This window comes from Chelon labrosus, assembly GCF_963514085.1.
Source record: "Chelon labrosus genome assembly, chromosome: 2".
NCBI lineage: Eukaryota > Metazoa > Chordata > Actinopteri > Mugiliformes > Mugilidae > Chelon > Chelon labrosus.
The window spans coordinates 9474289-9546377 of NC_140338.1; the positions used below are offsets into that span (position 1 = coordinate 9474289).

Genomic DNA, 72089 nt, shown 5'->3' on the forward strand with positions numbered 1-72089 from the left:
AAATTTCGTTTGGCAGCATCTCTTGTAGCAGCTACATGTCACAGATACAGAAGAGAAATAAAGGTATACATGTAATAAATATGAAGGTGCAGTAAAAATACTATATATAAATAGTCTGTATTTACAATAGTGCAAAACTTAGTAGTCCGTTTCCTGGTGTGAGAGGTAGTGTGTGTGTTGGTTGGTTGGGGTGGGGGGTCATGGTTCCTGCAGCAGTCTTTTCACAGCCATGGGGAAGAAGCTGTGTTTAAGTCTGTTTGTGCAGGCTCGCATGACTCTGAGTCTGCCAGAGGGAAGGCTGGTGAAAAGACAGTGTCCTGGGTGGGCGGTGTCGTCTTGGATCTTTGTGGCCCGTCGGAGGAGTCGGCTGGAGTAGATCTCCTCTAGGCATGGGAGTGGAGAGCCAATGATCCACTGAGCAGTCTTGACCCGCTGCAGTTGTTTCTTTTCAGATGCAGTGCAGCTGGCATACCACACTGTACATCCATATGTCAGGACACTCTCTATTGTGCAGTGATAAAAGTTTTTCAACAGAGGTGGAGGGAGTTTGTTCCTCCTCAGCATTCTCAGGAAAAAGAGACGCTGCTGGGCCTTTTTGATTATGTGGGTGGTGTTCACAGTCCAGCCCAGAGCTCGTTTGATAATAAAATGTTTATTTAAATTGTCTAAATGCCGGCTACTGATACCAGCTGATACGTGTGAGACTACATTCTTCTTCTTTACGGGTGTTTTATATTTTATATTTTTCGTAAGCATTTTATTTAAATGTTGTGTTATTTATATGTGTGCCTCTTAAGCCGGGAGTCTCTGCAAAATTTCGTTATGTTCTCATAATGACAATAAAGACTCCAACCAGTTTTGTTCATTTGACCTCATGGGGACTAAACTTCCAGTGTCGCTGTTGTGGACGTGATCATGCTGTTTTACTGCTCTTGTCATTCTGCTAAGAACTTTATAGCTTCATTTAGTGGTGCGCTGTTCATGTGACGCTAAATATTCAGATGTGAAAATTCTGGACACTTTGATGTGTAGTGGAATGTCTGAACTTTCTCTCCCTTGTCCTTGTCAATGTTCTCATGTCATCTCTTTGACAAAAAACCCCCCAAAAATTAGCTCCAGAAGGTTTACAGCTGAAGAAGCTTTATCTCTGTTTTTTAACTGGGATAGTGATGCAGAGGAAGAAATTTCAGAGACCGAGGACAATGTTATTGATGATCCAGATTGTCAATTTTCCTACAATGAGGAGGATTCAGAGGACGAGCCTGCCGTTGTCTCTCCTTCAGATGAAAACCAAAGAATGCAGCAATCATTGTCCACAGAGAGGACATGGGCATCTAAAGATAGTAATATAAAATGGTCAGCATCACCACACCAAAGTTGAGGCAGACTGTCATCTTCCAATGTTATTAAAATGACTGCCAGTCCAACAAGAATTGCTGTGACACGAGTTGATAATAGTGGACAGTTGATAGTTGATTATACTGGATGTGACCAACTTGGAGTTGAGGCGTGTATTTTAAGAGAAATGGAAGTCACTCGATCTGACTGACTTGCATGCTTATATTGAAATTCTGGTATTAGCTGGAGTGTACAGGTCAAAAGGAGAAGCAACTGCAGGTCTGTGGAATGAAGAGAATGGAAGGCTAATCTTTCGAGAACCCGCAAAGTGTATATGTTACGCGAGTGATTAAACTGATTGTTTGAGATTATAATCTACCACCATCTAGTGGTGAAACGTCAGTACTACAGTATTAAATGGAGGTATTGCATACACAGGCTGCTGCTTTCTCACAGTCTTCTCTGCATATTAAAACAATCTGAGAACCTCCTAAAATGTAACTACACTTTGTAGCCTTAACAAACTCCTCAGAGTTAAACCTTCCAGCAGTTTTGAGGATGCAAAGATGATGATGATGATGGTGATGATGATGGTAATGACAACAACCAGCACAAGAACTCGTGTGAAGACTGAGACAAAAAATGGTAAGGTTTTTATTTTATTTTTATTGTTTTATTGTTCAAGCTTTGAACCTTGGGGCTCTGGAACCAACAGTTACTGTATGAGTTGTTCTGACTTCACCACTGGAGGGAATTGTGGTCCTTCAGGTCCCAGTTGGCTTCACACTAGTAATGAGCTCTCACCACAACCTTTTTATTTAGTAAAAGGAAGGAAGTTGTAGGTGAGATGCTGCTGACATCTTCAAGTATTCTGTGTGTCATGCACAGTAAAACCCAAAACCCAGATGTGTCTGTTTTTTATGTGCACGGATTGTGAGTCTGATTAAACATGATACAGTCCGACTCTAAAGTTTTCTACATTTGTACATAAAAATGACTCAAAATCTCAGTGGATTTCCTGAAAGTTCTGAAAGTTGATAAAGAAAACCCAATCAAACAAGTAAAACAGAAATATCATGCTTGTGTATTTGTTTATTCAGGATAATAAGCCAATATTACATATCAGAGAGTTGCAAAAGTAAGTTCACTTCCAGGATTACAAGTAGATTTCAAGGCCAAATTAGAGACCATCTGTTCAGAAGTGTTTCAAGTCAACGTAATGAGACTCTGGTGTCATTCAGTGCTCTGTTCAGTGAAAAAACAAATCAGGGATTTGTCATTATGAGAGACACAGTGAGGAGAATGAGAAGTGGGAGGGAGAAGACGATGAGAGAGGGGGGAGTATAGCCCTAATGATTACCTGTCCTGTAAAACTGAGCAATACGCGCTAGTGGTGACCCATCAAGTTGGTATTTGCACATATATGTTGGTAGCATTGCAACAGAATAAATTCCACACATCTCAGTTTGGCTAGTTCACCATGTTTATGAGTTGATGTGTAGTTTCCTTGAAGGCTTATTGGCCTGTGTTGGTGTTAAGCCCATGACTCCATAACCTCCAAGTTAGCTATCAGCATGGTGAATTCGATAGTAGAATACAAAGCTTTCCTAGATTTTTCCTCATGTGTACAGTTTCAGAGGGTCCATTTGCATTTCAGGCCATCATGTAAATTTAACCTTCAACATGTACAGGAATGTGATGTGTATGTAAACGGAAAACATGCTTCAGGTTGTCACTGTCATCTCTTAGAAACAAACTTAACCACTTAAGTATCCAATTCGCTTGTGTTTGTAGTATTGGATGTATCCCATAAGCAGTCCGAAGGAAACCAGGGCACCAGCTTTTATTATTATCCACGCTATAATGTATGAGCGGAAGTTGGCTGCAGAGGTGGGTGAGAGGTGCGGTGAAAGAAAAAAGAAAAGAGAACATTAAACATCAGAAAAATACAACATGAAACAGTCACAATGAACTTCTTTCCTGGTTTTACATTAATTATTATTTATTCTCAACTGCTGTAGCAATACTGGAAGCAACATTGTGGTTGCTCAGTTTTCAGTAACAATTATAACCTTTGATAACTACACATGAAAACACTCACCTTGGACGTAAAAATTCACAGTGACAGTCCCCACTTCGTTGCTGACGGTACAAACATAATTCCCTCCTTGATCAGATCTCACAGACTGGATGGTGAGAACGTTGCCGTTGAAGGAGGACTTATCTCTTTCTGCTGGGAGCTTCCAGGAGTATGAGGGTCTGGGGTTTCCTTCAGTCGAGCAGTTCAGACGTAGAGTGTCTCTTACTGTGATTTTGATGTTTTCATTTGCTGACACAAGTAGCTTAGGTCCATCTGTGTGTTGATTGAGAGAGGAAGAAATAGAATATGTTATTTCAACACATTATCCACTGACACACACACATTGGAACATTATAGTAGAAAGTACCTCATTACTGTCATCACAGTGATGTTTCTAACTCTATACTCAGTAAAGCAGAACGTCAACACTATGCATGTTACCAGTTTTAATGCCAGCTACTTCAGAAATGTTGCCTCAGACCATCACTGTAATTCTCTCACTGAAAGTCCATTTATTTTGGAACATTTGTAAGGCTTGTTGTGGTATAATGATAATTACAACAACAACGCTACCAATAAAAAATTAAAAAATTAAAAAAACAGTGGGAAAATGCTTCACAATATTCGACCCATTTGTTAAAATTAATTGGGGGACCCTGATATATTGTATGTGGAGTGATTTTAAGAGGGTTCAGAGTCCCAGTGAATAAGTGTAAAAACAAGTGTAAAATGTTTTAGATGTTCTGTTCACTGTCATCTCTTGGAAATAAACTTAAACAACAATCATGTTGCTAGCTTAACTAACTTATCTTGAACCAACATTAGCCAGAAAAGTTAAAGCTTGATCACTAAGGCGTCCTCCAGAGGGAAAGTGACCATAACCTGTGCTGGAGAATGTCCTTCAGTTTGTTGATGATCAGTTAGTATAAACTCTATAGCTCTATGAACAGCTGCCTTCTGCAACAGAAAGGGATTCTGGTCAGACCTATGAGAGAAAACCAAAACAGTAAAGTCTTGGACCTGCAAACCAAATAATAAATCTCTGTAAAGCTGAGGGGAAGTGGACAGTTAGGAAATATATGAATGTGTGTTTGTCACTATAAGGTCCCTGGTTAGGAACAGCTTCAATGAATGAATGAAAGGACTTCATCCATCAAAGCAAGTGGAGTGAAATGATTAACAAAGGTGTTAAAGAATTTTTTTCTTGTCAGACTCACAGTAGACTGTAGCAGTGATGTTTTCTGACTTCACCACTGGAGGGGGTTGTGGTCCTTCAGGTCCAAGTTCTAGTTTGGCTTCACACCAGTACTGAGCTCCATCATGTTCTTTACTAGCAGTGATGTTCAGAGTGAAGGTCTCAGTCACTGGTTTATAGTTCTTACTACTTTTAGACTGGGGTTGATCCAGTGCTGTCTCTCCTCTGTAGAAGGTCACAACAAGGCCTTTAACAGGAGCTACGTTCTTCACGGTACACTGCAGCTGGTACTGATGACCCTCAATCATTGGCCCAGTGTGATTTACAAAGCTGATGGACACATGTTCTGGAGGCTCTGAGGAGACAAGGACGAAGACAAAGATGTAGAGAGACACACAAAGCAAACTAGAGACTATAAATCCCTGTAACTACTGTGAATCTGAACTAAAGAAGAGAATAAATTCTGATCATAAATGATAAAACCATCAATGTTAAAAGTGTTTTGGTCAAGTTTACTTACGGTAGACAGTTACATACAGATTGGTACAACACTGTTTATCACAGGTATAGTAACACGTCATAGTTGAGTCCCATTCAGTCACTCTGTCAACGGTCCACACAAACGTAGTTCCGTTTTTTGTTATCACTCCCTGAGATGTTTCCAAACCAGATACGATGTTCTGGCAGGAATTATTACAAGTAACACATGTAGCAGAGGTTGGGTCTCCATGCTTCACTACCAGACTGGATGGAGTGAATACAGGTTTATCTGTACAGTTGTAATCTGTAAGATAAACAATAACTGCTGTGAGACACCTTTACACACAATGTTCTTCATGAATGAATCCAATTAAAGTGCTATGTATACTGTATCTTGTAACAGTGTTGTTAATAATATCTTTCATAAAACAAACAAACAAAAAAAAACATTTAATTTTGTGCATGCACACTCCGTTAGAGCATGCAGTTTAAGGTATCTCTGGACTTTTTCAGCAAAGCATTCAAACCATATTTTGGTTGTCACTAGCTTTTATGACTTAATGTGATCTACTTTCTTGGTTTGTTATATTATCTTACATATATACAGGACACAGATGACAGTGTAAACTGCAGGTGGATTACAATAAAAGAAAAATTAAACTAGTCTTTGTGGTTAAACAAACAATATATTTAAATATTTCTACTAATGATTAAATAAACAAAACATACCACAGCCGGACACATGGAGGTCACGCTGAAAGGTCATCAAAGAAACAACCAAGACTATGGAAGAGAACAACATTATGTCCTGTTAGTTTTGTGGGTAAACAAGCAAACAGTTTGTCTGGTGGTGGTAATCGCTGAATGGAGAGGGTCTCGAACAATAAGTAGGAGTGATAAAAATAGTAAGAACCACTCCTTATTTACTATAAAAAGGGGAAGTGGTATTTGGGGCAATGCTTTCTTCAAGTAAACCTGAGAGTGACTTGTTTTTATGTGTGCAGGTTTGGAGTTTGTACAGTGGAACTAACCCAAAACTTCTGTACCCTTTAGACTCTTTATATTTTGGCATAAAAACGACAACACGCAAGCCCTGAAAGTAGACAAAGCGAACCCAATCAAGCAAGTGAAACAGAAATATTATACGTGTGTATTTGTTTATTAGGGTAAATTACCCAATATTACATATCAGTAAGATGTGAAATTCAAGGCCAAGTTAAAACCCAGGTGTCTTTCAGTTCACATGTTTGTGGAGGTGCATGATGACACAGACAAAGGGGCTTCCTGATGACATCAGAAAAAGAGCTTTTGCTGCTAATCCAGCTGGAAAAGGTTACAAAACCATCTTTAAAGAGTTTAAAATCCACAGTCAGATAGATTGTGAACAAATGGAGGAGATTTAAGATGACTGTTACCCTCCACAGGAGGTTGACCAACACAGATCACTACAACAGAAAGACGCTTTCATGCAATGCTGCTTTTATCTGAGAGACAGTGGTCATCAATCATTTGTCTTATCTACTCTCTTACCCTCTCTATTTCATAAACAACAGGTTTTACTTTTAACGTTTTTATGCAATGAGTTCATGCTTTTGACTTTAATCAACACAGTCCGATCAATAATTTATTTACTTCATTTCTTTCTGTGTCTCATAAAAGCAGGACATTGTTGTTTATTATAAGATTTGCTGCTGCAGAATACAAAGTTTTATAATGTCATATTTTGAAGGTATTTATCGTGTTTCCTCTATCTTAAATTATATTTAATTCCCTTCCTTGAAGATGGGTGATTTGTGTTTATTTTGACAGTTTCTTGTCCCACTCTATCTCGCATGGTGTTATTTGGACATATTAAAGCTATCTGAGCAGGATTACCTCCTTAAACCAGGGGTTAAAGTGGTGACGGAAAAATCTTAAGGCCACTTGTCATTTTGACAGATTGCAATTCACACCTCAGCCACTTGCTGGCGAGTGAGCATATTAATTGGCTCTTGACTCTTCTGATGCGTGACCTCGTTAGCTTCACTCAAAAAACTGTCATGGCAGTTGAGTAGTAGCATAAAACCCGGATCTTTCGAGGGATTCGAATCACTCACTGTCGAGTCACTCACTATGAGCCAGGTGTTGCGAGTCACTTGACCCAAAATGGCTTGATTGCAAAAGAAAGTGTTTCCTGTACATTTACTCGAGACATAAAAAAGCATAGTAAACACCTAAGAACGTGTTATTGCTATTTATCAGTTCATTGTGATCATGTAAACATGGCCACTGAAAATCATATCAAGTAGCTTACATAAACCTAAAGCTCAAAATTAGGCTGTGCAAGAAAATGAATGAGGACAGGGTCACCACAACGAAAGAATATTTTATTTTCTTATGGTCTATGTATGTGGAGTGGACGCAGAGACGCAACCTCTGCCTTAAACATACTTACACTGAACTCAGTATTCATAGAAATCTTCCCTGGATGATGGAGATGACAATCACTTAAACATTGAAAAGTTTGAAGGCAGTTTGGATACCCCCTGTATAAAAATATAAAAATAGGCTACACTTGTAGTTTGAGGTCACGCTACAGTAACCCATGCAATAACTCGTATTTACTCTGCACACATTTTCAGTTCTGCAAACAAAACAACAGGTGTTAAAAAAAAAAAAATCTAGTGGGTTTGAGCAGCTGCTGCTCCATCATATCAGGCCCCAGGTCCATTACGCTCTAGACCCACTGCAGTTTGCATACTAGGATATGGTGGGGGGTGGAAGACACCATCCTCTACCTGCGACTGTTAGTGAAGGGTGCCTTGAGAGCGTCTCCTCCTACAGGGTCTCCCAGTCGCACAATGCAAACGGAGGTCTGCCGTCCACCTGTAGAGAAACCCGATGGGTGCAGGCAGAGTCTCCACGGCGCCTGCAGAGTCCCCACATCCACCGGGTGTCTCTGTTGGCGGACAGCTGATCTGTTGGTTGTTTACGTGTCAATTATTTATTTTCGAAATTTTCACACAGAGTGGTTCATGTCCTCCACTGGTTCACATCATGTTGATTGTTGAACTTCATATATTTAAACTTTGGAGACCTCTGCTGGACATGCTGACATTTTGCTGATGGCTTTTTGAAAGTTGTATGTGTTTCTGGTTTGTTGTCTGTAGCAGAATACACTTTGAGAACATGGTTTGAGGTCACTCCTCATTAAACACAACAATGTACTTTGAATAACCTTTCTGCTCTGCAAAGTCAAGGAAATGTTGACACACTGTGATTGAAGATATATTCAATTTGGAGGGAACTGCTGCATAAAATCTGTTGCAGCTTCAGAGTGAGTGGTATAAACTCCGGCTGAGTGACTGCTTGAGTTTGTTTTTATGTTTGTCTCACACACACACATTCACTCATATGTTTACTCTCATACAAGGCAAACTGACTGACATACACTGATCAGCCACAACAGTAAAACCACTGACAAGTGAAGTAAATAACATTGACCATCTTGTGACTAAATTAAAATACAATGTTGTGCTGGAAAACTTTTGGACCTGGCAATAATTCATGTGGATGTTACTTAGACATGTACCACCCACCTAAACCAGACTAGCACCCCACAGCAATGATACAGACACACACACAAAAGCGTTTTTTCACGTGTGAACCGAGGATACCTGTTGTTCCTTCAGTTTGTTGATGAGCAGTTAGTATAAACTCTATAGCTCTATAAACAGCTGCCTCCTGCAACAGAAAGTGATTCTGGTCAGAACTATGAGAGGAAACCAGTTGCAAAAGTAAGTTTGTGTATCATGAAGAACATAGCTCCTGTTAAACATCTTGTTGTGAACTTCTATAGAGGAGAGACACAACTCCAGTCTAGTCTAGTAGTGAACGCTATAAACCAGTGAATGAGACCTTCACTCTGAACATCACTGCTAGTAAAGAAGATAATGGAGCTCAGTTCTCGTGTGAAGCCAAACTATAACTAGGACCTGAAGGACCACAACCCCCTCCAGTGGTGACGTCAGAAGAACTCACAGCCACTGATTCAGTAACTGTTGGTTTCAGCAGCCACAATGATTCACAGTTTGAGTTTGTGTTTTGTGCTTATAACTTTTCCTCTTGTCCGTTTCCAGAGTAATTAATCAACACATCACGACCAATAAGAAGATGAGGCTCGTTAATAAACTATGGTAAATTGCGGTAGAAAAACAAATGGCAGGAACGGGGCAGACATTAGCTTGGAAGACAGACTAAATAATAATAATAATAATAATAATAATAATAATAATAATAATAATAATAATAATAATAATAAAAGAAAATGAAAAAAACCTCAAACCAAAGAAAACCACTAACCAGCCTGTGCCATGCCACATTAAGGGAAGTGAGGGGAGTGGGGAACCACCACTGGGGAAGTCTGTCTTACCAATGCACCAACTGCTGTCCTGGAAAAGAAAAGAAAATTACAATATCGCTTGTGGTGGGACACAGGCAGGTTGTACAGTGAGGAAGGAGGCCTACAACCCACACACACTAACAGAAAAAGAATGAACCCAATAACTAATCGAATGACTGAAACCAAATGCAAATATACAAAAAAACAAAAAAAAAAAACAAACAAAAAAAAACAAGATAATCAGGAAACAAAACAAACTAACGCCAGAACTCAGCTGTGGGCAGGGACCAGGGATAGTAGGCTAGTAAACCCATCAAATAAAAGCAACCCAACAGCTGGATATTAAACTAAATAAAGGGAAACTATTTAACCTAATATCACACAGAAATAACCAAATAACCAAAACGAATAAAGCAGATAAACAAAAAGAAGAGATTGATCAAACCAACAGGAGTTGTGGTGGGATGAAGAACCCGAAGCTGTGTGGACACAGCGGAATTACAGAAATAGGATCATAGAGGACCGGCGGCAGAAGACGGGAGGCCGTGGATAGCAGTTCTTCGAAATGCCCAGCTGGCGGCACATGTCACCAACCATCATTCAACTTATTGAATATTAAACTCTGTCTCTGACATCCTCATCGATTAATATTTTTTTCATTAAACTGTTTATCTAATATAATGCTGAGAGAGTAAACTTGTATAATAAATTTAAACTTTTTGTGATTATTCAGTGCCACACGTTTCCGAATTAGTTTCAGTTTCACTTTGAGCGTACCGCCTACCAGCTCACGTACAGGGAGAGGTAGTGGACCTTTCGCTTTTCACCGTGTGCTCTCTCACAGGCCAGAGATTAACCATCACCAAGACGGGGACAGCTCGTTTGCCCACAAATCTAACCGGACATCATGTGGTTCTCTTCCATCTCTTCCATAGTTTTGGTTGTTTGTCTGATGAGCTCTCTGCGTGACTTCCACGTGTCCAGCTGTGGTAAGTTTTCAGTATTTGTTAATCTGGGATTTTCATTGTTCGCCTTTTTAGAAAGCGATATCGTCTCTCTCTCTCTCTATCTCTATTACATAGATGTACCGTACAGCTTAGTGTCCTGATCAAGTGTCTAAACTTAATACGTTTTTCTCACATGACAACTGATAAACTTTGACCCTGCCGAGTCATTTAGCCGAGATGCTAATAAAAACTGTAGCTAGCAACGACTCCGGAAGGAAACACCTTCTGTTAATGAACAAGCTGTCAGAGCAACGACATCTTCGTGAGAGGAAAGAGAGTGAACTTTGCTGTTGAACCCTCTGAAACCGTCAGCAAACAACTATGGAGGATCTGCTGCTGTAGGGCCAGTGGTGTAGTCTAGTTTATTCTAGTGGGTATACTCTGATTTTTCGCCTCCCAGCCTCCTACACCACCATCCTGGAGCAACACCCCTCCCAGAGCAGTGGCTGCTCTAAAACGGCCCCACAAAAGAACCACCATGCTCATTAATACATAAACTTTGCATCTACACATAATTGAGATCATGAAAGACTGGTTATGTATCATCTAAATGTAAATGTATTGTAAGTAACACAAGATGTATAACAGTTATTAACAGCTGGACTTTAATTAACCATTGAACAGCAAGTGACAAGACAAGACAAATGAGTTTCAAATAAAGAAAAATGAATGAATAAGTAAACAACAATATACTTATACAAATAAATTTTCAGCAATCAAGTACAAAAATGGTGCAGAGCACACAAATAAACTTCTCTAAAGCTTGAAAAGGCACTAAAGGAGGCTAGGATGCTGATTTGTGCTGGAGGACTGGATTTTAAAGGACACCCAATCCTCAGATGTACATTAAAGTACAAGTTGTCCTTTTTGTATCTATATTAGCATTAAGACCTGCTGAAAGGGGCCAAAACCTATTACTCAACTGTTTACAATCTTCAGTCATAGATGAGAAAATGCATGAAAAATAGACAAAAGGAGGCAAAAATTCTGCTCTTTCAACAGCTCAAATTATGTGACAACTATATCTAACATATCAGTTGAATAGAATAAAATTGAATAGAATAAAATTGAATAGAATAAAATAGAATAGAATAGAATAGTCTTTATTGTCATTATACAGGTACAACGAAATTAAGGTGACCTGAGGTTCCCCCTTAGGTGACGTGGAAGTATTGGAAGTTACTCAAGTTAGTCATTTAATGGTGTCAACCACCAGTTAAGTAGTTTTAGATATAATTCAATGTGTCAATTACCTGCTGTTACAATAGAGGTTACTATTATTATAACATACATGAGTTCCACTTACCAGATACGAAGACAGCTTCATCAGGGGATAGCTCCCCTTCCCTACCATCAGGTAAAGCTGCTGTGGTCTCTTCAGTCATCAACATGTTACTTTTAAAAAGTCATTAGTTATACTCCCAAAAAGTAACTGAGTTAGTAACTGAACTACTCCACTATAAAAGTAACTAGTTACCAGGGAAAGTAACGATTGCGTTACTTTTTCTTTCTTTTCTTTTTTTTTTTGAAGTTTAAATATGTCTAAGAATTGCATTTTTTGCAGCTCTTGCGTGTGGCTGGCTGTAGTCTGAGAGCCAAGGTGTTTTTAGTAAAGGAAAGCTATTAGTCATACTTAAAGCTTGAAATGCTTTACAATAAACACATTCTCTTATAAAGTGCAGTTAATTAAATCTTAAATGAAATCTGTACCAATTAACTTTTTAACAAAATGTATTTATTTATTTGTTTATTTATTTATTAACTGTTAATCTATTAGTATGATTTGTTTTTTAAATGGCCATATATAATATTTATATTGTCTAATTCTACTGTATATTAAATAAATGATCATTCATAAACCACACATGTCAAACTCAAGGCCCATAACTGTATCAGGGTAGATAATATTTTATATCTATCAGAACTGACCCGCAGGTATTTTACGTCAGGTAGGTACGTCATTCAGCTCCTCCTCACAACTTTATTGACAAACTCGTCAGTCTCATGGTTGCCATGGCAACCGCTCAGCATATCGGTACGGCAGCGCAGCGCTCTGCTACAAGCATTAGAGCACTAAATGCTAAAATATGATAACGGAGATCCTGACACAGAGACGCAGTAGCTCTGTACCAGTTAGCAGCGTTACTACTACGTCTTTGTGTAAGACGTACCAGTTACCAGACAGTTAGCACACTCGGCTAACAGAAAACTGACTATAAATGACAACACCATTGCAGCTAAACACCAGTCTGTTAACTGCTAATATACAGACACACTGAAAGTGTCCGTTAGCCAAATAACAGCAGCATGTTAACACGGTATTAGCATTAGCATGCTAACTTAGCCCCGTGGTTAGCTCGGCTGATTGAGTTTGACACCACTGTCCTAAACAACCAATCAAACCACAGTAGTGTAATAAAATAGGCTATGACCATGAACTGACAAAAGCATTGGCCATATTATTAGATAGTGCTGGTGTGTGTGTGACAGACAAGTGTTTTGGATATTTATGGAAATACGGAACAAATGCTAAATAAACAAGACATTACACTTAGGAGAGCACTGGATTCTGTACCTGATAGAAAGTGATCGCTACACGAGACAAATCCGTTTCTTGAGGGATCCCACCGCTCCGCTCTCTCGTACCTGCTTCTTGAGCGTTTTATTGCAGTAATCCACATCTACCGTCTTGCAGGATCTTTTGGAATCCCATAAAACGATTTCCCCCTTACTTGACCCCAACTATTCTGTCGTCCTGGGGCACAACAGCTGACGACCATTTTTGGATGGAACTGGTTCAAGGACGAGTTAGTTAGTTGCTCGCAGTTGTCATGCGGGTAGTAACAAAGCGCACTTTCCTGCCAATATGGTGGTGTTGTGATTGCTGGTGACGTCAGCTACCGGAGCTCTAGTTGCTTCACTTCACACTTCATAACACACCACATTTAATTGTCAACGGCAATGTAACGATGGGAATAGTAATTAGTTAGATTACTGGAAAAAAAATAACACCGTTAATTTTAACGCCGTTATTCCCATCACTGGTCATCAAGCTCCCTTTCAGAAACGCTAGCGCTATCTGTAGTGTCCCCCGAAGCGGCTGTAGTAACAGCAGGCTTACAGAAAAACTGAAATAGAGTCATTTGACATTGTTTTCTTTTCATTGTTTTTCCTCCACATTCCTCCTCCACTCACCAGCGTTGGACCAATTCAAGTTGTTGAACCGTTTCCGCCAAACAACGTCACTGCTTCCTTAGTGGTTCACGCATTGACTAGGGGTCACGTCACGCTTGACGGAAGCCCCTATGGTCCAAAAGTGCCCGTTTAGTAACACAGACAACGCAAATTTATGAATGGGAAAGTGAAAGTTATGTCACGAAACCATGCTGATACGTATCTTTGCGCATTTTTCAGTGGTTATACGGAAATTCGGGACCTTTTCTAGTGGGTATACGGCGTATACCTGCGTATCACGTAGACTACACCACTGGTGTAGTCTGTCTGTCTGTCTATAGCTCAGCCCTACATAGGGCTGAGCTGTAGACAGACAGACAGACTGGTGAATAGACAGACAGGTGAACTGGCACAGGTGAACTATAGACAGACAGGTGAACAATGGCAACTCGCTCGACACAAAAAAGTAAGACAGCACTAAATGTGGAAGACTTGATGCTTGATCGAATGGAGGCAAGTTGTAAATCTTTCACCCAGATTACGCTAGATTCTTCCAACAAGCGGATTGATGAGCTTGTAAGGTAGGTCCAAGATCTGAAAACAAGTCTGCAATTCTCACAGAAGGAGGTTGATGACCTGAAGCTCGTTAAGGAAAAGCTCAAATCCTTAGCAGCGGAAATACAAAATGCTGTTTCATCTCAGAAACTTTGATCCTTATGAGCTTATTACCAGAGGTGAATCACCTTCAAATGATATATTGTGTAGCAATGACCCAGATCTTAATTTTTTTTTCTATTTCGAATCGAACACTTCTGTCTGATTGCAGTTATCTCTTAGGTGATGCTTTTAAATCTATTCGTGGCCGATTTAAAAAGAAACAGAACATTTCCTTTATGCACATTAAGGCACGCAGTATCCCCAAAAACTTTGACTTACTCACACTCTCCCTCTCTAACCTTAATTACACCTTCTCTGCAAATAGGACATCTATACAACGAAAATGCTGAAATCTATATTATTGATCATTTTAACTACATATATAGATGTAGCGATGATAAAGTGGGTGGAGGTGTATCACTGTATATTAATACTAGTCTGGATTACAAAGAGAGACATGATTTAGAAAAATGCCTTGTGGCCACCTCTGGAGAGAGTGTTTTCATTGAAACAAGTAATCATATCATAATTGGATGTATCTATAGGCCACCAAGTTTGAGCATAAGTGACTTAAATTCTAACCTGACCGATGTGCTTGATGTACTATCTAATAGGGCTGGGCGATTAATTGAATTTCGATTTCAGCTTCCCTCGATCAAAAAAACAAGATAATCGTAATAAAACGATCATTCTGACGCACACCGTGTCTTGTGTGGTAAATGCAGTGAACCCTTCTGTCTCCACTTTTGCAACCCGCCCCACCCCTGCCGGAAAAAATTTCGCTTTTAGTCGTGCAGGTGTGTATTGCTAGTGGGTGTTTGGAAAGAAACACCCACTAGAAGTGTAGAAGAAAACGATAGAAGATGGAAGAAAGGCAGCCTTTGGTCGGAAAGAAAGGACTCGGAACAAACAAAGGAACAAAAAAAATCAAAAATGAAAAGCTCCTCAACTCCTGCAACCGCCACACAGTCCTCCATTAAGGACACACTTTACAATGCCACCGCATATCCACCCAGCTCCTGCAGGCATTAAGAAATAACAGATGCCGTCACATACATGATTGCCAAAGACATGTTCCCTATCAACACCGTTAGTGACCCGGGGTTCAATAAGCTGATTAACACATTGGACAGGCGGTATGTGTTAACACCACGTCACCATTTCAGCAGAATTGCGCTGCCTTCCCTTTATGACGAATGTTGCAGAAAAGTTGCAAGAGAAGTGTCAACATATTTTGCCACCACCACGGACCTATGGTCGAGCCGCACCGTGGAGCCATATATAAGCCATTTTTTATTTTTCTCTTATTTATTTCTATTTTTCTTGTTTTTCAGTTTAAACTTATCGTGTTAAAAGAAATACCAGTTAAAAGTACAATAAATGCTTGTTCTCAAATCAATGAATAATCGTCTTTAATAATCGTGATTATGATTTTTGCCATAATCGAACAGCCCTACTATCTAAAGAGAGGAAGAAATGTTATATTATGGGAGACTTTAATATTAATATCATTAATTCTGTTAAAAATAACCATGTTAATTAATTTGTGGACATAATGTTTTCATTCTGTGATTTCCAAGCCAACCAGAGTGACTGAAACTTCAGCCACTCTGGTTTACAACATCTTCACTAATGTATTTGATAAAAAAATGAACTCGGGTATCCTTTGTATAGACATATCAGATCATCTTCCAATTTTTCTCATGACCTCTGTAAAGGGGATTAGTGACACTAATTCTAATCCATCTACCTATAAAATAGTTAAACCTTCCACAGTCAACAGATTCAAAGAGTTAATTGATCATCTCTCTTGGGACCATGTTTTGGCCAGTTCTGAACCACAGAAGGCCTACACCACATTCATAAATAAAATATTAAACGTGTATAACATCGCCTTTCCTGAAAAGAGAAAATCTTCCACATTTTACACAAAGCCAGCACAGCCCTGGATAACCCAGAAAGGATCAAATCCCATAGAAAGAAACACAAACTGTACAAAATCTCTCTCTTGAATCCTACCCCATTTCACCTTAATGAACTGAAAAAAATATAGAAATAAATTAAATCATATTATTAAAGGGGCCAAGTAGCACTACTTTAGTACCAAACTGGGTGAGACTAAGAATAATATGAGAGCGCTCTGGATTGTCATCAACCATATTCTCATTAAAAAAAAAAGAAATCTCTCCTCAACAAATTTAAAGTTGACGGATCACTCACTAAGGATCCTGTTGCTATAGCCCACAACTACATTTTTTGCTGAAATTGAACCAACATTAGCATCCTAAATCACTGTGGTAAATGAAAGTCCCCTCCAATTTTTAAAACCCCCACGAACTGCTGGATTTCATTGTAGTCCCATTACCTCCACTGAAGTAAGTAACATACTAGGATCACTGAAGAATTCTGCTCTTGGGTTTGACAAATGTCAACGCAGAGTTTCTTAAAGTGATTTCTGATGCCATTGCCAGTCCACTGACTCATATGTTTAACTTGTCATTTATTAAAGAAACTGTGCCACATGAATTAAAAACAGCTAAAAATGTCCCCATTTATAAAGCTGAGGATCCAGCCCTCCTTAGCAACTACAGGCCCATTTCTCTTTTACCAACCATTTCTACGATTCTCAAAAAGCTAGCTTACAACAGACTGCCGAGATATCTTGAAGAGAATGAAATATTATACCAACATCAATATGGTTTCAGGAAATCTCGTTCTATGTACGTGGCCATTACATGTCTTACTAATAAGCTATACAAAGCAAAGGACCAGAGTCAGTCATCTACAGGAATTTTTCTAGACCTATCAAAAGCATTTGACACCGTGAATCATCATATTCTATTACAAAAACTAAAATATTTGGGATTGGATAAACAGGCTTTATTGTGATTCTCTAGTTATTTGGAACACTGTCTACAGTTTGTTGCTTTCAAAGGAGCAAATTCCCCTCCTCTTGTGACAAAATGGGGTGTGTCTTGCAAAAAACGAGTGGTGAGAATTATTACCTCCAAGAAGATAATCATTACCCCTGTTTCACAAGCTTGGCATACTTAATATTTATCAAATCAACAAACTCCAAATTGCTCAATTTGTATTTGGTTCATTAAATAAAACACTAGCACCTTTTTTTTTAATAATATCGTTATAGCCAATAATCAATTCATAATTATCCTACCCAAACAGTTCTCTTTATTTGTTCGTAGTGTTTCTGTTTTTTTGTTGTTTTGTCATCTGTTTTATGTCTTGATTGTTTTTCTTTAGTTAAAGATTAAATGTTATTTTGGAGAGCCCTCCTGTTCAAGCCCCTTCAGGGTTTTTGGGGTTTCCCTGGCCTGCATTTAATTTCTTTAATTGCGTTTTGTTAATGTACTTTCAGTATTGTTATTGTTGTTGTGTTTTTATCGTATTTTATGTGCCAAACAAAATTAAATGAAATGAAGTGTGTTTAATGTTGGCAATTACATTACAACAAGTCAGTATAGAATAGTGATAATAATCCAAACCATTTGTCTCTCTTGCTTCTTCAAATCTAAATTAATCCGCTAGTTGTTAACATTAAACAACTTATACTCTGTACTCTAGTTAGGAAAATAAATTCAACTTTTCTTTTGTACGTTATCAAAGCTTTCACTGTGTAGATCAGGATGTCAGTATCTTTATTATACTAACCCAGAACTACAGTTGATAAAGCTATATGGCAAATCCACAAAGCCATATTTATTAATTATATCATTATTATAATCGGTATCTAACATAGTGTAAAATTAAAACACGTTAGTCAGTTAAATGTGCACAAAATCACAAATTACTGAAAACAACTGCTAATGTGTTGATGGATCGTTTTAGGTGGCCAGGTAGCACATCAATAGACCCAACAAGGAGTCATTGATATTTTATTTAGATATGAATACATTTCATTAACAACACTGTTACAAGATACAGTATATATAGTACATTAATGTTTGGTTTATTTTGTGTGTGAAGATGATTCACAGCAGTTGTTGTTTATCTTACAGATCACAACTGTGCAGATAAACCTGTATTCACTCCATCCAGTCTGGTAGTGAAGTATGGAGACCCAACCTCTGCTACATGTGTTCCTTGTCATAATTCCTGCCAGAACATCGTATTTGGTTTGGAAAAATCTCAGGGAGTGGTAAAAGAAAATGGAACCAAGTTGGTGTGGACCGTTGACAGAGTGACTGAATGGGACTCAAATATCACGTGTTACTATACTGGTGATAAACAGTGTTGTACTGACCTGCCTGTAACTGTCTACCGTAAGTAAACTTGACCAAAACACTTTTAACATTGATGGTTTTATCATTTATAATCAGAATTTATTCTCTTCTCTAGTTCAGATTCACAGTAGTTACAGGGATTTATAGTCTCTAGTTTGCTTTTTTGTGTCTCTCTATATCTTTGTCTTCGTCCTTGTCTCCTCAGAGCCTCCAGAACATGTGTCCATCAGCTTTGTAGATCACACTGGGCCGATGATTGAGGGTCATCAGTACCAGCTGCAGTGTAACGTGAAGAACGTAGCTCCTGCTAGACACCTTGTTGTGACCTTCTACAGAGGAGAGACAGCACTGGATCAACTCCAGTCTAAAAGTAGTGAACGCTATAAACCAGTGACTGAGACCTTCACTCTGAACATCCCTACTAGTAAAGAACATGATGGAGCTCAGTACTGGTGTGAAGCCAAACTAGAACTGGGACCTGAAGGACCACAACCCCCTCCAGTGGTGAAGTCAGAAAACTTTAAGGCTACAGTCTACTGTGAGTCTGACAAGAAAAAACTACTTTAACACCTTTGTTAATCATTTTACTCCACTTGCTTTGATGGATGAAGTCCTTTCATTCATTCATTGAAGCTGTTCCTAACCTGGGACCTTATAGTGACAAACAATAACTGTCCACTTCCCCTCAGCTTTATAGAGCTTTATTATTTGGTTTGCAGATCCAAGACTTTACTGTTTTAGTTTTCTCTCATAGTTCTGACCAGAATCATTTTCTGTTGCAGAAGGCAGCTGTTTATAGAGCTATAGAGTTTATACTAACTGATCATCAATAAACTGAACTACAAACTAGGTGATAAACATAGTGCAACATCTAGCAGTTAAAAGACCAGAAACTTTCCAGCACAGGTTGAGGTTGGTATCCTTTTGGAGGACCCCTTAGTGAGCAAGCTTTAACTTTTCTGGCTAATGTTGGTGCAAGATATCTTCTTGCAGAAAGCCATCCCTACAACATGATGTTACCACTACCATGCCTCACAGTTGGGATGGTGTTCTTCAGGTTACAAGCTACAACCTCTTTCCTCAAACATAACATTTCGCAACAGTTTAAGTTTCTTTTTAAGAGATGACATGTCGGTTGAGTTTTCTTTGACTAGGCATTTATCTGATGAACTGCCACAGACTAAAAGACAAACCCTGATTCAACATTTTCCTTCAGCGTGAGGTTGAAATGTGTGTTCAGCCTTTCGACAACTATTAGAATGACTGCCGTGAACATTTCAATTTGAGTCACGTTCAGGATCATAAACCTTATGTCTGGAATTATTCTCAAATTAAATATAAAGTACAGACTCATTAGCCTAGGACTTTATTCGTGTTTAAGTTCCTGCAAAAATAATGACAATACTGTCAGCTTTATCTGTCTGTATTTAATGCAAATGGATGTATGCAAACCAAGTTAGACAGTGTGAGCCCAGTAGATTAAACATCCCTGTAGCTAAGGACAGTCTAACAGAACAGTTTTTAGTGACTTTTATTCACTGGGACCCTGAACTCTTTTAAAGTCACTCTACATATGACAAGCCAGGAAAAGGAGGAGGACTCAGACACAGAGGTAGCAAAAGGCAAAGGATAATTTATTCTTTTCGAACACAAAGCTATGACAAACGAAACAAAGTATCAAACAAAAAATCACTCCAAGGAGGCAAAAACAAGACAAAGAATTAACAAGAACGAAAAACTTAGCTATGACTTGATATGCGAGGGCTGGTATGCTCAAGGAATCGACAACACGATACGTGACACACTGGCACAAGACAGGGGAAAACGCAGACCATATATACACAGGAAGGTAATGGGGAACAGGTGGAAACAATCAGGAATCAGGAAGACAATCAGACCGGTGACACAAAAGGAAGGGCAAGTGACCTGAAACGAGAGGAGAGTTAGACTTTCAAAATAAAACAGGAAACCACGAGACAATACGAAAACAATTCACCGCTGTGTGACAACATACAGTATACTAAACATCATATGCTCCGTGTTTAAAGTATTAATCTGTAAAATAACCTACAGCTGTTTAATAAATGATGAGGATCAAAGGGTATAATACTAGCCTCAGTTGGGGTGGAGGTGGTGATAATGGTAGCAGAAACTGAGTAAGACACAGTGAAGAGTGAGAAACAAAACTGTGATGACAGTAATGAGGTACTTTCCACTGCAACATTACAATGTGTGTGTGCGTCAGTGGAAAATGTGTTGAAATAACTTGTTCTATTTTTTCTTCTCTCAATCAACACACAGATGGACCTAAGCTACTTGTGTCAGCAAATGAAAACATCAAAATCACAGAAGGAGACCCTCTACGTCTGAACTGCTCGACTGAAGGAAACCCCAGACCCTCATACTCCTGGAAGCTCCCAGCAGGAAGAGCTCCCTCCTCCTTCAACGGCAACGTTCTCACCATCCAGTCTGTGGGCTCTGATCAAGGAGGGAATTATGTTTGTACCGTCAGCAACGAAGTGAAGACTGTCACTGTGAATTTTTACGTGGACGTCCAAGGTAAGTGTTTTCATTTCTAGTTTTCAAAGGTTGTAATTATTACTGATAACTGAGCAACCACAATGTTGTTTCCTGTATTGTTACAGCAGTTAAGAATTAATATTAATTCATGTAAAATCAGGAAGTTCATTGTGACTGTTTCATTTTGTATTAATCTGATATTTAATGTTTTCTCTTTCTTTTTTCTTTACCCGTACCTCTCAGCCATCTCTGCAGGCTGCACCATCCCATGCATTATACTGGTGATAATAATACCTCTTGTTTTCCTTGGCATTGGCATTGCAGTGTTCATTCTATACAAACGTGGCTCCATCCAAAACATTTTCTGTCCCAAAACGCAACACGTTGCTGTGCCTCTTGAAGGTTAAATCTACACAAAGGCGTGACATGCAGATGGACCCTCTGAAGCTGGTGCTTTGACTTTACTTGTGGAGTTAAAGTCATCGAGGAGCTTTTGTGGATTAGTTGTAAAGACTCTGGTGATCAGCAACAACGTCCCCATTTGAGTTTTGCTGGTGCTGCATCTCTCTCTCCTTCATTTCTTAACACGTCTACACTGACACAAAATGGCAAAAATAATATGATTTAAAAAAAGGAGAACTTGAGTAACCTATGTGCTGAACCGAATAAGCAACTTCCTCTTAAGCTAAACCCATGTGAGAAGTTTTAGTTTACTGTGAGAAATCGTGAGACATTTTGTTGACTCACACCGGTAAAGTGAAGCTCGAAGCCTTGGATTGTAGTGTTTAGAGAGTGTTGTCTACAAGTTAGATAATTTCATTATTTAAAATAATCTAAAGTTGAAAACGGGCCACTGTACCATTCTCTAGGGCAGGGATGGGCAACTTTTGGCCCGGGGGCTGCACATCCTTGAGATGGATGGTGATTTGTAATATTTGTTTTATTTTCACGAGCCCTTTGCACTGAAAAAAAAAAAAAAAGAAATGGTTATTTTTTGTTTGCTTCAATAAACATACAAAAATATTTAAAATGGCAGTTTTATCATATCTGGTTAAGTGTGCGGTCCTATGTGGCCCTCTGGTAGTGTCGAAAAATCATTTAAGTTGCCCATCCCTGCTCTAGGATATGGTACAGTGGCCTCAACATTCTCAAAATTTCAACAATTCTATAGTTAAAACGTGTTTATATTGTGCTTTTGTGGCACCTGGGTTCTGCAGGACCCCTGATGAAGGTAAAACCCTGTGGCTGTTATCTACATTACCACGTTTGTTATCCATCCTGAAGCAGAATCAGCTGTTAGTTTTGGTCTTTGCCTGCAAACTGAATAACAAAACATATACCAAGTTTCATCCTTGAACTGTTGCACAACCTTGAGTTCGGTACACGGAGGGAATGGTTTTCAAATAAATGAAAACATACACACACACACACGAAAATAATACTGTTTTAAACACTGGATGTGGAGTGTGAACAGACACAGATTTTAGTTTTGTAAATATATAAGAGCTCGTTTGATAATAAAATGTGTCTAAACGGCGGCTATTGATTCCAGCCGATACGTGTGAGACTTGGGAGTCACTGTAGTCTGTCAATCACAAGTATATCTAATTTACATTTATTTAAATGTTGTGTTATTTATATGTGTGCCTCTTAAGCTGCTAGTCTGTGCAAAATTTCGTTTTGTTCTCATGACAATAAAGACACCACCAATACAACCAGTTTTGTTCATTTTGTTCAAGTTCATTTGACCTCATGGGGCCTAAACTTCCAGTGTAGCTGTGGTGTAGGTGATCATGCTGTTTTATTACTCTTTGCCGTTTTGTTTCACTTGTCATTCTGCTAAGAACTTTATTGCTTCATTTGGTGGTCTCACACTGAACCTCACAGTGCGTCTGAACCCACTGATGTCCTCACCCAAACCCGTAGATTATACAGTATGTGTGCAAGTGTGAAAGTACTTAAAAATAATAATAAAAAAAAAAAAACGAATGTACCAAGAGAACATTAATTTGTAATTATACTTCCTGTTCATAACATTCTTCACTGACAGTTTCATTCCCTCACAACTCTATAAAGTATTTCTTGAACTCTGAAACTAAAATTAAAACTGCCATTACAGAGTTAGAGTCCAATGCAAACAGGAATAAATGTCAGCAACAACACTGCATTATCGTGTTCTTGATCTTTTTGGTCATTTGAATGAACAGAGACTTCGTGTTCTGGCTGTGTAAGTGTGAGTTTATGACCTTTACTCTCTTATATAGACATAATCTTTATTATGTCTATGGATAAGAGAGCATGTTCTTATCCACAAACCCTTCCGCGCTTGTTGATGACGTGTCAGCTTTAGCTCGTTCACTGCGCGCGTTGTTTCCGTCAGAGAAGTTAAACGGCTCGTCTCCGCTTCTCCCGTTGCTAAGAGGATTGAGAAACCACTTGTTTGGTTTTGTTGTCTCGGGAGTTGCGTCCAGACCAAACAATCTTAACAGCGTCTTTCTGCTGTAAATGAAAGTGAAAACCCTGGTGAAAACTGAGACGGTTTTTTGGAGGGGAAAAATGAGCAGCGGAGCCGGCGTCGACAGCGTCTGGTATCACATCTATGTGTCGGACGATGAAGATGTCTGCAGTCCGTACGTGGACACTCCGAGTTTATTCAAAATGAGACAGCGGGTCAGAAGTGAACCTTGTACTAGTTTCGAAGCCAAATTAGAGTCCATCTATTCAGAAGTGTTTCCAATCAATGTAATTAGATTCTGGTGTCATTCAGTGCCCTGTTTAGTTAAAAAACAAATCAGGGGTTTGTCACAGTCTGATCTTCACAACACATGTGAAAAAGAGTTGTTGTTGATGATCCGTCTGGAAAAGGTCACAAAACCATCTCTAAAGAGTTTGAAATCAAGAAATCAACAGTCAGATTGTGAACAAATGGAGGAGATTTAATACGACTGTTACCCTCCACAGGAGAGGTTGACTGACACAGATCACAACAAAAACAAGATGCATAATAGTCTGAGAGGACACAAAGGAACCCAGAATAACTTTTACAACAACTAAAGGCCTCTCTCACATTGGCTAATGTTAATGTTCATGAATCCACCATCATGATGACACAGGAGAATGAGAAGGGGGAGATGAGGGTGAGAGGGGAGGTAGTATAGTCCTAATGATTATCTGTGCTGTAAAACTGAGCGATACGTGCTAGTGGTGACCCATCAAGTTGGTATTTGCACATATATGTTGGTAGCATTGCAGCAAAATAAATTCCACACACACCAGTTTGACTAGTTCACCATGTTTATGAGTTGATGTCTAGTTTCCTTGTAGGCTGTTAGTTTATTGGCCTGTGTTGGTGTTAAGACCTGGTCACATAAAAAGTGATTTGACACTTGAACCATAACTCCAGACCTCCAAGTTAGCTATCAGCATGGTGAATTTGATAGTATTGGTTCGTGGTTTGTTTGTTTGTTTGTTTGTTTGTTTGGTAGATAGATAGATAGATAGATAGGTTTTATTTGTCACATGCACAGTTATACATAGTACAGTGCATAGTGAAATGTATTCTTGTACCTGCAGCCAGTAGTAAAAAAAAAAAAACACATAAGGTAAACAATATAAGTGTAAATGTACACCGAGAAAAATAGAATAAAAGAAAAATAGAATAAAAATATAGACTGTAATATAGAATAAAATATAGACGGTGAGACTCAAGTGTAAACTTAGAGGGGGGGGAGGTAGTTTGTATATATACACACATTTACAGGACATTCGTTCGTGGTTCAGTCCGCATCAACGGAGCGAACCACAGTAGATTTGATTGTTTGGGTCGTGATTCATTAAAGGACTAGGCTAATTATTGAAATATTAGTTGTTGATAGTCACTGAATGGTGAGAAAAATGGGGTTGTGCAGTGGCAGCGTGGAGGGGAGTGACTCCAGGACGCTGGAATTCACTGTTAAGCCTTCTTGAGGTGTCGTGGGTCTAATTTAACGAAACATCTGTGAAGGGAGGTGCCCACTTGAAAACCCCAGTGACATGCTGCATACTGCAGTTGACTAGGCCAGGTATCTGATGTCTTCGTGTTGGTTGGTAGCGATATTTCTTTGTTTGGTTAGCTGCTGAGCGGGCCATACAAGCCAGCAGCGTTTGGTTAGCTTATATTTCACAAGGTTTGAATTGTCCACTGTCTGCTGCTCTGTGGGCTTACAAGCCAGCAGCATTTGCTTAGTTCATTTAGACTGTAGGTTAATCGTCATATCACATGACTGTCAGTTAGGGTTTCTCAGTTGGACAGGGCCTCTAAATGTGTTTTACCTGGGATCTTGGCACAAGGGATTGTAACATCTAATCATGTGTATTAATGAAAGTAGAATCCAAAGCTTTCCTAGAAAAATGTTTTTCCTCATGTGTACAGTTTCCATCTGCATTTCATGCCTTCATGTAATTTTAACCTTCAACAGGTACAGGACTGTGTCATGTAAATGGGTTGTCACTGTCATCTCTTAGAAACAAACTTAACCATGTATTTGTCCAGTTCATTCGTGTTTGTCGTAGACTATAGTTTAGCACAACTGACTATGGTGTCGTGCTGTCTCTGTCCTGGTCCAGGCAGGTTGAGGAGGTCGTTTGTCCCTCAGGCCATATACAAAGCCTCTCTGTGAGGAACCAACTGATCGGTCATTGATCTTTATTATGTAGCTTTGTTCCTCAAAGTGTATAGTCACAATTCATACAGCTCTACAGTTGAAAGGCATAAAAACATTCAGATGCCAAACTAGAACTGGGACCTGAAGGACCACAACTCCTGGTGAAGTCACACTGATACAGTAACTCTTGGTTCCAGAGCCACAATGATTCACAGCTCTTCACAGTTCTCTTCTTGTCCATTTCCAGGGTAATTAATCAACACACCACGACCAATAAGAAGAGGAGGCTTGTTTTGTATTTTTCTTTTCCACTGGATTTTCAAGTGGTATTCTTGGTTGTAATCTAGCAATCAAGGTTGTAATCTAGCAATAAAGTGGTAAAATACAATAAATAAAATTACCTTTGGTCTGTATATGAATAAAAATGTAACAATAAAAATATAACAGTGAAAATATAAGAATAAAAATAAAAGTAAAAACCTAACTGAGCACAGAAGAAATAAAGAGCTGACCCGATTTTCGTTTGATGAAAAAAAAATAAATAAATAAATAAAATTAAAAAAATCAGTCTTGAGTGAATGTGTGTCAAAATAATAAACCACGGTAATTGTGGTAGAAAAACAAATGGCAGGACATTAGCTTGGCGGACAGACTAAATAAATAAATAGATAAAAGGGAAGTGAGGGGAGTGGGGAACCACCACTGGGGAAGTCTGTCTCACCAATGCACCAACTCCTGTCCTGGAAAAGAAAAGAAAATTACAATATCGCTCGTGGTGGGACACAGGCAGGTTGTACAGTGAGGAAGGAGGCCTATAACCCACACACACAACATAAAACAGAAAATTGACTCAAACCAAATGCAAATATACAAAGAAAAAAAAGTAACAAGATAATCAGGAAACATAACAAATTAACACCAAAACTCAGCTGTGGGCAGGGACCAGGGATAGTAGTAAACCCATCAAATAAAAGCAGCTGGATATTAAACTAAATAAACAAGGGAAAATATTTAACCTAATAACCCACAGAAATAAATCAAATCACCAAGATGAATAAAGCAAATAAACAAAAAGAAGAAATTAATCAAACCAACAGGAGATGTGGTGGGATGGAGAACCTGAAGCTGTGTGGACACAGCGGAATTACTGTGCAATTCAATCGGATCATGCAGAGCACCGGTGGCAGATGACAATACTTTCCAAGGTTTCATCCTCTTCACCCTGCATGCAGATGTGCACTATCTTCAGTGTTTTGCACATCTGAGAAACTACTTCTAAAAATTTTTAGAAGTCAGAACTTTGTGGCACATGCAGTGCAAATTAAACTCTTCCATACCGTTTTCTCGTTCATTTGAAAATAATCAACAATATATAAAATGTGTTGACTAAGGATTTCTTTTCACTGGATGTGTTTTTGTTTGTTTGTTTGTTTTTGTTTTTATAATAGTTCCTGATTCAGCTTCTTATATTTATTGTGTCAAACGGTATCACCTGACTGCATCGCCTGCAGTGTGAGGAAAACCTTTATAAAGTCAGTGAGTAATGACTTTGAGATTAACCACGGTACAGTAAGTTATATAAACTCTGTCTCTGACATCCTCATCAATTAATATTTTTTTCATTAAACTGTTGATCTAATATAATGCTGAGAGTAAACCTGTATAATAAATTTAAACTTTTTCTGATTATTCCGTTACCCAAAAATGCCACACGTTTCTGAATTAGTTTCACTTTCACTTTCAGTGTTGTTTTCTCAAACCGTCACTCGCTACTGGATATCTGCAGCACCGCCGCCATATCACGCTATAAACTCCGACAGGGAGTGAACCTTTTTCTGTTTCCGTTATCTCCCAGAGAGACGGGGACAGCTTGTTTGCCCACAAATCTAACCGGACATCATGTTGTTCTCTTCCATAGTTTTGGTTTGTCTGATGAGCTCTCTGCGTGACTTCCATGTGTCCAGCTGTGGTAAGTTTTTAGTATTTGTTGTTAGCCTTTTTAGAGAGCGATATCGTTTTTCTCTCTCACTCTCTTAGTGTCCTGATCAAGTGTCTAAACTTAATATGTTTTTCTCACATGATAACTGATAAACTTTGACTCTGCCGCGAGTCATTTAGCCGAAATGCTAATAAAAACTGGAGCTAGCAACAACACCGGAAGGAAACAACTTCTGTCAACGAACAAGCTGTCAGCAACAACTTCATCTTCGCGAGAGGAAAGGGAGTGGACTTGTTAAACCCTCTGAAACCATCAGCAAAGGATCTGCTGCTGTAGGGCTGAGCTATAGACAGACAGGTGAACTATAGACAGACACACAAATGCGTGTTCCATGATCCACAAGTGAAACATGACATTCACAAATGCGTACAACGATTTGTGTGTGAATTCTGGGGGTCACAAATGCGTACCGAGCTATCTGAACGTGTGTGAATGTTTTTCAAATTCACAAATCAGATCGTTCAACTTCACAAAGCTCATCATTTTTGTTTTCAAAAGACTTCCTGCGCTTACAGCCCGTATACGGATCGGCAGATATGGACAGATAAGGCTTTCACGCTGCTCAGATCCGTAGATCCACAAATGCATGGTGCCTTTAAGTGTCACCAGGAAAATGGGAAAGTTTCTAACTCGTTCTACCATTACACGTCTTACTAATGAGCTATACAAAGCAAAGGACCAGAGTCAGTCGTCTTTAGGAATTTTTCTAGACCTATCAAAAAAATTTGACGGCATGAATTATTCATTCATTCATCTTCTATACCCGTTTAGTCCTGTTAAGGGTCACGGGGGTCTGCTGGAGCCTATCCCAGCTGTCATCGGGCGAGAGGCAGGGGTCGTGGACAGGTCACCAGTCCATCGCAGGGCCAACACAGAGAGACAGACAACCATTCACACTCACATCCACACCTACGGCCAATTTAGAATCACCAATAAACCTAATGAGCATGTCTTTGGATGGTGGGAGGAAGCCGGAGTACCCGGAGAGAACACACGCAGACACAGGGAGAACACGCAAACTCCATGGATTCGAACCGGTGACCTTCTTGCTGTGAGGCATCAGCGCTAACCACCTCTCCACTGTGCCGCCCCGTGAATTATCATAATCTATTACAAAAACTAAAATATTTGGGATTGGATAAACAGGCTTTATTGTGGTTCTCTAGTTATTTGGAACACTGTGTACAGTTTGTTGCATTCAAAGGAGTAAATTCCCCCCCTCTTGTGACAGAATGCGAGAATTATTACCTCCTCAGCTCCAAGAAGACAATCATTACCCCTGTTTAGCAAGCTTGGCATACTTAATATTTATCAAATCAACAAACTCCAAATTGCTTAATTTGTATTTGGTTCATTGAATAATTTTTTTAACAATATTAAAAATGTGTTTTAATAATATTGTGATAGCCAATAATCAATTCATAATTTCTCCCAAACAGCACTGTTGTTGTTGTTTTGTTGTCTGTTTTATGTCTTGATTGTTCTCCTTTAGTTCTTTTAGGGAGCGCTCCTGTTCAAGCGCCTTGAGGGTTTTTGGGGTTTCCCTGGCCTGCATTTATGCTTTTTCTTTCTTTAATTGTGTATTGTTCATGTACTTTCAGTATTGTTTTTGTTATTGTGTTTTTATTGTATTTTATGTGCCAAACAAAATGAAATGAAATGAAGTGTGTTTAATGTTGGCGATTACGTTAAAACAAGTCAGTATAGAATAGTGATAATAATCCAAACCATTTGTCTCTCTTGCTTCTTCAAATCTAAATTAATCCACTAGTTGTTAACATTAAACAACTCTAATGTACTCTGTACTTTAGTTAGGAAAATAAATTTGACTTTTCTTTTGTACGTTATCAAAGCTTTCACTGTGTAGATCAGGACGTCAATATCTTTATTATACTAACCCAGAACTACAGTTGATAAAGCTATATGACAAATCCACAAAGCCATATTTATTAATTAAATTAGTATTATAATCGTTATCTAACATAGTGTTGAGTTAAAACACGTTAGTTAGTTAAATGTGCACAAAATCACAAATTACTGAAAAAAACTGCTAATGTGTTGATGGATTATTTTAGGTTGCCAGGCAACACATCAATAGACCCAACAAGGAGTGATTGAGGGGAGCATCCTTCTTTTCTTGTTGCGTTCGGTTCCCCTAGTCCGGACGTAACATATATATATAAGATACAGTATATATAGTACTTTAATGTTTGGTTTCTTTCATGAAGGACATTGTGTGTGAAGATGTTTCACAGCAGTTATTGTTTATCTTACAGATTACAACTGTGCAGATAAACCTGTATTCACTCCATCCAGTCTGGTAGTGAAGCATGGAGACCCAACCTCTGCTACATGTGTTGCTTGTCATAATTCCTGCCAGGACATCGTATCTGGTTTGGAAAAATCTCAGGGAGTGGTAACAGAAAATGGAACTACGTTGGTGTGGACCGTTGACAGAGTGACTGAATGGGACTCAAACATCAATTGTTACTACACCACTCATGATGATATACAGTGTTGTACCAACCTGTATGTAACTGTCTACCGTAAGTAAACTTGACCAAAACACTTTTAACATTGATGGTTTTATCATTTATGATCAGAATTTATTCTCTTCTTTAGTTCAGATTCACAGTAGTTACAGGGATTTATAGTCTCTAGTTTGCTTTGTGTGTCTCTCTACATCTTTGTCTTCGTCCTTGTCTCCTCAGAGCCTCCAGAACATGTGTCCATCAGCTTTGTAGATCACACTGGGCCGATGATTGAGGGTCATCAGTACCAGCTGCAGTGTACCGTGAAGAACGTAGCTCCTGCTAAACACCTTGTTGTGACCTTCTACAGAGGAGAGACAGCACTGGATCAACTCCAGTCTATAAGTAGTGAACCCTATAAACCAGTGACTGAGACCTTCACTCTGAACATCACTGCTAGTAAAGAACATGTTGGAGCTAAGTACCGGTGTGAAGCTAAACTAGAACTGGGACCTGAAGGACCACAACCCCCCCCAGTTGTGAAGTCAGAAAACATCACTGCTACAGTCTACTGTGAGTCTGACAAGAAAAAACTACTTTAACACCTTTGTTAATCATTTCACTCCACTTGCTTTGATGGATGAAGTCCTTTCATTCATTCATTGAAGCTGTTCCTAATCTGGGACCTTATAGTGACAAACACACATACATATATTTCCTAACTGTCCACTTCCCCTCAGGTTTACAGAGCTTTATTATTTGGTCTGCTGGTCCAAGACTTTACATAGTTCTGACTAGCATCACTTTCTGTTGCAGAAGGCAGCTGTTTATAGAGCTATAGAGTTTATACTAACTGATCATCAACAAACTGAACTACAAACTAGGTGATGAACATAGTGCAGCATCTAGCAGTTAAAGTATTCGTGTTTAAGTTCCTGCAAAAATAATGACAACACTGTCAGCTTTATTTGTCTGTATTTAATGCAAATGGATGTATGCATAGATCAAACATCCCAGTAGCTACGGACAGTTTTTATCTGAGTGACTTTTATTCACTGGGACCCTGAACTCTCTTAAAGTCACTCTACATACAGTATACTAAACATCAAAGGCCCCGTGTTTAAAGTATTAATCTGTAAAATGACCTACAACTGTGAATAAATGATGAGGAACAAAGGGTATAATACTACCCTCAGTTGGGGTGGAGGTGGTCATTTGGGTAGTAGAAACTGAGTAAGACACAGTGAAGAGTGAGGAACAAAACTGTGATGACAGTGATGAGGTACTTTCCACTATAATGTTCCAACGTGTGTGTCAGTAGATAATGTGTTGAAATAACTTGTTCTATTTCTTCCTCTCTCAATCAACACACAGATGGACCTAAGCTACTTGTGTCAGCAAATGAAAACATCAAAATCACAGTAGGACACACTCTACATCTGAACTGCTCAACTGTAGGAAACCCCAGACCCTCATACTCCTGGAAGCTCCCAGCAGAAAGAGATAACTCCTCCTACAATGGCAACGTTCTCACCATCCAGTCTGTGAGATCTGATCAAGGAGGGAATTATGTTTGTACCGTCAGCAACAAAGTGGAGACTGTCACTGTAAATTTTAACGTGATCGTCCAAGGTGAGTGTTTTCAGTTATCAAAGGCTAGACGATGTTGTTTGTTGTGACTGTTTCATTTTGTATTTTTCTGACATATAATGTTTTCTGTTCCTTTTTTCTTTACTTGTACCTCTCACCCACCTCTGCAGCCAACATCATCCCATACATTATACTGGGGATAATAGCAGCTCTTGTCCTGATTGCAGTGATCATTCTATACAAACGTGGCCACATCCAAAACTGTCTCCATAAGCAACACGCTCCTGTGCCTGTTGAAGGTTAACACTACACGAAGGCATAACATGCAGATGGACCCTCTGAAGCTGGTGCTTTGACTTTACTTGTGGAGTTAAAGTCATCGAGGAGCTTTTGGGGATTAGTTGTAAAGACTCTGGTGATCAGCAACAACGTCCCCATTTGAGTTTTGCTGGTGCTGCATCTCTCTCTCCTTCATTTCTTAACACGTCTACACTGACACAAAATGGCAAAAATAATATGATTTAAAAAAAGGAGAACTTGAATAACCTATGTGCTGAACCGAATAAGCAACTTCCTCTTAAGCTAAACCCATGTGAGAAGTTTTAGTTTACTGTGAGAAATCGTGAGACATTTTGTTGACTCACACCGGTAAAGTGAAGCTCGAAGCCTTGGATTGTAGTGTTTAGAGAGTGTTTTCTACAGGTTAGATAATTTGATTAATTAAAATAATCTAAAGTTGAAAACGGGCCACTGTACCATTCTCTAGGGCAGGGATGGGCAACTTTTGGCCCGGGGGCCGCACATCCTTGAGATGGATGGTGATTTGTAATATTTGTTTTATTTTCACGAGCCCTTTGCACTAAAAAAAAAAAAAAAGAAATGGTTATTTTTTGTTTGCTTCAATAAACATACAAAAATATTTAAAAGTTGCCCATCCCTGCTCTAGGATATGGTACAGTGGCCTCAACATTCTCAAAATTTCAACAATTCTATAGTTAAAACGTGTTTATATTGTGCTTTTGTGGCACCTGGGTTCTGCAGACCCCCTGATGAAGGTAAAACCCTGTGGCTGTTATCTACTTTACCACGTTTGTTATCCATCCTGAAGCAGAATCAACTGTTAGTTTTGGTCTTTGCCTGCAAACTGAATAACAAAACATATCCCAAGTTTCATCCTTGAACTGTTGTACAACCTTGAGTTCGGTACACGGAGGGAATGGTTTTCAAAATGAAAAAATACAAACACACACACACACGAAAATAATGCTGTTTTAAACACTGAATGTGGAGTGTGAACAGACACAGATTTTAGTTCTGTAAATATATAAGAGCTCGTTTGATAATAAAATGTGTCTAAACGCCGGCTATTGATACCAACTGATATGTGTGAGACTTGGGAGTCACTGTATCTGTCAATCACAAGTATATCTGCACTTAATTTACATTGTTGTGTTATTTATATGTGTGCCTCTTAAGCTGCTAGTCTGTGCAAAATTTCGTTTTGTTCTCATAATGACAATAAAGACTCCACCAACGTTTGTTCATTTTGTTCAAGTTCATTTGACCTCATGGGGCCTAAAGTTCCAGTGTAGCTGTGGTGTAGGTGATCATGCTGTTTTATTGCTCTTTGCTGTTTTGGTTCACTTGTCATTCTGCTAAGAACTTTATTGCTTCATTTAGTGGTCTCACATTGAACCTCAGTGCGTCTGAACCCACTGAAGTCCTCACCCCAACCCGTAGATTATACAGTATGTGTGTACAGCAAGTGTGAAAGTACTTAAAAAATAAAAATAAAAATAAAAACCGAATGTGCCAAGAGAACATTAATTTGTAATTATACTTCCATATACGTTTATAACATTCGTTGCCGACAGTTTCATCCCCTCACAACTCAAGAAATTATTTCTTGAACTCTGAAACTAAAATTAAAACTGCCATTACAGAGGTACGGAGTCCAGTGCAAACAGGAATAAATGTCAGCAACAACACTGCATTATCGTGTTCTTGATCTTTTTGGTCATTTGAATGAACAGCGACTTCGTGTTCTGGCTGTGTAAGTGTGAGTTTATGACCTTTACTCTCTTATATAGACATATTATGTCTATGGATAAGAGAGCATACGCTCTTATCCATTGACTGTATATACTAGCTCAAACCCTCACAAACCCTTCCGCGCTTGTTGATGACGTGTCAGCTTTAGCTCGTTCACGGCGCGCGTTGTTGCCGTCAGAGAAGTTAAACGGCTCGTCCCCGCTTCTCCCGTTGCTAAGAGGATTGAGAAACCACCTGTTTGAACTTATCGTCTTGGGAGTTGCGTCCAGACCAAACAATCTTAACAGCGTCTTTCTGCTGTAAATGAAAGTGAAAACCCTGGTGAAAACTGAGACGTTTTTTTGGGGAAAATGAGCAGCGGAGCCGGCGTCGACAGCGTCTGGTATCTTCATCGTCCGACACATATGTGTCGGACGATGAAGATGTCTGCAGTCCGTACGTGGACACTCCGAGTTTATTCAAAATGAGACACCAGGTCAGAAGTGAACCTTGTACTAGTTTCGAGGCCAAATTAGAGTCCATCTGTTCAGAAGTGTTTCCAGTCAATGTAATTAGATTGGTGTCATTCAGTGCCCTGTTTAGTTAAAAAACAAATCAGGGGGTTGTCACAGTCTGATCTTCACAACACATGTGAAAAAGAGTTGTTGATGATCCGTCTGGAAAAGGTCACAAAACCATCTCTAAAGAGTTTGAAATCAAGAAATCAACAGTCAGATTGTGAACAAATGGAGGAGATTTAATACGACTGTTACCCTCCACAGGAGAGGTTGACTGACACAGATCACAACAAAAACAAGATGCATAATAGTCTGAGAGGTCACAAAGGAACCCAGAGTAACTTTTACAACAACTAAAGGCCTCTCTCACATTGGCTAATGTTAATGTTCATGAATCCACCATCATGATGACACAGGAGAATGAGAAGAGGGAGATGAGGGTGAGAGGGGAGGTAGTATAGTCCTAATGATTATCTGTGCTGTAAAACTGAGCGATACGTGCTAGTGGTGACCCATCAAGTTGGTATTTGCACATATATGTTGGTAGCATTGCAGCAAAATAAATTCCACACACACCAGTTTGACTAGTTCACCATGTTTATGAGTTGATGTCTAGTTTCCTTGTAGGCTGTTAGTTTATTGGCCTGTGTTGGTGTTAAGTCCTGGTCACATAAAAAGTGATTTGACACTTGAACCATAACTCCATAACCTCCAAGTGAGCTATCAGCATGGTGAATTTGATAGTATTGGTTCGTGGTTTGTTTGTTTGTTTGTTTGGTAGATAGATAGATAGATAGATAGATAGATAGATAGATAGATAGATAGATAGATAGATAGATAGATAGATAGGTTTTATTTGTCACATGCACAGTTATACATAGTACAGTGCATAGTGAAATGTATTCTTGTACTTGCAGCCAGTAGTAAAAAAACAAAAAACACATAAGGTAAACAATATAAGTGTAAATGTACACCGAGACAAATAGAATAAAAGAAAAATAGAATAAAAATATAGACTGTAATATAGAATAAAATATAGACGGTGAGACTCAAGTGTAAACTTAGAGGGGGGGGGTAGTTTGTATATATACACACATTTACAGGACATTCGTTCGTGGTTCAGTCCGCATCAACAGGCTGAACCACGGTAGATTTGTTTGTTTGGGTCGTGATTCATTAAAGGACTAGGCTAATTATTGAAATATTAGTAGTTGATAGTCACTGAATGGTGAGAAAAATGGGGTTTTGCAGTGGCAGCGTGGAGGGGGGTGACTCCAGGACGCTGGAAGTCACTGTTAAGCCTTCTCGAGGTGTCGTGGGCCTAACTTAACGAAACATCTGTGAAGGGAGGTGCCCACTTGAAAACCCCAATGACATGCTGCATACTGCTGTTGACCAGGCCAGGTTCCTGATGTCTTCATGTCGCTTGGAAGCGATATTTCTTAGTTTGTTTAGCTGCTGAGCGGACCATACAAGCCAGCAGCATTTGGTTAGCTTATATTTCACAAGGTTTCAATTGTCCACTGTCTGCTGCTCTGTGGGTCTAAAAGCCAACAGCATTTACTTAGCTCATTCAGATTGTAGGTTAATCTAGACAGTAGCATTTGGTTAGCTTATATTTCACAAGGTTTGAATTATCCTCTGCTGCTCTGTGGGCTTACAAGCCAGCAGCATTTACTTAGTTCATTTAGATTGTAGGTTAATCATCATATCACATGACTGTAGGTTTGCTAGGGTTTCTCAGCTGGACAGGGCCTCTAAATGTGTTTTGCCTGGGATCTTGGCACAAGGGATTGTTACATCTAATCGTGTGTATTAATGAAAGTAGAATCCAAAGCTTTCCTGGAAACATGTTTTTCCTCATGTGTACAGTTTCCATCTGCATTTCATGCCTTCATGTAATTTTAACCTTCAACAGGTACAGAACTGTGTCATGTAAATGGAAAACGTTTTTCAGGTTGTCACTGTCATCTCTTAGAAACGAACTTAACCACTTATTTGTCCAATTCAGTCGTGTTTGTCGTACAGGATGCATCCCATAAGCAGTCCGAAGAAAACCAGGACGACAGCTGCTATTATTATCTTCAGTATAATGTTTAGGGTGATGTGGGCTGGAGAGGTGGGTGAGAGGTCTGGTTAAAGAAAAAAAGAAAACATTAAACACCAAAATAATACAAAATGAAACAGTCACAATGAACTTCCTTCCTGGTTTTGCATGAATTATTCAAGATTCAAGATTTCTTTATTGTCAGTTTCTCAATACGTTCACGACATACAGAAAAATCGAAAAAAACGTTTCTCACACGTAAGAATAAAAAACCTAAATAGACGAAATGTGAAGGAATTTCGCAGTGAAACAGTTACAAAGTAAACATTCTGGACATATATGAATATAGTGAATGAATAGAAATTAGTCTATGTACAACAGTGCAATGTGTGGTTGCAGCTTGAATTTACCCAGTAAGGTGCAAAGGTGCAGTAAGGTGCAGATAACTGTCAGGTTAGACTATTATTAATTGTCAACTGCTATAGCAATACTGGAAGCAACATTGTGGTTGCTCAGTTTTCAGTGTGTTGTGTTGATTGAGAGAGGAAGAAACAGAACAAGTTAATTCACACACTTCTGAAAGGATACCTCAGATCATCGCTGTCATTCTCTCACTGAAAGTCCATTTATTTTGGACCATTTGTAAGTCTTGTTGTAGTGTAATGATAATTACACCAACACCAGCACTACCAATAATAATAAAATAAAAAAAAACAGTGGGAAGATGCTTCCAAATATTCAACCCATGGTTAAAATTCATTGGGGGACCCTCATATACTGGATGAAGAGTGATTTTAAGAGGGTTCAGAGTCCCAGTGAATATGAGTCACTAAGATAAGCTCTATAAACAGCTGCCTTCTGCAACAGAAAGTGATTCTGGTCAGAACTATGAGAGAAAACCAAAACAGTAAAGTCTTGGACCTGGAAACCAAATAATAAATCTCTGCAAAGCTGAGGGGAAGTGGACAGTTAGGAAATATATGTATGTGTGTTTGTCACTATAAGGTCCCAGATTAGGAACAGCTTCAATGAATGAATGAAAGGACTTCATCCATCAAAGCAAGTGGAGTGAAATGATTAACAAAGGTGTTAAAGTAGTTTTTTCCTGTCAGACTCACAGTAGACTGTAGCAGTGATGTTTTCTGACTTCACCACTGGAGGGGGTTGTGGTCCTTCAGGTCCCAGTTCTAGTTTGGCTTCACACCAGTACTGAGCTCCATCATGTTCTTTATTAGCAGTGATGTTCAGAGTGAAGGTCTCAGTCACTGGTTTATAGCGTTCACTACTTATAGACTGGAGTTGATCCAGTGCTGTCTCTCCTCTGTAGAAGGTCACAACAAGGTCTTTGACAGGAGCTACGTTCTTCACGGTACACTGCAGCTGGTACTGATGACCCTCAACCATCGGCCCAGTGTGATCTACAAAGCTGATGGACACATGTTCTGGAGGCTCTGAGGAGACAAGGACGAAGACAAAGATGTAGAGAGACACACAAACCAAACTAGAGACTATAAATCCCTGTAACTACTGTGAATCTGAACTAAAGAAGAGAATAAATTCTGATCATAAATAATAAAACCATCAATGTTAAAAGTGTTTGGTTCAAGTTTACTTACGGTAGACAGTTACAGGCAGGTTGGTACAACAGTGATTATCACCTTAAGTGCTGTAATAGCACGAGATAGTAGAGTCTCATTTAGTCACTCTGTCAACGGTCCACACCAATGTAGTTCCATTTTCTGTTACCACTCCCTGAGATATTTCCAAACCAGACACAATGTCCTGGCAGGAATTATTACAAGGAACACATGTAGCAGAGGTTGGGTCTCCATGCTTCACTACCAGACTGGATGGAGTGAATACAGGTTTATCTGCACAGTTAGACTTAGACTTCGACAGACTTTATTTGTTATTTTGATTTTCATCAAAAATAAATTTCGGCACAATGGCTCATAGTACAGCAGGAATATTTAACAGAAACTGTATGTACAACAGAAACAGTGTATACAATTTACAGGAACGTATATACAGAATAGAATAAATATACATGTAAAAAAACTTAAAATGTAGATAAATATTATTGCACTTTTTTAATTGCAGGGTAATGGGAGTGGGTGGAGGGGGGTACTGTTTATAGTGCGTTGAGCAGTCTTATGGCATATGGAATGAAACTGTTTTTGAACCTGGCTGTTCTGCTCTGTAGGCTGCGAAATCTCCTTCCAGAGGCCAGCAGCGAGTACAGTCCATGTTGGGGGTGTGAGGGGGCTGAGATGATGTTTTCGGCCCTTGTCAGATAGCGTCGTTTGGCAATGTCCTGGATGGAAGGAAGTGAAGTCCCGATGATTTTCCCCGCTGTCCTCACCACCCTCTGTAGGGACTTCCAGTCAGAGGCACTACAAGCCCCTGACCAGACAGAGATGCAGCTGGTCACTATGCTCTCTGTAGTACCTCTGTAGAAGGTGGTGAGAATGGGAGGGGGCAGGTTGACTCTTCTCATCCGTCGCAGAAAGTGCATGCGCTGCTGAGCCCTCTTTACAAGGGATCCAGTGTGTTTGGACCAGCTCAGAGTGACGATCTCCACTCCTGAGTTATTGATGGTGAGAGGAGTGTGGCTGGACTGGTTCTTCCTGAAGTCCACGATGATCTCTTTAGTTTTTGAGACATTCAGGATCAGGTTTTTGTTCTCACACCAGTCCACCAGATGTTTCACCTCCTCTCTGTAAGCCTGGTCATTATTATTGCTGATGAGGCCCACTACTGTCGTGTCGTCTGCAAACTTCACGATGTGGTTAGTAGTGAACCTAGCAGAGCAGTCGTGGGTCATCAGTGTGAACAGCAGTGGACTAAGGATGCAGCCCTGGGGGGAACCGGTGCTCAGGGAGATGACACTGGAGACGTTTTTTCCCACCTGCACACACTGAGGTCTGTTGGTGAGGAAGTCCAGCAGCCAGTTACACAGGTGGGTGCTGAATCCGAGGGGGGCCAGTTTGTTGATCAGGTGCTGTGGGATGATGGTGTTGATCGCAGAGCTGAAGTCCAGAAACAGCATCCGCACGTGTGTTTCTCCCCTCCAGATGCTCCAGGCTCCGATGGAGTGCAGAGGAGATGGCGCCCTCTGTGGAGCGGTTGGGACGATAAGCAAACTGGTCGAATGTTGAGGGTAGTCTGGAGATGATGTGGTCCTTTACCAGCCTCTCAAAGCACTTCATCATGATGGGGGTGAGTGCGACTGGGCGGTAATCACTGAGGGAGGAGGTTGTAAAGTTGTAATCTGTAAAATAAACAATAACTGTGGAACATTTTCACACACAATGTCCTTCATGAATGAAACCAATTAAAGTACTATGTATACTGTATCTTGTAACAGTGTTGTTAATAATAATTTTCTTATGACAATAATAATAATTTAATTCTGTGCTCACACTCCTTCAACAAAATACGTTTTGATTATGCAGTCTGTCATTTTGAGCTCTCTCTCTTTATATATTTTATTATTGCTAATTAACCACAGAAATCAATCAATAAAGTTATAGAGCATGTAGTTTAAGGTATCTCTGGACCTTTTCAGCAAAGCATTCAAACCATATTTGGGTTATCTTTAGCTTCCATTACTTAATGTCATCTACTTTCTTGGTTTGTTATATTATCTTACATATATACAGTCCATGGATGACAGTGTACACCACAGGTGGATTACAACGTAGGCTAAACAAAGAAAAGTTAAACTGGTCTTTGTGGTTAAACAAACTACATATTTAAATATTTATACTAATAATTAAATAAATAAAACTTACCACAGCCGGACACATGGAGGTCACGCTGAAAGGTCATCAAAGAAACAACCAAGACTATGGAAGAGAACAACATTATGTCCTGTTAGTTTTGTGGGTAAACAAGCAAACAGTCTGTCTGGTGGTGATAATCCCTGGATGGAGAGGGTCTCAATAAGTAGAAGTGATAAAAATAGTAAGAACCACTCCTTTTATATTTACTATAAAAAGGGTAAGTGGTGGTGGTCTGGGTAGGTGGGGCAATGCTTTCTTCAAGTCTTCTGTGTGTCAGTCACAGCAAAAACCTGAGAGTGACATGTTTTTATGTGTGCAGGTTTTGGAGTTTGATAAAACGCTGTGCAGTGGAACTAACCCAAAATTTCTGCACCCTTTAGACTCTTTATATTTTGGCATGAAAAAACGACTCAAAACATCACACAAGCCCTGAAAGTAGACAAAGAGAACAAAATCAAACTAATGAAACAGAAATATTATACTTGTATATTTGTTTATTAGGGGAAATGACCCAATATTACATATCAGTAAGATGTGAAATTCAAGGCCAAATTGGTTCAGAGGTGAAACCCAGGTGTCTTTCAGTTCACATGTTCGTGGAGGTGTATGATGACACAGACAAAGGGGCTTCCTGATGACATCAGAAAAAGAGCTTTTGTTGCTAATCCAGCTGGAAAAAGTTACAAAAAGACTTTAAAATCCACAGTCAGATAAATTGTGAACAAATGGAGGAGATTTAAGATGACTTCATAGGAGAAGTTGACTGACACAGATCACTACAATGCAAAGACGCATGATAGACTCAGAGGTCATGAAAGGTAACCAGGGTCACTTCCAAGGAACTAAAGGCCTCTCTTACTTTGGTTGTTGTTTATGAATCCACTGTCAGGATGAGAGACGCCCTCGAGCCCTCGCAACTTCAGTAGACTTCAGGGAACAGAAGTTAGAGCCATAACCTTTCATTTGGAAACTTGTCTAGCATAAGGTTTCATGCAATTCTGCTTTTATCTGGGAGACAGTGGTCATCAGTCATTTGTCTTATCTCTTGCTCTCTCTATTTCATAAATAACAGTCCTTCACATTTTAAGGTTTTACTTTTAACGTTTTTATCCAACGAGTTCATGCTTTTTACTTTAATCAACATATTTACTTCATTTTTTTTCTGTGTCTCATAAAAGCAGGACACTGTTTTGTTAAGATTTGCTACTGCGGAATACAAAGTTTTATAATGTCACCTTTAGAAGGTAATTGTCATGTTTCCTCTATCTTAAATTATATTTAATTCCCTTCCTTGAAGATGGGTGATTTGTGGTTATTTCTTGTCCCACTCTATTTGGATATATTAAAGCTATCTGAGCAGGAGTATCTCCTTAAACCAGGGGTCGCATTTTCTGTCATTGACCGTTTTTTTAAAACGATGACAGAAAAATCAGAAGGCCGTTTGTCATTTTGACAGATTACAATTCACATCTCGGCCACTTGCTGGCGAGTGAGCATATTAATTGGCTCTTGACTCTTCTGATGCGTGGCCTCGTTAGCTTCACTCAAAAAAATGTCATGACAGTTGAGTAGTAGCGTAAAACCCGGATCTTTCGAGATTCGAATCATTCTGAGTCACTCACTGATATGAGCCGGGTGTTGCGAGTCACTTGACCCAAAATGGCCCCGGTACATTTACTCGAGACATAATATAGATTATTGCGATTTATCAGTTCACTGTGATCATGTAAACATGGCCACTAAAAATCATATCAAGTAGCTTACATAAACCTAAACCTAAAGCTCAAAATGAGGCTGTGCAAAAAAATGAATGAGGACAGGGTCACCACAACGAAAGAATATTTTATTTTCTTATGGTCTATGTATGTAGAGTGGACGCAGACATCTGCCTTAAACATACTTACACTGAACTCAGTTCTCATAGAAATCTTCCATGGATGATGGAGATGTGTATGAGGTCACGATACAGTAACCCATGCAATAACACATATTTACTCTGCACACATTTTCAGGTGTCAAAAAAAAAATCTAGTGGGGTTGTATGTACTTGCCCTAATAATACGGCAACATTTGCCTTGTGTGGTTATTTGAGAAACTGACCGTCTCTGCTTTCCCATATTTTCTACATTGGATTAAATTTAAAACTCTATTAAAACCAGGAAAAGCTCTCTGATCCAATAAAAGTATATTTTAAGTGGAGATTTAAAGGAGATCACAGATGACCTGATTTCCTCTGGCAGATCATTCCACAGCTGTGGGGCCCTGACTGCAAACACCCTGCCACCTTGTGTTCTCAGCCAGAACCCTGGAACAGCCAGTAGACAGTAGACCTCTGCCTGGATGCAGCCGCTGCTGCACCATCACATCAGGCCCCAGGTCCGTCACACTCTAGACCCACTACAGTTTGCATACCAGGATATGGTGGGGGGTGGAAGACACCATCGTCTACCTGCTCCATCTGACTTTCTCACTCTTGGACAAGGGGAATGCTTTTTTGTTTACTTTTCCAGTGTATTCAACACCATCCAGCCCCTGCTGCTGAGAGACAAGCTAATAGAGATGGGAGTGGACTCACACTTCTCTTCCTGGGCAGTGGACTATCTCACTGGGAGACCTCAGTATGCCAGGTTGGGGAACTGCACGTCCGGAACTATTGTCAGCAGCACTGAAGCACACATTGGACTTTAAGCACAACACAGAGTCATGCCATGTGCAGAAGTTCTCAGATGACACTGCAATTGTGGAGTGTCTCAGGGATGGACAGGAGCAGGAGTATAAGAATCTGGTGAAAAACTTCGTCTCGTGGTGCGGAGAGAACCACCTTCTGATTAATACAGCTAAAACCAAGGAGATGGTAGTGGATTTCCGGAGGTCCAGGCCCTACCTGCAGCCTGTAACCATCAACGGGGAGTGTGTAAAGGGGATTCACACACATAAGTACCTGGGTCAACATCTGGATCACAAACTGGACTGGTCGGCAAACATAGACTCAGTGTACAAAAAATGTCAGAGTTGTCTCTATTTCCTTAGGAGGCTAAGGTCATTGAAGCAGTGGTACATCTTCTACTAGACCAGGGCTGCCCAATTTGGGGCCCGCGGGCCAAAGTTGGCCCGCGACTGATTATTTTTGGCCCGCGGCCCATGCTCATATTTTTAATAATTAAATTATTATTATTTTCCCACTGCCAGCAGTCGGAATATCTCTTTTAATGTTTATTTATTGTTGTACTTCCTCTCCTGAACACAACTTAGCATTGTGTTACATTGGGGGTAGGGTGGCGCTGTTTAGCTACCGTCAGCTCAAATCCGGCCGGAAGCCCATGACCAGAGAGTGAGAAGATGCTGGGATGGAGCATTGACTGTATATACTATCAGAGAACGTCTAATATGGGGAGAAGTTCCACTCTCACTGAACTTCCGGGTTCTGAACTATTGCAGTTCCACTCTGGTTCCATATGAGGGCGCTCTCAGGACGAGTGCAGAATGAATGGCGGTCTATGGAGCAGTACCCCTCAAAATCCACTTTTCTCAGGATATAATTTTTTGTGCAGTAATTTGAATATTGAATTTGAAAGGAGATGCAAAGAAATTACACACTGCTGGGTGTTAGATTTTTTAGAGTCACTTATTTTGCTTTAAAAAGTATTTTAAAATGTCAATGACGTCATACACATCGTACGACCAGATACTGCTTTACGGCAATTCTTCAGTCACTGCTTTGATGCTTTCGCGCTCTGCACTTTCTTTTCTCTCCAGGCATGGACAACACAGCTGACACGGGTAAATAATCGTGCTAGAAGAGTTTCTGTTTCGTTGTTTTAAAAGACCGGGCCGAAAAAAAAAAAACTTGGGCTAAAAAGTCCGTCTTAACATTCTGGTCCCGCTTCGGATGCCACGATGCCGTCAAGCGGGATCTGGTCGTAACCAGTCCTTCACTGACCAATCAGCGTTCATTAGCACAATGCTAGCGTGTTATGGGCAACAACAACTCAACCTGTAAGAAAACGAAAGGACATAAGTTCTCGTTCATTCAACTTTTGACCTATAACCCATGTTGAACTTGCAAAACCTACAATCAAATCTGAGATTTCTCAACGACAATCGGGTGAAAGAGACACATTTAGCCGTTTAGCTCCATAGAGTCCCATTCATGTTGCACTCATGGCGATCGCCCCCAGTGGAAATCTGGTGGAACTGCAACCACAATTCGTTACAATGGGACTTAATAGAGAGTGGGAAGGCTCTCCGTAGACGGGCTCTGATACTATGGACAAACCCTTCGTGACGTCACCCATTGGTTTCTGAATTCAAAAATGAAGCCTGTAGTGGGCGGAGACTTCGGTCGCCATGTTGGATTTGCTTTACTCCGCCCACACTCGGATACTCCAAATATGGACATGGGTGTCGTGCTGGGCCGGACCTAAGGCAGCCTGGACGCTGAAACCCGCCCACTCAACTCTCCGCTACCGTGTTAGCTCAGGCTACCGAGCTAGGCTAATCGCTATCCGCGGTGCTAGCAGCCGGCTAACACGGCAAAGCGGCCAACTCCCCCTTTTTCCTCACCCGTCCTCCCAGCACCCCAGCTCACCGTGCTTGAGGTAAGTTCACCAGAAGATATGTAACACTCGAAATAATCAGTTATGTCTTAATTTTAGTTATACACAACAAAATAAATAAATAAAGGTAGTAACTTGGTTAAATTACAGCTGTAGATTTTGTCGAGTGTTGCAGAACTTTGTCAAGATGTCATAAAACATTTACTCAAAACACCAATGAACCTGAATCAAATGACTTCACCGTTAAACTTTTAAGTTATATTTTTATTAAATAATTAATATTTCGAACAACTTTAGTGGATTATGTTCCTTGAATATGTTTACTATCGTTAATAAACTTTGTTGGTGCTGGCTGCTGTTTAAAGCTCTAAACCATAAATGACATTATGATCTGTAAAAGACAGGCACATTTATATTTATTACAAGATGATTCTCTTTCAGTAACTAGTTAATATACGTACTGGTATTAATTTTTTTACCCTTCAAATGTGACATAATTTTGTTAACTTAAACTTTTTTCCCTTCTATACAGTGTGGATAATTGGTGACGGTGTGGGGCCTAGAGAGCTGTGACCACCATGGAAACAACCTCAGTCTGCAGGACGTCCTCATCTGTTGGTTTGTCTGGGTGGACTACAGTGGAAAGGCCTTCCTCCTTTTTTTTCTATAGCAAATATTTTTAAATATTACATTAAAATCCTACTTGTATTTGCACTCCTTTTGTCTTTCATGCTTCCTGTAGATCTTTCACAAATGTCACTGTTAATCTGAAAGTTAAAAAATAACAGGCAATGGTGTTCAACACATGAGATAGAATACAGAATTGTAGTTTATGTAGAAAGGTAACAAACAAAAACTGTGTTAAAATGACCACAATATTAACACTGAAAACTGATGAATGTCAGCAAGTCCAACATTTGCTGTTAATTTAAATTATATTTAGTCTTTTCTATTTTAATAACAAAAAAATTACTGTTATGCAAGCAGTGGTTTAACAAGTTAGGATCAAATGCATTCAGTGAAACATCAGTATTATAGACAACACATTTCCAAGTTGTTTAGTGTTCTTTAATATGTGAACAGATGTAACAGTAATTACAAATACTTGTGTCCTGTGAAATAAGTAACGTTTTCAACCTCTTTATTATTATTGTTGTTAGTGTTGTTTGTTCCAGATTTCTCTCTCCCAAAGTGTCCTACAGAAGAAAAAGGTAACTGGTTAATAACAGTGGCAGAAAGAAATACCATGGTCTGTCTGGTGCAGGCCAGGAACATTGGACAAACATATAAGAAACTAAAAAGCACGAGGACATAAGGATAAAAAAATATAAATATGACAGATCCAAGACTGGAGAACCTGTGTATGACATCTGTAGCAACAAAGGCCTGTTCAGGTGTGTCATTAATCATTTTAGGTTATACAAATCTTATTGTAATTGCACACAGGTCACCACTTCTTAATGATTTTAAGATATTCGTTATATTGCCAAAATCAAGTTCAAAATTAACATTACATGTATGTCAGCTAATTTATGAGGTGAACTATTTTTACCAACGTCATACAGAAGCATTAGGTTTAAAAGTATCATCATCGTAAAGTCCAACACTTCTATATTACGTATTGATTTCTATACAAGTCGGTTTAATGACCGTAACAACCAACAATGTGCTCTCGTTAACATCGCATTAGCTGGTTAACGAGCTAGCTAACAAGCTGAGCTAACGCGCTTGTTTTGTTAAGCGCAAACACCAATGCTTGCTAATTAGTGCGAATTTATTTAGAATAAAACCAGAGTTTCACTCACCGAAAAAACTGAAGAGCAGATTTCTTTGAAGGTCTGTTAGAACAATTAACCGAACAACAAGCCATTGTTTATTCGGTTTGTCAGTGGTATTTGTGTGTACTATTTTCCAAAACTGACTACAAGCACGGCCGGATGGTCGTGACACTAATTAGCTAACTGGGGACTAGCGGAGAGACCAAAGCTAGCAGCTACCGCCAAGGGACCGGCCCATACGTCACCTGTCACTCAAGGCGGGAACGCCCTTAATAATGCAGAATTTTAAACCTTAATAAAAAATAAACGAACACGTTAGAAAAAAATTCACCCCCCGTACAGTTGTCACGAATAGTGAAATAAGGCATTGAGACTAACACCGTTTTTTGTACCAGGCTGTAAACATGTTTAATATTGCTGTAAAGTTGGGCATTTTAACATGGGGGTCTATGGGGATTTGCTCCCTTTTGGAGCCAGCCTCAAGCGGTCACTCGATGAACTGCAGTTTTTTGCACTTCCGCATTGGCTTCAATTTTCAGACCCGGAGGTTGCCGCCTGGGATGGAGAGCATGGGCTCAATCATAGACATGGGCTCCAGGCCCTCTAGTATATACAGTCAATGGCTCCAGGGTGAATCTGCCTTCAGCCGTCGACTTCCAGGCTGCTCAGCCTGGGAGGCTGCACAAGCGCCACCCTCAACAACAATCAGCACAACCAATCAGAGCTCATGCGGCATCCATTCGAAGCGAGTGAGCGCGACTCGTTTGAAACTACAGTCAATGGTTTGAACACGAAGCGATAAGCGGAGTGAGCCACCGAGCGAACTGCTTTAAGTTAGATGCAAACTGCTTTTTGAAGTAAGTTAGATATTTAAGCTAATTGATTGCTTCGACTAATGCAAACAAGAGCTAGATTTTACGAAATTACAAATATAATTTTTACAAATTATGGGTAACCAAGACTATACACAGAGTATTTTTGTAAATAAACTGGTTAGTTTATATATGTTAGAAATTTTTAATTGCAAGTTACTGCTAACGTTAGCTTAGCTTGTTTGTTTGTTAATACAAAAGGCACCAGCCTTCAAGGCTAATTGCAGAGAGTAGTGCCTTGCAGGCTGATTATTAGGCTAATGATGATTTCATATTGCATGTCATTATTCAGTCAGCTGCTTTCGAGGCTGATTGCAATAGGAAATCATCAAAAAAAAAAGCTAAAAAGCTGAAGCTGTTGTCCAATTATATTACTATTTTAAAATGATTGTTCAAGGCAGCAGAGAGTGTAATATTTCAGTCTTGTAGGGGCATGTTGTCCCATGTTGTTGAAGACATAGGCCTGGTAGCCTTATTATTATTTTTCTGCTTTCAATAAACAGAAGTGCCATTCATTTTCAAAATTACTTTGTATGACTGTTTATTTTGCAAAGTTATATCATAGTCATATTTAATTAAATGCACTGCAACATGAATGTTTAGTTTTGGCCCGTGACCCTGTACCCTGATTCATTTTTGGCCCTCCACTGAGAAGTATTTGGGCACCCCTGTACTAGACTATCGTTTAGCACAACTGACTATGGTGTCGTGCTGTCTCTGTCCTGGTCCAGGCAGGTTGAGGAGGTCGTTTGTCCCAAAGCCTCCCTGTGAGGAACCAACTGATCGGTCATTGATCTTTATTATGTAGCTTTGTTCCTCAGAGTGTATAGTCACAATTCATACAGCTCTACAGTTGAATGGCATAAAAACATTCAGATGCCAAACTAGAACTGGGACCTGAAGGACCACAACTCCTTCCAGTGGTGAAGTCACACTGATACAGTAACTCTTGGTTCCAGAGCCACAATGATTCACAGCTCTTCACAGTTCTCTTCTTGTCCATTTCCAGGGTAATTAATCAACACACCACGACCAATAAGAAGAGGAGGCTTGTTTTGTATTTTTCTTTTCCACTGGATTTTCAAGTGGTATTCTTGGTTGTAATCTAGCAATCAAGGTTGTAATCTAGCAATAAAGTGGTAAAATACAATAAATAAAATTACCTTTGGTCTGTATATGAATAAAAATGTAACAATAAAAATATAACAGTGAAAATATAAGAATAAAAATAAAAGTAAAAACCTAACTGAGCACAGAAGAAATAAAGAGCTGACCCGATTTTCGTTTGATGAAAAAAAAATAAATAAATAAATAAAATTAAAAAAATCAGTCTTGAGTGAATGTGTGTCAAAATAATAAACCACAGTAATTGTGGTAGAAAAACAAATGGCAGGACATTAGCTTGGCGGACAGACTAAATAAATAAATAGATAAAAGGGAAGTGAGGGGAGTGGGGAACCACCACTGGGGAAGTCTGTCTCACCAATGCACCAACTCCTGTCCTGGAAAAGAAAAGAAAATTACAATATCGCTCGTGGTGGGACACAGGCAGGTTGTACAGTGAGGAAGGAGGCCTATAACCCACACACACAACATAAAACAGAAAATTGACTCAAACCAAATGCAAATATACAAAGAAAAAAAAAGTAACAAGATAATCAGGAAACATAACAAATTAACACCAAAACTCAGCTGTGGGCAGGGACCAGGGATAGTAGTAAACCCATCAAATAAAAGCAGCTGGATATTAAACTAAATAAACAAGGGAAAATATTTAACCTAATAACCCACAGAAATAAATCAAATCACCAAGATGAATAAAGCAAATAAACAAAAAGAAGAAATTAATCAAACCAACAGGAGATGTGGTGGGATGGAGAACCTGAAGCTGTGTGGACACAGCGGAATTACTGTGCAATTCAATTGGATCATGCAGAGCACCGGTGGCAGATGACAATACTTTCCAAGGTTTCATCCTCTTCACCCTGCATGCAGATGTAAACTATCTTCAGTGTTTTGCAGATCTGAGAAACTACTTCTAAAAACTTTTAGAAGTCAGAACTTTGTGGCACATGCAGTGCAAATTAAACTCTTCCATACCGTTTTCTCGTTCATTTGAAAATAATCAACAATATATAAAATGTGTTGACTAAGGATTTCTTTTCACTGGATGTGTTTTTGTTTGTTTGTTTGTTTTTGTTTTTATAATAGTTCCTGATTCAGCTTCTTATATTTATTGTGTCAAACGGTATCACCTGACTGCATCGCCTGCAGTGTGAGGAAAACCTTTATAAAGTCAATGAGTAATGACTTTGAGATTAACCACGGTAGTTATATAAACTCTGTCTCTGACATCCTCATCAATTAATATTTTTTTCATTAAACTGTTGATCTAATATAATGCTGAGAGTAAACCTGTATAATAAATTTAAACTTTTTCTGATTATTCCGTTACCCAAAAATGCCACACGTTTCTGAATTAGTTTCACTTTCACTTTCAGTGTTGTTTTCTCAAACCGTCACTCGCTACTGGATATCTGCAGCACCGCCGCCATATCACGCTATAAACTCCGACAGGGAGTGAACCTTTTTCTTTTCACTGTTTCCGTTATCTCCCAGAGAGACGGAGACAGCTCGTTTTCCCACAAATCTAACCGGACATCATGTTGTTCTCTTCCATAGTTTTGGTTTGTCTGATGAGCTCTCTGCGTGACTTTCATGTGTCCAGCTGTGGTAAGTTTTTAGTATTTGTTGTTCGCCTTTTTAGAGAGCGATATCGTTTTTCTCTCTCACTCTCTTAGTGTCCTGATCAAGTGTCTAAACTTAATATGTTTTTCTCACATGATAACTGATAAACTTTGACCCTGCCGCGAGTCATTTAGCCGAAATGCTAATAAAAACTGGAGCTAGCAACAACACCGGAAGGAAACAACTTCTGTCAACGAACAAGCTGTCAGCAACAACTTCATCTTCGCGAGAGGAAAGGGAGTGGACTTGTTAAACCCTCTGAAACCATCAGCAAAGGATCTGCTGCTGTAGGGCTGAGCTATAGACAGACAGGTGAACTATAGACAGACACACAAATGCGTGTTCCATGATCCACAAGTGAAACATGACATTCACAAATGCGTACAACGATTTGTGTGTGAATTCTGGGGGTCACAAATGCGTACCGAGCTATCTGAACGTGTGTGAATGTTTTTCAAATTCACAAATCAGATCGTTCAACTTCACAAAGCTCATCATTTTTGTTTTCAAAAGACTTCCTGCGCTTACAGCCCGTATACGGATCGGCAGATATGGACAGATAAGGCTTTCACGCTGCTCAGATCCGCAGATCCACAAATGCATGGTGCCTTTAAGTGTCACCAGGAAAATGGGAAAGTTTCTAACTCGTTCTACCATTACACGTCTTACTAATGAGCTATACAAAGCAAAGGACCAGAGTCAGTCGTCTTTAGGAATTTTTCTAGACCTATCAAAAAAATTTGACGGCATGAATTATTCATTCATTCATTCATCTTCTATACCCGTTTAGTCCTGTTAAGGGTCACGGGGGTCTGCTGGAGCCTATCCCAGCTGTCATCGGGCGAGAGGCAGGGGTCGTGGACAGGTCACCAGTCCATCGCAGGGCCAACACAGAGAGACAGACAACCATTCACACTCACATCCACACCTACGGCCAATTTAGAATCACCAATAAACCTAATGAGCATGTCTTTGGATGGTGGGAGGAAGCCGGAGTACCCGGAGAGAACACACGCAGACACAGGGAGAACACGCAAACTCCATGGATTCGAACCGGTGACCTTCTTGCTGTGAGGCATCAGCGCTAACCACCTCTCCACTGTGCCGCCCCGTGAATTATCATAATCTATTACAAAAACTAAAATATTTGGGATTGGATAAACAGGCTTTATTGTGGTTCTCTAGTTATTTGGAACACTGTGTACAGTTTGTTGCATTCAAAGGAGTAAATTCCCCCCCTCTTGTGACAGAATGCGAGAATTATTACCTCCTCAGCTCCAAGAAGACAATCATTACCCCTGTTTAGCAAGCTTGGCATACTTAATATTTATCAAATCAACAAACTCCAAATTGCTTAATTTGTATTTGGTTCATTGAATAATTTTTTTAACAATATTAAAAATGTGTTTTAATAATATTGTGATAGCCAATAATCAATTCATAATTTCTCCCAAACAGCACTGTTGTTGTTGTTTTGTCGTCTGTTTTATGTCTTGATTGTTCTCCTTTAGTTCTTTTAGGGAGCGCTCCTGTTCAAGCGCCTTGAGGGTTTTTGGGGTTTCCCTGGCCTGCATTTATGCTTTTTCTTTCTTTAATTGTGTATTGTTCATGTACTTTCAGTATTGTTTTTGTTATTGTGTTTTTATTGTATTTTATGTGCCAAACAAAATGAAATGAAATGAAGTGTGTTTAATGTTGGCGATTACGTTAAAACAAGTCAGTATAGAATAGTGATAATAATCCAAACCATTTGTCTCTCTTGCTTCTTCAAATCTAAATTAATCCACTAGTTGTTAACATTAAACAACTCTAATGTACTCTGTACTTTAGTTAGGAAAATAAATTTGACTTTTCTTTTGTACGTTATCAAAGCTTTCACTGTGTAGATCAGGACGTCAATATCTTTATTATACTAACCCAGAACTACAGTTGATAAAGCTATATGACAAATCCACAAAGCCATATTTATTAATTAAATTAGTATTATAATCGTTATCTAACATAGTGTTGAATTAAAACACGTTAGTTAGTTAAATGTGCACAAAATCACAAATTACTGAAAAAAACTGCTAATGTGTTGATGGATTATTTTAGGTTGCCAGGCAACACATCAATAGACCCAACAAGGAGTGATTGAGGGGAGCATCCTTCTTTTCTTGTTGCGTTTGGTTCCCCTAGTCCGGACGTAACATATATATATAAGATACAGTATATATAGTACTTTAATGTTTGGTTTCTTTCATGAAGGACATTGTGTGTGAAGATGTTTCACAGCAGTTATTGTTTATCTTACAGATTACAACTGTGCAGATAAACCTGTATTCACTCCATCCAGTCTGGTAGTGAAGTATGGAGACCCAACCTCTGCTACATGTGTTCCTTGTCATAATTCCTGCCAGGACATCGTATCTGGTTTGGAAAAATCTCAGGGAGTGTTAACAAGAAATGGAAATACGTTGGTGTGGACTGTTGACAGAGTGACTGAATGGGACTCAAACATCAATTGTTACTACACCACTCATGATGATATACAGTGTTGTACCAACCTGTATGTAACTGTCTACCGTAAGTAAACTTGACCAAAACACTTTTAACATTGATGGTTTTATCATTTATGATCAGAATTTATTCTCTTCTTTAGTTCAGATTCACAGTAGTTACAGGGATTTATAGTCTCTAGTTTGCTTTGTGTGTCTCTCTACATCTTTGTCTTCGTCCTTGTCTCCTCAGAGCCTCCAGAACATGTGTCCATCAGCTTTGTAAATCACACTGGGCCGATGATTGAGGGTCATCAGTACCAGCTGCAGTGTACCGTGAAGAACGTAGCTCCTGCTAAACACCTTGTTGTGACCTTCTACAGAGGAGAGACAGCACTGGATCAACTCCAGTCTATAAGTAGTGAACCCTATAAACCAGTGACTGAGACCTTCACTCTGAACATCACTGCTAGTAAAGAACATGTTGGAGCTAAGTACCGGTGTGAAGCTAAACTAGAACTGGGACCTGAAGGACCACAACCCCCCCCAGTTGTGAAGTCAGAAAACATCACTGCTACAGTCTACTGTGAGTCTGACAAGAAAAAACTACTTTAACACCTTTGTTAATCATTTCACTCCACTTGCTTTGATGGATGAAGTCCTTTCATTCATTCATTGAAGCTGTTCCTAATCTGGGACCTTATAGTGACAAACACACATACATATATTTCCTAACTGTCCACTTCCCCTCAGGTTTACAGAGCTTTATTATTTGGTCTGCTGGTCCAAGACTTTACATAGTTCTGACTAGCATCACTTTCTGTTGCAGAAGGCAGCTGTTTATAGAGCTATAGAGTTTATACTAACTGATCATCAACAAACTGAACTACAAACTAGGTGATGAACATAGTGCAGCATCTAGCAGTTAAAGTATTCGTGTTTAAGTTCCTGCAAAAATAATGACAACACTGTCAGCTTTATTTGTCTGTATTTAATGCAAATGGATGTATGCATAGATCAAACATCCCAGTAGCTACGGACAGTTTTTATCTGAGTGACTTTTATTCACTGGGACCCTGAACTCTCTTAAAGTCACTCTACATACAGTATACTAAACATCAAAGGCCCCGTGTTTAAAGTATTAATCTGTAAAATGACCTACAACTGTTGAATAAATGATGAGGATCAAAGGGTATAATACTACCCTCAGTTGGGGTGGAGGTGGTCATTTGGGTAGTAGAAACTGAGTAAGACACAGTGAAGAGTGAGGAACAAAACTGTGATGACAGTGATGAGGTACTTTCCACTATAATGTTCCAACGTGTGTGTCAGTAGATAATGTGTTGAAATAACTTGTTCTATTTCTTCCTCTCTCAATCAACACACAGATGGACCTAAGCTACTTGTGTCAGCAAATGAAAACATCAAAATCACAGTAGGACACACTCTACATCTGAACTGCTCAACTGTAGGAAACCCCAGACCCTCATACTCCTGGAAGCTCCCAGCAGAAAGAGATAACTCCTCCTACAATGGCAACGTTCTCACCATCCAGTCTGTGAGATCTGATCAAGGAGGGAATTATGTTTGTACCGTCAGCAACAAAGTGGAGACTGTCACTGTAAATTTTAACGTGATCGTCCAAGGTGAGTGTTTTCAGTTATCAAAGGCTAGACGATGTTGTTTGTTGTGACTGTTTCATTTTGTATTTTTCTGACATATAATGTTTTCTGTTCCTTTTTTCTTTACTTGTACCTCTCACCCACCTCTGCAGCCAACATCATCCCATACATTATACTGGGGATAATAGCAGCTCTTGTCCTGATTGCAGTGATCATTCTATACAAACGTGGCCACATCCAAAACTGTCTCCATAAGCAACACGCTCCTGTGCCTGTTGAAGGTTAACACTACACGAAGGCATAACATGCAGATGGACCCTCTGAAGCTGGTGCTTTGACTTTACTTGTGGAGTTAAAGTCATCAAGGAGCCTTTGTGGATTAGTTGTAAAGACTCTGGTGATCAGCTACAACATCCCCAGTTTGAGTTTTGCTGGTGCTGTATCTCTCTCTCTCTCCTAAATTTCTTAACACGTCTACACTGACACAAAACGGCAAAAATAATATTGTTGGGATCTGAACCTGGTGGTGCATAATCAGGTAACCACATGGCTGCTTTTGTCTTGGGAACAAAGGAGCCCTGGAAAAACCCCAGTATCCCACAATCCTCTAGGTGTGAAAACAGACTCAGCAGTTCACTGGCTGACAGTGGCATGTGACCTCTGAGGTCATCAGGTCATATAAAATGCGCTGTTTTGCCAGTGTTGTCTCTCTTACTCTCTTATTTCTCTTATCCTCCTACCCTCTACAACTCCACACCTCCACGTGGAGACCCCCAGCTGCTAAGCTGCAGCTGGGTGCCAGGTAGTCTGCTAACAAAGAGCAACTACTTGCAGGCCTGTTCTCCATACAGCAGCGAAGCGAGTTCCTGCTGAGGAATCTACACCAGCTTTTTAGCCAACAAACAGAAGGTTTGCAGGCTAAACTCCCAAACAACAGGAGCCACACGGCTAGTTAGCACCGAGCTGCTAACAAGCCACTTCAAAGGACTTCAAGGAGCGGCCAGTTTCCCCTCCAACGTCTGCCATCAGGAAAACACAGCAAGGACTACAGCTTTTCCCAGTTTGGCCTTCCATCAGGAACTGCCAGCTAAAGGAGCAACACACCAGAAATGGACTTTTCCACCAAATCTGGTAGTATGACCTGGGCCTAGTTAAGCTAAGCAAAGCATAGAACTTAAACTTTGATTTGATGTGATATTTGTTTTATTGAGTGTTTAGTATAGTGATTTGATGTTAGTTTAGATTATGCAACACATAGACTCAGGATCTCTTGCATGCTAAACTAACCATCCTTTCTCTAACCTGGCACTTCTTATCACATTCTCTTATCACATTCCACCAAGGCATTTGGCCAGCACACGGCACATGAGTGTCCCCACTCAGCAGCCATTGTTTCCTTTGTGTTCAAGACCTCAAGGCCCAGCGGCCATCTTGACACGCCCACAACCGGCGGCCATCTTGACACGCCCACAACCGGCGGCCATTTTGGCTCACACACAACCAGCGGCCATTTTGGCTCACACACACACACACACACACACACACCTGTATTGAGTACACTGTAGTTAGCTTGTATGTTTACTTTTATTCTTGTTAATAAATGTCTTTTAAACATACCTGTCTGTTTAATATTGCACAAGAGTGAATGTTGCCAACCTCTACACTGCCAAGAACTCCAAATTCCTTCAACTGTAACTAGTTGTTAACGTGGTAATTTTGGTTATAGTTATTAAGTTAATTATTAATCCGAACTCCAAAGTGACAATTTAGTATAATTTATGAGACTGTTTTGATTAATTGGCTATCTTTTCCCTTCCTAGAAGGGTGGTGCCCCGAGGTGATCTAGTAATTCAGATCCAATTATTTAATAATAAATAATTATTTTTGATAGTTATTAATTATTCATGATAGCCAAACCCCAATACTGAGTGCCTTAGTACCAGGCCCAACAATATGATAAAAAAAGAAAAGGAGAACTATGTGCTGAGCCGAATAAGCAACTTCTTCTCATGCTAAACCCATGTGAGAAGTTTTAGTTTACTGTGAGAAATCATGAGACATTTTGTTGACTCACACAGCTAAAGTGAAGCTCGAAGCCGTGGATTGCAGAGAGTGTTGTCTACTGTTAGATAATTTGATTATTTAAAAATGTATTTGAAACAATCTAAGTTGAAAATAGGCCACTGTACCATACTCTAGGGCAGGGATGGGCCGCACATCCTCTAGATGGATGGTGATTTGTATTCTTTTTTTTATTTTCACGAGCCCTTTGCACTGAAAAGAAGAGAAATGGTTATTTTTTGTTTCCTTCAGTAAACATACAAACACATTTAAAATGGAAGTTTTATCATATCTGGTTAAGTGTGCGGTCCTACGTGGCCCTCTGGTAGTGTCGAAAAATTGTGGCCCCCTCCATCATTTAAATTGCCCATCCCTGCTCTAGGATATGGTACAGTGGCATCAAGGTTCTCAAAATTTCAACAATTTTATAGTTAAAACATGTTAATATTGTGCCTTTGTGGCACCTGGGTTCTGTAGACCCCCTGATGAAGGTAAAACTCTGTGGCTGTTACCTACTTTACCACATTTGTTATCCATGCTGAAGCAGAATCAGCTGCATGTTATCAACGCCGGCTATTGATACCAGCTGATACGTGTGAGACTTGGGAGTCACTGTAATCTGTCAATCACAAGTATATCTGCACTTAATTTACATTTATTTAAATGTTGTGTTATTTATATGTGTGCCTCTTAAGCTGCTAGTCTGTGCAAAATTTCGTTTTGTTCTCATAATGACAATAAAGACTCCACCAATGCAACCAGTTTTGTTCATTTTGTTCAAGTTCATTTGACCTCATGGGGCCTAAACTTCGAGTGTAGCTGTTGTGTAGGTGATCATGTGGTTTTATTGCTCTTTGCTGTTTTGTTTCACTTGTCATTCTGCTAAGAACTTTATTGCTTCATTCAGTGGTCTCACATTGAACCTCACAGTGCATCTGAACCCACTGAAGTCCTCACCCCAACCCGTAGATTATACAGTATGTGTGTACAGCAAGTGTGAAAGTACTTAAAAAATAATAATAAAAATAAAAACCGAATGTGCCAAGAGAACATTAATTTGTAATTATACTTCCGTATACGTTTATAACATTCTTTGCTGACAGTTTCATCCCCTCACAACTCTAGAAATTATTTCTTGAACTCTGAAACTAAAATTAAAACTACCATTACAGAGTTACAGAGTCCAATGCAAACAGGAATAAATGTCAGCAACAACTCTGCATTATCGTGTTCTTGATCTTTTTGGTCATGTGAATGAACAGCGAGTAAGTGTGACTTTATGACCTCTGCCTTTACTCTCATTTACACAAACACTTCCGCGCTTGTTGATGACCTTTCAGCTTTAGCTCGTTCACGGCGCACGTTGTTGCCGTCAGAGAAGTTAAACGGCTCGTCTCCGCTTCTCCCGTTGCTAAGAGGATTGAGAAACCACTTGTTTGTTCTTGTCGTCTCGGGAGTTGCGTCCAGACCAGACAATCTTAACAGCGTCTTTCTGCTGTAAATGAAAGTGAAAACCCTGGTGAAATTAGACATTTTTTGGGAGGGGGCAGCGGAGCCGTCGTCGACTACAGCGTCTGAGCTAACTATGTGTCGGACGATGAAGATGTCTGCAGTCCGTACGTGGACACTCCGAGTTTATTCAGAATGAGACACCGGGTCAGAAGTGAACCTTGTACTAGTTTCGAGGCCAAATTAGAGTCCATCTGTTCAGAAGTGTTTCCAATCAATGTCATTAGATTCTGGTGTCATTCAGTGCCCTGTTTAGTTAAAAAACAAATCAGGGGTTTGTCACAGTCTGATCTTCACAACACATGTGAAAAAGAGTTGTTGTTGATGATCCGTCTGGAAAAGGTCACAAAACCATCTCTAAAGAGTTTGAAATCAAGAAATCAACAGTCAGACAGATTGTGAACAAATGGAGGAGATTTAATACGACTGTTACCCTCCACAGGAGAGGTTGACTGACACAGATCACTACAAAAACAAGATGCATAATAGTCTGAGAGGACACAAAGGAACCCAGAGTAACTTTTACAACAACTAAAGGCCTCTCTCACATTGGCTAATGGTAATGTTCATGAATCCACCATCATGATGACACAGGAGAATGAGAAGAGGGAGATGAGGGTGAGAGGGGAGGTAGTATAGTCCTAATGATTATCTGTGCTGTAAAACTGAGCGATACGCGCTAGTGGTGACCCATCAAGTTGGTATTTGCACATACACTATATTACCAAAAGTATTCGCTCACCTGCCTTTACTCATTCTATGAACTGAAGTGCCATCCCATTCCTAACTCATAGAATTCAATATGATGTCGGTCCACCTTTTGCAGCTATTACAGCTTCAACTCTTCTGGGAAGACTGTCCACAAGGTTGAGGAGAGTGTTTATAGGAATTTTTGACCATTCTTCCAAAAGCGCATTGGTGAGGTCACACACTGATGTTGGTCGAGAAGGCCTGGCTCTCAGTCTCCGCTCTAATTCATCCCAAAGGTGTTCTATCGGGTTCAGGTCAGGACTCTGTGCAGGCCAGTCAAGTTCATCCACACCAGACTCTGTCATCCACGTCTTTATGGACCTTGCTTTGTGCACTGGTGCACAGTCATGTTGGAAGAGGAAGGGGCCCGCTCCAAACTGTTCCCACAAGGTTGGGAGCATGGAATTGTCCAAAATGTTTTGGTATCCTGAAGCATTCAATGTTCCTTTCACTGGAACTAAGGGGCCAAGCCCAGCTCCTGAAAAACAACCCCATACCATAATTCCTCCTCCACCAAATTTCACAGTTGGCACAATGCAATCTGAAATGTACCGTTCTCCTGGCAACCTCCAAACCCAGACTCGTCCATCAGATTGCCAGATGGTAAAGCGTGATTCATCACTCCAGAGAACGCGTCTCCACTGCTCTAGAGGCCAGTGGCGGCGTGCTTTACACCATTGCATCCGACGCCTTGCATTGCACTTGGTGATGTGTGGCTTGGCTGCAGCTGCTCGGCCATGGAAACCCATTCCATGAAGCTCTCTGCGTACTGTACTTGGGCTAATCTGAAGGTCACATGAAGTTTGTAGCTCTGTAGCAATTGACTGCAGAAAGTCGGCGACCTCTTTGCACTATGCGCTTCAGCATCCGCTGACCCCTCTCCGTCACTTTACGTGGCCTACCACTTCGTGGCTGAGTTGCTGTTTTTCCCAAACGCTTCCATTTTGTTATAATAGAGCTGACAGTCGACTGTGGAATATTTAGGAGCGAGGAAATTTCACGACTGGATTTGTTGCACAAGTGGCATCCTATGACAGTTCCACGCTGGAATTCACTGAGCTCCTGAGAGCGGCCCATTCTTTCACAAATGTCTTGTTTCACAGTCTGCATGCCTGAGTGCTTGAATTTATACACCTGGGGCCAGGCCAAGTGATTAGAACACCTGATTCTGATCATTTGAATGGGTGAGCGAATACTTTTGGTAATATAGTGTATATGTTGGTAGCATTGCAGCAAAATAAATTCCACACACACCAGTTTGACTAGTTCACCATGTTTATGAGTTGATGTCTAGTTTCCTTGTAGGCTGTTAGTTTATTGGCCTGTGTTGGTATTAAGTCCTGGTCACATAAAAAGTGATTTGACACTTGAACCATAACTCCATAACCTCCAAGTGAGCTATCAGCATGGTGAATTTGATAGTATTGGTTCGTGGTTTGTTTGTTTGTTTGTTTGTTTGGTAGATAGATAGATAGATAGATAGGTTTTATTTGTCACATGCACAGTTATACATAGTACAGTGCATAGTGAAATGTATTCTTGTACCTGCAGCCAGTAGTAAAAAAAATAACACATAAGGTAAACAATATAAGTGTAAATGTACACCGAGAAATAAAAGAAAAATAGAATAAAAATATAGACTGTAATATAGAATAAAATATAGATGATGTTAGGATGGAATGTTTGTTTACTTTTAATGTTTATAAGTTAGCCTCTTTTGTTACTAAAGCCTGGATGAAACGTCAGGATAGTTTGTATCGTTAATGTTAGTATTGTTTAGCATTTACTTTTGGTTTTTGGTCTGTCTATGTTTTATAATGGTGTCTTGTAAGCCCTTGTGGGCTGGGCATGTTAATGCATGACACAATAATAAAATCAAAATCAATCAATCAATCATATAGACGGTGAGACTCAAGTGTAAACTTGGGGGGGGGGGGGGGGGGGGGGTAGTTTGTATATATACACACATTTACAGGACATTCGTTCAGCCTGTTGATGCGGACTGAACCACGGTAGATTTGTTTGTTTGGGTCGTGATTCATTAAAGGACTAGGCTAATTATTGAAATATTAGTAGTTGATAGTCACTGAATGGTGAGAAAAATGGGGTTTTGCAGTGGCAGCGTGGAGGGGGGTGACTCCAGGACGCTGGAAGTCACTGTTAAGCCTTCTTGAGGTGTCGTGGGCCTAACTTAACGAAACATCTGTGAAGGGAGGTGCCCACTTGAAAACCCCAATGACATGCTGCATACTGCTGTTGACTAGGCCAGGTATCTGATGTCTTCATGTTGTTTGGTAGCAATATTTCTTTGTTTGTTTAGCTGCTGAGTGGACCATACAAACCAGCAGCATTTGGTTAGCTTATATTTCACAAGGTATGAATTGTCCACTGTCTGCTGCTCTGTGGGCCTACAAGCCAGCAGCATTTACTTAGTTCATTTAGATTGTAGGTTAATCATCATATCACATGACTGTAGGTTTGTTAGGCTTTCTCAGTTGGCCTCTAAATGTGTTTTACCTGGGATCTTGGCACAAGGGATTGTAACATCTAATCATGTGTATTAATGAAAGTAGAATCCAAAGGTTTCCTAGAAAAATGTTTTTCCTCATGTGTACAGTTTCAGAGGGTCTATTTGCATTTCATGCCTTCATGTAATTTTAACCTTCAACAGGTACAGAACTGTGTCATGTAAATGGAAAACGTCCTTCAGGTTGTAACTGTCATCTCGTAGAAACAAACTTAACCACTTATTTGTCCAATTCAGTCGTCTTTGTAGTATAGGATGTATCCCGTGATCAGTCCGAAGAAAACCAGGACAACAGCTGCTATTATTATCTTCAGTATAATGTAAAGGGCGGTGTGGGCTGGAGAGGTGGGTGAGAGGTAGAGTTGAAGAAAAAAAGAAAAAGAGAACATTAAACACCAAAATAATACAAAATGAAACAGTCACAATGAACTTCCTTCCTGGTTTTATATTAATTATTCAAGATTCAAGATTTCTTTATTGTCAGTTTCTCAATACGTTCACGACATACAGAAAAAAACGAGAAAACGTTTCTCACACGTAAGAATAAAAAACCTAAATAGAAGAAATGTGAAGGAATTTCGCAGTGAAACGGTTACAAAGTAAACATTATGGATATATATATAAATATAGTGAATAAATAGAAATTGGTCTGTGTACAACGGTGCAGTGTATGATTGCAGCTTGAATTTACCCAGTAAGGTGCAAATAACTGTCATTCATTAATTCATCTTCTATACCCGTTTAGTCCTGTTAAGGGTCACGGGGGTCTGCTGGAGCCTATCCCAGCTGTCATCGGGCGAGAGTCAGGGGCACACCCTGGACAGGTCGCCAGTCCATTGAAGGGCCAACACATAGACAGACAACCATTCACACTCACATGCACACTACGGCCAATTTAGAATCACCAATCAATCACCTAATGAGCATGTCTTTGGACGGTGGGAGGAAGCCGGAGTACCCAGAGAGAACCCACGCAGACACAGGGAGAACATGCAAACTCCACACAGAAAGGCCAGCCGGCCCATGGATTCGAACCGGTGACCTTCTTGCTGTGAGGCATCAGTGCTAACCACCTCGCCACTGTGCCGCCCGCAAATAACTGTCAGGTTAGAATATTATAAATTCTCAGCTGCTGTATCAATACTGGAAGCAACATTGTATTTGCTCAGTTTTCAGTAACAATTATAACCTTCGATGACTAGAAATGAAAACACTCACCTTGGACGATCACGGTAAAATTCACAGTGACAGTCCCCTCTTTGTTGCTGACGGTACAAACATAATTCCCTCCTTGATCAGATCTCACAGACTGGATGGTGAGAACGTTGTCGTTGAAGGAGGAGGGAGCTCTTTCTGCTGGGAGCTTCCAGGAGTATGAGGGTCTGGGGTTTCCTTCAGTCAAGCAGTTCAGACGTAGAGTGTGTCCAACTGTGATTTTGATGTTTTCATTTGCTGACACAAGTAGCTTAGGTCCATCTGTGTGTTGATTGAGAGAGGAAGAAATAGTTAATTCACATACTTCTGAAAGGATACCTCAGATCATTGCCGTCATTCTCTCACTAAAAGTCCATGTATTTAGGACCATTTGTAAGTCTTGTTGTAGTGTAATTACAACAACACCAACACTACCAATAAAAAAAAAAAAAAAAAAAACAGTGGGAAGATGCTTCCAAATATTCAACCCTTGGTTAAAATTCATTAGGGGACCCTGATATACTATATAAAGAGTGACTTTAAGAGGGTTCAGAGTCCCAGTCAGTGGCGGTTCTACATTGAATTACGCCCCTGGCGAGACCCCCTCCGAACGTCATGGAAATAAATAATAACTGAACTTGTAACAGTTTTGTTGCAAAGCACAATCTTACGGTGAAATTAGATCTGGTGTTTGTTAAGAAGAATTACTGTTGTATAAGCATTGCAAGCATCATAGCAAAAACGCTAACAAACGTATACAAACAACTAACATTATCCCTTCATTCATGACATGGATACTGTAATCATACAGAGAGAACATAGCATACCTTTATCTTTTCTATTTTTAACTAAATTGGTCACCTGATGGCTTTGACCTTTTTCTGTCCATCTCTGCGTTTATTTGACACTCGACAACAGATTTCCATCCCCCAGTGCTGTCACTCACGACCAGAAGTCAAGACTAAACCAATTCACCTTGGTGACCACATAATCGTTTTGTATTACCTATTGTTATTTGGCCATTTCACACAATTCATAAATACAAAAACGGGCAGAAATTATAGGCCTGTATTTATAATATCATGAATGAAATGTGCGTTATATGGAAGAAAGTCAAGGTGTCACTGACTTTAGCCCTAAAGCTCTGTAAAGCTGAGGGGAAGTGGACAGTTGGGAAATATATGTATGTGTGTTTGTCACTATAAGGTCCCAGGTTAGGAACAGCTTCAATGAATGAATGAAAGGACTTCATCCATCAAAGCAAGTGGAGTGAAATGATTAACAAAGGTGTTAAAGTAGTTTTTTCTTGTCAGACTCACAGTAGACTGTAGCAGTGATGTTTCCTGACGTCACCACTGGAGGTGGTTGTGGTCCTTCAGGTCCTAGTTCTAGTTTGGCTTCACACACGTACTGAGCTCCATCATGTTCTTTACTAGCGTTGATGTTCAGAGTGAAGGTCTCAGTCACTGGTTTATAGCGTTCACTACTTATAGACTGGAGTTGATCCAGTGCTGTCTCTCCTCTGTAGAAGGTCACAACAAGGTCTTTAACAGGAGCTACGTTCTTCACGGTACACTGCAGCTGGTACTGATGACCCTCAATCATCGGCCCAGTGTGATCTACAAAGCTGATGGACACATGTTCTGGAGGCTCTGAGGAGACAAGGACGAAGACTAAGATGTAGAGAGACACACAAAGCAAACTAGAGACTATAAATCCCTGTAACTACTGTGAATCTGAACTAAAGAAGAGAATAAATTCTGATTATAAATGATAAAACCATCAATGTTAAAAGTGTTTTGGTCAAGTTTACTTACGGTAGGCAGTTACAGGCAGGTTGGTACAACACTGTTTATCATCATGAGTGGTGTAATAACACGTGATAGTTGAGTCCCATTCAGTCACTCTGTCAACGGTCCACACAAACGTAGTTCCATTTTCTGTTACCACTCCCTGAGATTTTTCCAAACCAGATATGATGTCTTGGCAGGAATTATGACAAGGAACACATGTAGCAGAGGCTGGGTCTCCATACTTCACTACCAGACTGGATGGAGTGAATACAGGTTTATCTGCACAGTTGAAATCTGTAAGATAAACAATAACTGCTGTGAAACATCTTCACACACAATGTCCTTCACGAAAGAAAACAAGCATTGTTAATGAAATGTACGCATATTTTTAAGCAGATTAATTATTTTCATAAAGCAATAATAATCATTTAATTCTGTACAAGCACACTCCTTCAACAAAATACGTTTTGATTATGCAGTCTGTCATTTTGATCTCTCTCTTTATATATTCTATTATTGCTAATTAACCACAGAAATCAATCAATGAAGTTATAGAGCATGTAGTTTAAGGTATCTCTGGACCTTTTCAGCAAAGCATTCAAACCATATTTGGGTTGTCATTAGCTTCCATGACTTAATGTGATCTACTTTCTTGGTTTGTTATATTATCTCACATATATACAGTCCATGGATGACAGTGTACACCACAGGTGGAATACAATAAAACAAAAATTAAACTGGTCTTTGTGGTTAAACAAACAATATATTGAAATACTCCTACTAATAATTGAATAAATAAAACTTACCACAGCTGGACACATGGAGGTCACGCTGGAAGGTAATTAAAGAAACAACCAAGACTATGGAAGAGAACAACATTATGTCCTGTTAGTTTTGTGGGTAAACAAGCAAACAGTCTGTCTGGTGGTGATAATCGCTGGATGGAGAGGGTCTCGAACAACAAGTTAAAGTGATGAAAATAGTAAGAACCACTCCTTTTTAATTACTATAAAAAAAAGGGGAAGTGTTATTTGCGGCATTGGTGACATCTTCAAGTACTCTGTGTGTCAGTCACAGTTAAAACCTAAGAGAGGCTCTTTTTTATGTGTGCAGGTTTGGAGTCCGATAAAATGCTGTACAGTGCAACTAAACCAAAACTCCTTGAACCGTAGCACCACTGACTGTGATATTGCCTACTTTACAGTACGTGCTGTGCTTCATTCGTTGTGCTTAAATTTATTCAGTTTCTTTCTCTCTGTCTCATAAAAGCATTACCTGCTGCAGAATATAAAGTTTTAGGGTCACCTTTTTGAAGGTATTTATCATGTTTCCTCTATCTTAATAATGGCCGCGTTTCCCAAACGAGTTAAGAAGCTCTTAGCGCTAAGATCTTCTTTGGAGCGCTCTTAAGAACGCTCCGAAAGAAGAACGCGTTTCCCAGAGTCGCTCTTAGCTTAAGAAGATCTTTCACTAAGAAGGAAACGTAAGATCGATCCGACCCACTCTTAACAGCCTTCTTAGCGATCAAATGCTCAGTGATCATAGCCTGCCACCAGGGGCGTCTAGATTTCTAGGCTACAGTGATCAAGCTGCGTCAGGGAAATTTATATCCTCCAATTTTTGAAATAATAAAACAATGTTTAATGTTGAAATGCACTCATAGCTGTGGGGGACTGGCGCAAGAAACATAGGCTAATAGTAGAGAAGGAAAAAATATATATTATTGAAGTAGCCTACACGTACACTTTGGGGGAGAAACGAGAATTCGCACGTACCCTGAATTACTTACACCTGGCTTCACATAGTCGCTCCTATTCGTCCTTGATTGTTAGTGCGTTAGTGAAACGAGTTGAGCATGGATGACCAGACAGTGCTATGTCAAGCCTCGCTTTATCACTTATTTTGGATGTCTTAATTCTGCTTTTGTGAAATACCCCTCAGGAAACAAGTGGGAAATTACCGGCAAAACATGCTGTGCTGTAGTGAGTAGTAGTGAGAAGCACGTGCGTCAGGGCGCACATTACGCACACGTCATGAACCTACGCTTAGATAAATTACTTGAAATTACAAATTGCCTCGGACTTTTTGTTGCTAGGTTTAATACTCATTTCAATGCAAAATGATACACACAATACATGGTTGAAAAGGAAACCAAAGTTTATTGAAAGCATAATGGGGGAGGAGGGGTGGCGTCTCCGGCTTCACTGGGCCGTCTGGGCGTCTGCATCACCTGCAATGAAGGGGGATTGATTAATGAAATTGAATGGGATACATTGTGTAATGCTAATAAAACAAAATAGAACTGTCCCGTACCTGAATCCTGGGGAAGGATGATTGGAACGGAGATGGAGGGACGGTTGAACTGTGCCTCGGACAGCGCCAGCTGTCTCCGGTGCAGCTCCAACCTCTCCTGCTTCATCCGGACCATCTCTTCCTGGAGAGCAGTTTGTCTCAGGAGCTGGTCCTCTATCCCCCGCAGCACCGCCAGCTTCTCCCTCTCCAGGCGCACCAGCGTCTCGCTGCAGGTGCAGGTGTTTATTGCAGGCCGCCTGGTTAAGCCTCCCCGCATGCGGACACTGGGCCGTGCTGGTTGGCTCACGGGGACAGGGCACGGCTGTGTGGGGTCGTCCTCTCCTGTGGGCGTGCACGCCCCTACTCCGCTCCCGGATGGCTCCTCTTCCTCACTTTCTGAGAGGCCCTCGTCCCCCTCAACGTTGATGCCCCCTGTGATGCCTTCAGAGGCCGTCTTCCCTATGATGGAGAGGACTTTCTCTTCATCGGGAGTGAGGGTCGTCCCACCCGGTGCTCCACCACCCGTGCCCATGGCTTCCCTTCTCACCTTGGCACTCTTCTTTTTGGTCAGGCTCTGAAACTCCTGCCACTTCTTTCTGACAGCACCCCAGTCACGCAGGCCACATGGGCTGGAGGGGGACATCTTCTCCGCTATAGCCTGCCATACACGGTTCTTCACCGTGATGTTTTTTTTCCCTTTTGTTCCTCCAAATAAAACCTCACGGTGCTGCCACACCTCGTCCACTAGGACGCCCATCTCCTCCGCAGTAAACGACGGTGCCCGCTTGCTCTTTTTCATGCGAGTTTCATCCATTCTCACATGTGTGTGCCAATATTCATGGGGGTATATATGCGCTAATGGGCTTCATTACTACTTGGATACACCTGATGGCATATGGCATATGCCATCAGGTGCACACACTTAAAACAATAATTAACTTAATGCTATATACACGTGCAAACACTTTGTTTGAGCAGGAGAGACGCTTATAAACAACGCTGTGTGTGACTGCGCGCTGCGCTCAGCGCTGATAAAGGAGTGGGTGATCGATTAGCCTGGCATCGATTGATTCAGTTTCAGCACCACCGCGGTTGACAGCTCCCGTTAAGAGCTTCTTAAGAAGCTTCTTAGGCTTGATCTTAAGGTTCTCCTAAGAAGGCAGTTAAGAACGTTTCTGGGAAACACCCGTATCTTAGCGCTCCTTCTTAGCCGAACCCTTCTTAGGAGCCTTCTTAAGTCCTTAAGAACGATCGCATTTGGGAAACGCGGCCAATTTTGTTTAATTCTCTTTCTTGAAGATGGGTGGTTTGTGATTATTTTCTGTGTCAAAATGGCAGGGCCAGTTTCTTGTCCCACTCTGGCTAAAGCTATCTGAGCAGCAGTACCTCCTTAAATATATTTACACTGAACTCAGTAGTCATAGAAATCTTCCATAGATGATGGAGATGATAATCACTTAAACATTAAAAAGTTTGAAGACAGTTTGCATACGCCCTGTATAAAAATATAAAACTTGCTTACATTTGTAGATTGAGGATGCTGCAGTGAGCATATATTTACTCTGCTCTGCATACATTTTCAGTTCTGCAAACAAAAGGTGTCAGGTACGTGCTCTGGAAATAAGGCAGCACTCGCCTTGTGTGGTTATATTAACTGATGAAGTGATAAAAACCAACAAGCGAGCGGCAGCACTTCTGCAAAGAGAGCACTTCTTAGAAATACACCACAAATAAATGCTCATCAACATCATCAAGGACACGTTTGCATTTGGAGGAAGTATTACGTGAGTATCATGTTTTTGAAAGACAGATTGATCACACTAGAAAGTTAACCCTAAAGGGAGCCAGTTGCAGGGTCTGCAAGCAAACATAACCGCCCTTTTTCCAGAGAGCCCTTTATCAAGTACGTACCAGAAGAAGTCGTATTTAAACCTCAGCTTTCAGGCCTGTTGAAGAACGTTTAGTGACATTTGCCTTGTCTCCATCTTTGGTTGATTCCATCACACTCTGTTGTCATTTCTTCCTCCTCATTGCTTAGCTGTTTCAGCGTTTAATCCGACCTCCCACTCACTTGAGTTTCTTGCCAGAGGAGGGAGATGTTCAGATATAACCGGAGCACAAATTAAAAACCAGCAGCATCTACAGAAAGACAGATAATTTCAAAGACAATGTACTTTGTACGTCACAGTCTGACATTTTGCTGAATGCTGATTGAAAATTGTTGGTGCTTCTTGTTTGTTGTCTTGAGCAGAACAGACTTTCTGTTCTGCAAAGTCAAGGAAATGTTGACTGATTGAAGATATGTTAAAGGTGGATGGAACTGCTGCATTAAAACATTTGCTTGTTTTTGTGTTTGTGTCACACACACACATTCACTCATACATTTACCCTCATACAAGGCAGACTGACTGACATACACCGATCAGCCACAACATTAAAACCACTGACAGGAGAAGTAAATAACATTGACCATCTTATGACAATACAATGTTTTGCTGGACATAAAAAGCAGACACATCCGTTTTTTTACTGTGACTGACACACAGAATACTTGAAGATGTCAGTGGCGTCTCACCTACCACTTCCTTCCTTTTAGTAAATAAAAAGGTAGTGGTGAGAGCTCAGTACTGGTGTGAAGCCAAACTAGAACTGGGACCTGAAGGACCACAACTCCCTCCAGTGGTGAAGTCAGAACAACTCACAGGAACTGATACAGTTACTGTTGGTTCCAGAGCCACAATGATTCACAGCTTGAGTTTGTGCTTCATGCTTTTAACTTTTCGTTTTGTCCATTTCCAGTGTAATTAATCAACACACCAACACCAATAAGAAGATGAATTGAACATTCATGCACAAAAAAAAGCACCAGTTTAAACAATAAAAATAAAATAAAAATCTTACCAGTTTTTTGTCTTCAGACATCATCATCATCATCTTTGCTTCCTCAAAACTGCTGGAAGGTTTAACTCTGTGGAGTTTGATAAGGACACAAAGTGTAGTTACATTTTAGGATGTTCTCAGATTGTTTTAATATGCAGAGAGGACTGTGAGAAAGCAGCAGCCTGTGTAGATGCAACGCCTCCATTTAATAATGTAGTACTGATGCTTCACCACTAGATGGTGGTAGACTGTAATCTCAGACCATCAGGTCACATCCTCGGTGAGTTTAATCACTCGTGGGTGTAACATATACACTTTGTGGGTCCTTTACTAGATGATCCTAAAGAGGTAGCAGCAGTGGAGTTGCTGTATTTGAGTTTGAGAGCTTAAGGGACAATAGGGAATAAAAATGAATTAAAGATACAACAGGGTATCAATCTGGTCACTGTACAGTGTCATAGTTTAGGAAAAAATATAGATGTTTGGATAATTTGAGCTATTTTATTAAAAGTTAAATGATCAAGTGCGTATGTGCTTTTTGATTTAAGACCACTTTGGAGGCACAAAATGACAACATTATTGACACAAACTAAACAGAAATATTACCTCACTACACTGTATAGAGTACATGTTTTGCTGCAAGTCTCTTAAAGCATGTCGCTGTTGGCTTAGCACGTCAAGTCACTGGGAGTTTTGCAAATTTGCCCAAGAAGTCTGCAGCTCCTCCTAGTGAGATGGGTTGTGGTTGTACACAGTAATTGTCAAGTCACGCGACAGGTTCTCACTTGGATTGAGGTTTTTGCTTGTATGTTTCTGTTTAAACTACTCCACTGTAGCTTCAGCTTTATGCCTCGGCTCATTGCCCTGCACTAAGATGAACCTCTGTCCCAGTCTTTTAATTAGCCAGTTAGCCAACGTTGCTTCGTAATCCAACCTAAAGTAAGGGAGAATCTTTTCTAATACCTTCACTAAGGAATTATAGATGTGAATTATGGTTAAAATATGATAACACTGTGTTATACAGCACATTGTTTGATCTTAATGCTCATTTGAGTCAAGTTGTAGTATAGGCAGGTTACAACTAGTCCCACCCTTCTTACATTTCTAGTTCACTTGAACTGTGTTTTGTACTGCACAGAAAATGCAGAAAAATCTATGCAAAGGACTGTGCAAGGGGACGACGTACTACAGAGAAGGAAAAAGAAAGAGACAAGATAGAGACTATCTGGGGCGACAGAGCCTTCTCTGCAGCTGTCCCCTCCCTCTGGAACTCTCTCCCCAAACACATCCGCGACTGTACCGACCTTCCTACCTTCAAATCTCTGACAAAAACACACCTTTTTAAAATTGCTTTTAATGTTTAGCTCAGGTTATTGTGTTTTTGATGTTATATTTCACATTGTTTTGCTAATTTGATGTCCTTTTTATGTAAAGTGTCTTTGAGTATCTTGAAAAGCGCTTTTAAATAACATGTATTATTATTATTATTATTATTATTAAAGGGTTTTACAGGCAGATGGGGCTCATACAGATGTCTAGAGAGCAGCTGCTGTATGTTGTCATTCATTGTGTCACTGAAATTTGGAAAACGTTTCCAGTAGAATTACATATTGGCTCGCTTAACTTAGTGTGGCGGCGCAAGCACGGGATGCTTTCAAGACAATACTGATAATCGGTTATTGTTGCCAGACAACGCCACCCTGGGAATTTCACCCAGTGACTTCTTTAAACAAGCTAACCCAAAATGGGAAGGCACTCAGGTTCGTTAGCAACGAGGCAGAGACGGCAGTTCGGTGGTACAAGAAATTATTTTTATTAATTACAATTATCAATTTTAAACTCTGGCACTAAAATCACTCATGGAATTTAAAAGGGGGCCAACCAGGGCTGAGACCTACTGTGGTAGAAGGGTCCAAAGGAAAGGGGATCCCAGGGACACCGCATGTGAAGCAAATAAACAAAAGTGCAACAAAGCAAACACAATAAAGGGGACACCGCCACCGGGACACCAATCCACCACCGTAGGCTCAGCACATGAATGGGAACACCAGAGAGCAACAGGTTAAGAATGAAATTAAACAAACTTATTCTTAAGCACACAATAAATCACTCTATGTCTGAACTGCTCGACTGAAGGAAACCCCAGACCCTCATACTCCTGGAAGCTCCCAGCAGAAAGAGATAACTCCTCCTTCAACGGCAACGTTCTCACCATCCAGTCTGTGAGATCTGATCAAGGAGGGAATTATGTTTGTACCATCAGCAACGAAGTGGAAACTGTCACTGTGAATTATAATGTGGACGTCCAAGGTGAGTGTTTTCATTTCTAGTTTTCAGAGGTTATAATTGTTACTGAAAACTGAGTAACCACAATGTTGCTTCCAGTATTGATACAGCAGTTAAGAATTAATAATGATTCATGTAAAATGAGGAAGGAAGTTCGCATTGACTGTTTCATTCTGTATTTTTTTGATGTGTAATGTTTCTGTTCCTTCATTCTTCACCCGTACCTGTCGCCCACTTCTGCAGACAACATCATCCTTTACATTATACTGGGGATAATAGCAGCTCTCGTCCTGATTGCCATCGCACTGATCATCCATTACTACAAACACAACCGAATGGGACACTACAACCTGAAGGACATTTTCCGTCTCCATATGTGACACATTCCTGTGCTTCTTCAAGGTTAAACCTACATGAAGGCATGACATGCAGATAGACCCTCTGAAGCTGGTGCTTTGACATTACTTGTGGAGTTAAAGTCATCGAGGAGCCTTTGTGGATCAGTTGTAAAGACCCTGGTGATCTGCAAGTTTGAGTTTTGCTGGTGCTGCATCCTCTTCATTTCTTAACACGTCTACACTGACACA

At 40.0% G+C, this 72089-nt stretch overlaps 3 protein-coding genes across 3 annotated transcripts; all 3 read left to right on the forward strand.

Annotated features, from left to right (window-relative positions):
• Positions 1 to 10326: 10326 nt before the first annotated feature.
• On the forward strand, positions 10327 to 22857 carry LOC311508162 (vascular cell adhesion protein 1-like). Its single transcript, XM_084572844.1, has 5 exons — positions 10327 to 10463; positions 18329 to 18592; positions 18759 to 19091; positions 20855 to 21112; positions 21317 to 22857. The coding sequence occupies exons 1-5, from the start codon at positions 10382 to 10384 to the stop codon at positions 21478 to 21480; spliced, it is 1101 nt and encodes a 366-aa protein (XP_084428970.1). The 5' UTR covers positions 10327 to 10381; the 3' UTR covers positions 21481 to 22857.
• Positions 22858 to 27527: 4670 nt separating this feature from the next.
• Positions 27528 to 33315, forward strand: LOC311508172 (vascular cell adhesion protein 1-like). Its single transcript, XM_084572856.1, has 5 exons — positions 27528 to 27685; positions 29992 to 30261; positions 30427 to 30759; positions 31561 to 31818; positions 31947 to 33315. The coding sequence occupies exons 1-5, from the start codon at positions 27616 to 27618 to the stop codon at positions 32078 to 32080; spliced, it is 1065 nt and encodes a 354-aa protein (XP_084428982.1). The 5' UTR covers positions 27528 to 27615; the 3' UTR covers positions 32081 to 33315.
• Positions 33316 to 49895: 16580 nt separating this feature from the next.
• On the forward strand, positions 49896 to 56953 carry LOC311496421 (vascular cell adhesion protein 1-like). The gene is made up of 5 exons (XM_084556288.1): positions 49896 to 50096; positions 52407 to 52676; positions 52842 to 53174; positions 53977 to 54234; positions 54363 to 56953. The coding sequence occupies exons 1-5, from the start codon at positions 50027 to 50029 to the stop codon at positions 54494 to 54496; spliced, it is 1065 nt and encodes a 354-aa protein (XP_084412414.1). The 5' UTR covers positions 49896 to 50026; the 3' UTR covers positions 54497 to 56953.
• Positions 56954 to 72089: the final 15136 nt, after the last annotated feature.

Bases quoted from the DNA above. Each gene is read 5' to 3' on its own strand.
- LOC311508162 (XM_084572844.1), top strand. From the start codon at position 10,382: ATGTGGTTCTCTTCCATCTCTTCCATAGTTTTGGTTGTTTGTCTGATG. The intron at 10,464-18,328 runs GTAAGTTTTCAG...TTTATCTTACAG, and splicing joins CTTCCACGTGTCCAGCTGTG to ATCACAACTGTGCAGATAAA. The intron at 19,092-20,854 runs GTGAGTCTGACA...ATCAACACACAG, and splicing joins CTTTAAGGCTACAGTCTACT to ATGGACCTAAGCTACTTGTG.
- LOC311508172 (XM_084572856.1), top strand. From the start codon at position 27,616: ATGTTGTTCTCTTCCATAGTTTTGGTTTGTCTGATGAGCTCTCTGCGT. The intron at 27,686-29,991 runs GTAAGTTTTTAG...TTTATCTTACAG, and splicing joins CTTCCATGTGTCCAGCTGTG to ATTACAACTGTGCAGATAAA. The intron at 30,760-31,560 runs GTGAGTCTGACA...ATCAACACACAG, and splicing joins CATCACTGCTACAGTCTACT to ATGGACCTAAGCTACTTGTG.
- LOC311496421 (XM_084556288.1), top strand. From the start codon at position 50,027: ATGTTGTTCTCTTCCATAGTTTTGGTTTGTCTGATGAGCTCTCTGCGT. The intron at 53,175-53,976 runs GTGAGTCTGACA...ATCAACACACAG, and splicing joins CATCACTGCTACAGTCTACT to ATGGACCTAAGCTACTTGTG. The intron at 54,235-54,362 runs GTGAGTGTTTTC...CCACCTCTGCAG, and splicing joins TTTTAACGTGATCGTCCAAG to CCAACATCATCCCATACATT.